The following is a 72,089-nucleotide window of genomic DNA, read 5'->3' as shown; positions in this document are numbered from 1 at the left end:
AAGTAAAATTGTAAAGTAACCTCCTCCTATATTGGCCTATTATTATACTGAAATATCCGTAGCATTTTCTTATCTCAACACCATCCCCAGCTCCATCCTCTCAGGGAGTAGCCGGGCATTGAATTATAGCTTCTTGACTGATGCTCTGAGATCTTTTCTAACTCATGTTAACTGTATACTTAGGATGGTAGGGCTGGAATCCTGATCTGAATAGAGAGATCATCAAGATTAATACCACCGCTTACATTATTTGATTACAACCCATTGACTATAAGTTCCTACTGCCATGCCCCATGGATAGAATCAGACTCAGCTATGAATGATGCATAAACAACACAAAGCATTTTTTTTAAACTTTATATGGATTGTAACATTTTATTCATATCATTTGAGTAAGGACTAATTAGTCATAGTACCAATCTATGAAAATTCTATCCTTAGTTATCCTATCACTTACTAGTGAATAAAAAGAAAGTCATTTTCAAAGAAAGGTAGTGTTTGCAACTATTAGATTTCACTGAAAGAACTCAGGGATTTCTTTAGAGAAAGGGAGCAGAATGCAAGGAGCAAAGGCACTTCCCTGGTGGTCCAGTGGTTAAGAATCCACCTTCCAATGTAGGGGACTCAGGTTCGATCCCTGGCCGGGGAACTAAGATCCCATGTTCTGTGGGGCAACTGAGCCCACATGCTCTAGAGCCTGTGTGTCACAACTAGAGAGCCCATGTGCCATAACTACTGAGCCCATGTGCTCTAGAGCACAAGCACCACAACTAGAGAGAAGCCAGCACACCACAACAAAAGATCACATGTGCCACAATTAAGACTGAATGCAGTCAAATAAATAAATAAATATTAAAAAAGATAATGAGCAAAGAAATTGGTTAGCATATGGATAAATGTTTATATGTGTGTATATATATTTATATGTATATAAATTTAATAAATGTGCCAGTTTTTTCACATTGCCTTGTTATTTTCTTATATATTTTATTTCCTTTTATGTTTCTCATTATTTAAAATTAATTATATACAATGTTATTGAATCGTCTATTTTCCATATGTTTATACCAAGTTACAGTTCCACCAGCAGTGTTCCAGGCTTCCTTTATTGTTTCACATCATCACCAACACGTGTAATTTCCTGTCTTATTGATAGTAGCCATTTTTTTCACAGAAATGGAAACACAAAAGACCCCTAATAGCCAGCAATATTGAAAAAGAACAAAGCTGGAGGCATCACACTTCTGATGTCAAACTACACTACAAAGTCACAAAAGTCAAAACTGTATGACACTGGCATAAAAACAGACATATAGACCAATGCAATAGAACTGAGAGCATAGAAATAAACCCATGCATATACAGTTAACTGTACAGCTAACAATATTTGACAAGGGAGCTGAGAATCTTCAATGGGGAAAATATAGTCTTTGCAATAAATACTGTTGGGAAAACTGGGTATTCACATGCAAAATAATGAAATTGGACCCCTACCTTTTACACCACTCAAAAAAAAAAAAATTAACCCGAAAGTGTATTTAAAGACCTAAATGTAAAACCCGAAACCATGAAACTCCTAGAAGAAAACATAGGGGAAAACTATCTATTTAGGAACAAGAATCCCTAGCTTCTGGGATTTCATATCTTGCTTGTATAAAGATTCTAAGTTCCACATTAAGAATGATAATACCAAGAAATATATTCACCATAATTCTCCAATGATTCTAGTCAAAGAGGAGGGAAAATGTCTTTTCAAAAACTTAATATAAACAATAATAAATACTGATATTTTTGAAATTATGGCTATCAACATATCAGGAACATTAAGGACCAAATGCATCATGTAGTAGACTGAAGTGAATGGTACACTCTGTACTTAGATATGGATTACAAGTGTTTCAGTTAAATTGTTTAATCTATCTTAGATTCAGTTTCTTCATTTATAACAATGGATACAAAAATTCTGCTTCATAGTGATATGGGAGACATACTGGGATGTACCATGAAAAGTGGTGACTTCTTGGTACTCTAATGAGTACCACTTGTCTCTCTGTTCTGTCAGCCTGATGAGATATCTAACTGAAAGAGATATCCCATCTACGGGGAGACCTCCCAGTAGCACTGTTAATTTACAGTTGAAAAATTAGGGATGAAACTGCCTACATATTATAATTTATATATATGTAATATTATCAGTTTCACACATATTTTGTGAGCTAAATCTTGACACACCACATTCAATTAAAAATAAGATAAAGTCTACACATTTTTTCTGTGGAAATAAAATAAGTAATAATATTTGACATATTTAACATGCAGATATAAACATAATAAACAATATTTTTAGTGTTGTAAAAACAAAACCATAGTAAATCACTGCATTAATATAATATAGTTTTAAAAAAATAATCTCACAAGAGGCTTTATTTCTTATTACCTGTTCTTTCTAGAAAGACTAGACCATCTTTTAGATATTAATCTCTCTCAACAACTAACTTGATGACATGGAGTGGAACGTTTATATTGCTGAGGACTATTATTTTTTTTAATAATCTTGTTTTTATATTGCATTTTTCTCTGAAAAGGATACATTTACTTTTTTCCAGTACATATAATGAAATAAGCAATAGGAGAAATTAGCTGACTCCAGTGATAGTGAAACGGAAATTCAGCTCACGCCCTGATTGAAGTCCAGCTTTATAGTGTCTGCACATCCAATGAATTATCTTTCTCTACAACCAATTATGTGTCTCAATTATGAATGTAGACCTTAGGCAATCATTAATCTTCAGTGGCAGAAAAACCCAAGCCCAATCTTTTTTACGTTCTCTCATTATTCCTGTTCACAAATGAAAATTTAATTTCTGTTTTGGCATTTCACGCCGTCAACTGTTAGGTTATTAATTATAAAACTGTTTCTAATTCCTGGGAATGATATTTTAATAATGTTTAATCTCTTTTCCACATTCTAGCATCTTTTATAATCATGTCTCTGTTTTTCTCCTTGGTTTTATTTGCAAACAAACCCAACAGCACAAGTTGTAATTCCAAGTTGGGTAATGTTTCTGAATCAGACCTTTCTCATGATCAACACTGTGAATTTTCAGAAAAGCATTGAGGAAAGGAACTCAACCTTACTCCTAATACCAGCCCCAATCTTGAGTCTACAATCTTAAACCTTGCTTGATGTTTAATCTGTTTACAGTTTCTGAGTGGTTCTTTAAGCTTTTGGTAATTGATCTTGAAGGATTTTCCAGTGGATTGATTTGAATATCATAAGATACATGATTTCTTCAGTAGAGTTATGCTCTGAGACTCTTAACACAGGAACCTATAGCTTTGTGGACCCTGTATATATGGCAACAAATTGAGGTAACTCATTCCTAAGCATTTGACAACTTGTTTTTGTTTAGGGATGTGCCTATCAGAAATATTAGAGCTTTGTCATTTTACGATTTTCTTCCTTAAGTTGGATGGACTCAGGGTCAAATATTCCTTGGCTAGTGTCCCTTCCCCATTTATATTCCCAAATTACCTATTCTTATATCTCTTTTATATTATATTTTCTGTGTAATAAAGCAGAGCTAAGCAGAGATAATCTCTGATTTTTCACCCTCTCTTTGTGTAAGAACATTTTAATTTTTCCTATTTGATTTATTACACACATAAATAGGTTTATTTCTTTGAGAGTGGACATAGGAGAGAACCTAAACGAGTAGTATTGGTACCAATGTATTGAGAATATTAGATTCTTTAGAACTTTGCCATAGCTCTCATGCTGTATTACATCTCACACTCAAACTGGAATAGATGAATCTTAACAGTTGCCTATGCAGATCTAGATTTCAAGAGAGACACTGGGAGTAGAAATCAAAATCTCTCCAATTGTTCAAAAATATATCCTGATTTGACACTGGCAAAGTTGTCAAACACAAAAAGATTGATGCCCTCAAAACATTCCCAATCACATCAGTGAGAAAAATAAATAAATTATTTATCATGAAACATTGTAAGAACTGTGAGTAAATAGAAAATGAGGGGAAGAGGTTATGTAGAGCAGGTGTTTTTAACCTAAGGAATCCATGGACAGAAGTTAGGGGCCTATGGTCTTGAAGGGAAAAACACTCATGTTATTTTCACTAATCTATTAAAAATATAATTTCCTTCAGTTTGTTAATACATACAATAGATCACAGTAGTGTTAGCAGTGTCTCTTCTTTGTTACCAACATAAATCACAGACACTTTCATATCACATAAAATGTTGAAATATTATCGGTGCATATCCCTATTTTTAAATGATGATACTTATTAGACCTATCTCCAGATCTTTAAATTTCTCTCAATAAAGTATTTAAAAATAATTTTTTGAACTGAATTTGAATGATTTTCTCTATTATCCTCTGTATTTTACTTCATATATTACAAAAAAATCTAAGAAAGGATTCAAAGAATATACAAAACTGCCGAACAGGTACATAATATAAGAAACAGTCAAGAATTTCTAGTCTAGAGATAGCTTTGAATTGGAGATGAGAAGAAAACCAAGCATGAAACTTTCACAAACACCAAAATTTAAGGAAGAGACACGGAAATGGAAAAAAAAAATGTTAGAGGTCAAAGGAGAAATGAGAGAGGAGAGTTAACAACTGAGAGAAAAATTCTCTTTCATAAGAATTTCAAGAGAAGTTTCAAGAAAGAGGTACTGATCAAGAAAGAAAAATGTAGAGAGAAACCAATGTGTGTGCAAGAAGAGGAGTGATTATTAGATTTGGTGATTTACAGAGTGGTGAGGAAACTGAAGCTCAGAGACCCTACATGAGTTGTCCAGAGTTAGGGAGCATTAGGTGACAGAGCCCAAACCCAATTTAACATTTAAGAATCACACTATATTCCCTAGTGCACATGCATCTAAAGGAATAAAATTGAAAAATCTGCTGGGGCCAGATTGACTTAGGTTGGTATATGCCCAAGTGTATTTTCTTGTTAAGACATAATTGCCAACACATCAAATTATTTCCTCCTGGAATGACTTGCTTTTACACAAACAGAACCTCATTTAAGATGCTAGCATTGGCTTTGATGATAACAGCCATTTCTTATTACAATTGAATGTCAGGTCATCCTCCAAAATATCTCCAGTCAAAAGATGCTACAGGGCTTCTGCCCATTTTTGGATTGGGTTGTTTTTTTGTTTTTTTTTTTTGATATTGAGCTGCATGAGCTGCTTGTGAATTTTGGAGATTAATCCTTTGTCAGTTGCTTCATTGACAAATATTTTCTCCCATTCTGAGGGTTGCCTTTTTGTCTTGCTTATGTTTTCCTTTGTTGTGCAAAAGCTTTTAAGTTTCATTAGGTTCCATTTGTTTATTTTTGTTTTTATTTCTATTTCCCTAGGTGGTGGGTCAAAAAAGATCTTGCTGTGATTTATGTCATAGAGTGTTCTGTCTATGATTTCCTCTAAGAATTTTAGAAAGTCTGGCCTTATCTTTCTCCAAAGGAGATATACAGATTGCCAGCAAACACATGAAAGGATGCTCAACATCAGTAATCATTAGAGAAATGCATATCAAAATTATAATGGGGTATCACCTCACACCAGTCAGAATGGTCATCATCAAAAAATCTACAAACAATAAATGCTGGAGAGGGTGTGGAGAAAAGGGAACCCTCTTGCATTGTTGATGGGAATGTAAATTGATACAGCCACTATGGAGAACAGTATGGAGGTTCCTTAAAAAACTAGAAGTAGAACTACCATACGACCCAGCAATATCACTACTGGGCCTATACCCTGAAAAAAACATAATTCAAAAAGAGTCTTGTACCACATTGTTCATTGCAGCTCTATTTACAATAGCCAGGACATGGAAGCAACCTATCGATGGAAGTGTCCATCAACAGATGAAAGGATAAAGAAGATGTGCCACATATATACAATGACATATTATTCAGCCATAAAAGGAAACAAAATTGAGTTATCTGTAGTAAAGTGGATGAACCTAGAGTCTGTCGTACAGAGTGAAGTAAGTCAGAAAGAGAAAAACAAATTCTGTATGCTAACACATATATATGGAATCTAAAAAAAAAAAAAAAAATGGTTCTGAAGAACCTAGGGGCAGGACAGGAATAAAGACACAGACATAGAGAATTGACCTGAGGACACAGAGACGGGAAAGGGTAAGCTAGGATGAAGTGAGAGAGTGGCATGGACACATATACACTACCAAATGTAAAATAAATAGATAGCTAGTGGGAAGCAGCCGCACAGCACAGGGAGATCAGCTCGGTGCTTTGTGACCACTTAGAAGGGTGGGATAGGGAGGGTTAGAGGGAGACACAAGAGGGAGGAGATATGGGGATCTCCTCATTTTTAAAATGCAAACATCTCTGAATATGAAATTAATTGTTCTTAATGTCTTAATTGGCATTATTTCACTAGATTTTTGCTTTATTATTCATAGGAGTGGATGTGCCATACAAATGACACTGAATATTTTGAATAAAAAGAGAATCTGAAAGCAGAGAATCTTAAGGCAAGAGAAAGGAGGGAAAAATTTCTTCACTTTTACTCTGCACTTAGTGGTTGAATTTAAAAGTAAGAACAGGGTGGGAGGGAGGGAGATGCAAGAGGGAAGAGATATGAGAACATATGTATATGTATAACTGATTCACTTTGTTATAAAGCAGAAACTAACACACCATTGTAAAGCAATTATACCCCAGTAAAGATGTTAAAAAAATTAAGAACAAATAAGTTCAGTACCATTAAGAATATATATATATATATATGACATATGTAATTTGTATATGCTTGTGTTTAACTTTGTAAACATGTAATGCCAAGTATCAGACTCAGAGATGTTTCAAGTTTTGTTTTACACAGAAGTAAAAATTGAAAATGCAATTTGTTGTGTTTAAAAATAGTATGATAGATTTCTCTGGAGTCTTTGAATAATTTACATTAATCATATTAACTAAAATCACATATCAGTGGGTAATAAAAGTGGTCAGTCTCCTCAAATATCAAAGAAGCCATTGTTTCCATGGTAACATCTGCCTTAGCATAAAGAACTATTGATATATATGTGTATATACATATATATATATATTTGTGGATATATATATATATATATATATCCACAAATGAATGAATAAATTATGATGAACTTTTTAAAAATGTTGCAATCTTCAGATGTCTTCAGGGCTGCTGGCTTCCCATTCTTTGAAAATCTCAAGAATAAAACACTTATATTTCCTACGATGTGGAAAAATAGCTGTAACTACTGGTTACAAGTGATCCCTTGCAATGCTGATGGAATATTAAGGATCAGCAGGGATCCCAGGAGGGTTTCAACTCAAAGCACCTTTGGGATTAAAATCAACATGGAAATACCATTCTGTATCATTTCCCAAATCATTTCTCTTCTTGAGAAGAATGACTATTAACTGTGAAGGAAAATTGTATTCAAAGATTTGTTGAAAATGGGAAGATATCACCATAATAAAGTTTGCAAAAATAAATAAATCTAAATAATCAAAAATAATGAAAATGTGATTAAAAAAAAATCATGCACCACTCTAATAAAACTTTTGATTAGCTTGACATTATAATCTTTGTTATAAATAATATATCTTTTTCTGGAATAGGAAAAACAACATAATCCTTGGGATTTTGAACAAACCAATAACAAAATCTCAACTGCTGGAAGCAAAAGAAACAAGAGTGTGCTTGCTGTATAAGTAAATCTGCTTCATAGGTTCTGAACAATGTCTTCATCCTAAGTTTGTTTTGAATGTGTACTACTTTGTACATATCAGAAATGGAAAAAATCCACAGACAGAAAAATATAGCTAACTTTTTTCAACCCCTTTTCTAAAATCATTCATGACCACAGTATTTCTGTTTTCTGAGTCTGCCAAAAATAATACTGATGCAAGCATTAATAGAAAAAACAAATGTTGGAATTGGAAGAAATTATATGCTGTGAATTTTAAAGCGTTGGTTGAATTGTATCATACAATTGACCCAGGCATTCTTTAAAGTGATATTGTTGCTCAAATATAAAAATTTATGCCAAATGAGCAATTTCATCTGCTTGACCTATCGATGTCAAATAGTAGAATGGTTATGGACCAAAATGGTTCAAACATTCTCCGAAATCTGATTCATTGCCAGATAATTGTTTCCATAAATTCATACATGTAGAGGGCTTAGAACAGTGTTTCCTATACATCAATACTAAATGCTTAATGACTACAAACCACCATTATTTGTTGTTGTTGTTATTATTATCATTAGGTAACTTTTGTCTTGTCTGTTTATGCAAACGAATCATTAATGTCAAGGAATTTAATAAGCCATGGGATATTCATGTTGACATGTCTCATTTAAAGGTGACTGCAATCTCCTTAAACTGTCAATTTGCTCAAAATTAAACTTTGTGCTGCTACATATTTTTCCAGATAAAGCAAAAATAAAAAAGGGAGCAAATGGGAAAAAAATATGGAAAAGGGGCATGAGAGAAACATGTAATGGAAAACAAACTTTAAAAGGAAGGGTTTTTTTAAAAGGTAATTAGAGATTCTGTCAAAATGTACTTTGTATGATTTAAGATAAAATCCTTACAAAAGGGTATAATATCCCATAAATGATCCTATCAACTGAGGTATCTAAGTCCTGTTATTTCAGACAAGAAAAATAGCATTAGCTATTCATTAGCAGTAGCTGTTCTGATTCTTTCTCAGATGGTGAGATTTAATTTAGGGACAAGAAAAGTACTGCAAATCAATGTTGTCATATGAACTAAGTAAATAAAATGAAAAAGTACAAAATATTCATACACTCATGTAAATGGCCCACGTTAAAGAAATACAATATCTAAAATTATGTTGTCACTGATATGATACTCTTTATTAGTTGGATTTATAAATTAGTAAGTAATGTCATTAATACCTAATGCATTATTTTGGTAAGAGATCCTGGATATGTCAGTATCACCAACACATTAATTAAGTGCATCATACTTTCTTATTTATTGTCACTAGTATTAATACATTTAATTGAACCAATGTCATCTTACTTCATTACTGCCTTCGAAAGCTTATTAATAGTGAAATCATGACTGGGTTTTACTTGGGTGTGTGACATTTATCATTTCCTCTCTATCTTAACACAGATTAACTCAAAATTTCCACATAATTTCTTTAAGTAAATTCATAAACTGTTAATTGACCTACTATGTTAATAGGTTTATTTTTCCTTCACAGAAGTCAACAAATCAGGAAACTTTCAGACAAATTTGCTTATTATTCTTTTATATGTATTTACCTTTCATGTATAATTTATAAAATTACATGTTATATAAATAATTATCTCTATCTTTTAAAAATAGACAGTTTATTTTCTTTTTCAAAAAATAAAACAGAAGGAAAAAAGCCCATTTGATAATACTGGATATTTTGCCATCACTTTAGGGAACTTCCTGAAATAAATGCAGGGATAGACATTAAAGGGAAAGGTCACTATTAATTGGAAAAGAGAAATCTAAGAGGAGCTATAAAGACTGTAGGTATTCATTATATTCATTATAGACTTAACCTTTCTATGTGGTTCAAGGTCCTGTTAACATAATTTTAAAAGAGAAAACTTTCAGTTCAGTAGAGGAATGGGCTTCCTCCCTTCCTCCTTCCTTCCCTCCCTCTCTCCCCTCTTTCCTTCTTTCCTTCTCTCTCTCTGTTTTTCTCTTTCTTCTTTCTTTCTTCTTTCTCACATCCCACATTTCTCTTTATCTAACTTCCTTTCATTCTTTAGTTCTTCCTTTCATTCTAAAATTAAACTCGTTTGAGGAAATTAGATAACTCTTTAAAACATTTGGAAAACAATTAAGTAAATTTCATAATCCCAACACATAGATAGCAAAAGTATATAATTTTATATTTCTTAATATTTTTCTAAGCACAGCTATAACATTTATGTTGATCTTCAGAGAGAATATTACCATTAATTAACAATGGAATGAATGACTAGCAATAGCAAATTGATTCCATTTCTCAGTGCGGTTTTTCAAATTACGTTTGAAAGACCACATGCCAGTACTGTTAGAAAGGTGATTCCTGTACCCACAGGTGATTGGACACTGTAACCTCTAAGGTACTTTTGTTGTTGTTGTTGTTGTTGTTGTTGTTTGCGGTACGTGGGCCTCTCACTGTTATGGCCTCTCCGTTGCAAAGCACAGGCTCCGGATGCACAGGCTCAGCGGCCATGGCTCACGGGCCTAGCCGCTCTGCAGCATGTGGGATCCTCCTGGACCGGGGCACGAACCTGTGTCCCCTGCATCAGCAGGCGGACTCTCAACCACTGCACCACCAGGGAAGCCCTCCAAGGTACTTTTAAATACTAAGATTCCGTGTGCTAAGAATTCCTATGGTACCACAATAAAGTCTTCCTAAAATTGTCAAAATTAGAATGAACCAGTAACTTTTACAAGTTCTCTTTTATGCCTCTGTAAATCCTATAGGTTGTTTTCTATAGATAATTTCTAGTTATTTGGGAACACACTGTCTCACAATTTTGTTTTTGGTAAGTTCAAAGTGCAATACTAGCAAAAACAACTACCCCTGATTTCCTTTAAAGTGACAAAAATTCTGTATGCCTTTAATGCCTTGCATATGTTGTCTTTCATATAGCCATAGTTAGAAAGATGATTTACCAGATTTCAGAAAGAAAAGAAATTTGGAACCCAGAGACCTGTCTTTTGGATGAATTCCTTTACCCTCATGGTAGTAGAAGTTGAAAAAAAGCACCCCTTACAAAGAGGCAGAGAATAAGTGACCTAGATATTAGAGTCTAGGAGATCAGAATAAACTCATATACCTCACATGCGTTCCAAGAGAATATTAATTGTATTATTAATAATAATTATAATACTAATGTTAATGACTAAGCACTTCTCTAGTGCTTTTCATCTGCTAGGTATCATGCTAAGCACTTTATATATATCAACTAATATAATTTCATAGTATTTCCATGAGAGAGGCACTATACATTTTCAGTTTATTTGATCTGGAAATTGAAGGAGGAGGCAATAAAAATGTTTTTACCAAGTTTACATCGTAAGTTAGCAAGTAACATGGGAATTTAATCCAGACAATTTACCCCCAAAAGCCATGTTCTTAACCATTAAACCTATAGCCTCACATATTCATCATTTATAAATTAACAATTTTCCTTCGGTGTTTGCAATTTGCATGTCTTTATTAATTACATAATTGTGATGCAATTATTACACAAATATAAAATAAAATGATCTAATAATAGTGACAGTGTCAATTTTGGCAGCAACAGCTACAACTTTTATATATTACTATGACTTAGTGAATGAGTACCATATACCAAATTCTCTGCTAAGCTTTGCTTATGTTATAACAATTTGCTAAGGTAGGTATTATTATCACTCATTTTTATCAGGAAGAAAAATCTCTGAAACATAGTAAATGAAGACTGGCAAGTGACAGGGACATGGGTGACCCCATACCCCAAAGCCTCAGCTTCTTAGTACTATGTTCTACCCTGCAGTAATGGACAAATGTCACACACAATGATGTGCCTTAGTTCTGATGTGTAAATGACAGATATAAAAGCAGAATTTGATGGAAGAAAACACTGGGCACCTAAAAGGAGGTATTCAGCAGTGATTTAGAACAAACAGTGACTGGAGTACTAGTGACACTCTACACACACTTCATCAAATTGCACCATATTTAACGACTGGAAAGGACCAGTGTACTCAAAACAATTTGAGTAGATGACACAGGGCAGTAACTGTCTAACCTTACCTTTGCACTTAACCTCATCATGCTGTTTAGCTGTCTCTCCAATGATCCAGACTGCAAATACTAGATATCAGGGATCATCCTCTTTTTTCCCCAAAGGTTAGGGTTGGGCCAGCACATAAGAGGGGCTTTGCAATGGTTTAAAATGCTGCATAAATGCATGTATTAGTTATTTTATTTTGTAGTAATTTTTATGCAAATTATTACTAAAGTCACTTAAAGTTGTACTGCTCATAAAAAGTCAATGTGAGGTAAAATATTTATGATCTTTATTTCTTAGGAAAATAAACATGTTTTAAACAAGCAATTCATTTCATCAAAGTTCTTTCACTATTACACTTCCCTTTCACTTGCTGTGTTTTCTGTTCTTTTCTTTTATATCCTTCATGCTTTGTAGTTATAGCATCTTAAACAATTATGATGAAGTGATACATATTATTTAACAGCTATATAGAGTTCAGTAGTTTCACATTTTTTCAGGGACTACCTTGAATGGCAAAAGCAATGAGATAAAACAGCATTAAGAAGACAAAAATAAATACAATATCAAGTCAATATTTGTAAAGATTTCTTTTGAGGGTAAAAATTTAACTTGTGAAAATACAGAAAAAAAGTTAAAAGATGAAAGATGAGAGACTGAATGTAAAATGAATAGAAAACAGACTATATAGCTAAGTTTATTTGGAAGTGAACCGTTTCAGGTCTTTTACTCAAGTTTTGCTTGGATCTAGATATCTGGATAGATTGTATATAAATGTGAGTAAACACCAGCTAAATACCGTGCAGGAAACAGATATTGATTATCTACTTATTCTGCCAATTTTGTGCTGGCAAGGAGCCACTCTTAGTCTTGTTAATGGTATCTGTAAATTTTAAAATATACCATAGAATATAATTACCATGAGAATCTCCATAAAATAGGAATACAGACTTATGGTAGTCTTATACCAATCAGAATTGCAAACTTCAAACACCACATTCTATACCTTTAGGCTTTCTCAAATATACATAGTCAAAAAGGTAAATACCTAGCATGTCTTTAGGAAGGTACATGCTATAAATAAAATATTACAAAATTTACAAAAAAGGTTTGGAAAAAAATCACACTTTATATATTATGAATTAAATTATTTTAATCATACATAAAAATTTTACAATATAAGATGCATATAGATGTTAAAATATTTGTCATATTCATATTATGAAAATAAAACTCATGACTGAATGCAAATGCATATAAAGCTATTTTTCATGAATATGATAATTAAATTGTAATTATGTGTACTAATCCATAACAATAAACCATTTATAAATATGATTTGCATAATATTTTATACATTTATTAATTTTATCAATAATCTCTTTATATTTTATATATTTTATAAGCTCTCCTACATCTACCTTTGAAGTCAAAAGCTACTGAATTAAATATATAATATATATTAAAGTTAATATATATTAACTTAGTGCTTTATTATTATACATAATTTAATTCATTCATTTAATTTATATATACACACATATTTGTACACACACACATATACTTATATATGAGTCTGACAAATTATAAGAGAGGAGTGGAAACATATAGTACCTTTTAAAATTTTGCTGGTCATTGGTGTACATGACTTCCACTTTCCATTGGCAAGGCAAATCATGTGGGCAACCTAATAATGAGGTGGAGAATCATATTTTCTCTACAGTGTAATCCTGCAAGTCAGATGGGAAAGGACAGTAAGGTGTTAATCCTCTTACTGGAAAGGAGGAAATGTGATTGAGAGTGATGATACAGATTTAAAATTTCTTAACTTAAAATTATAGTATGATTATCAATATTACCCCATGTTACTAAATTTCTCTCTTGGAAATAATATTTTAATGTTGAAACTATTCTAACTTACTGCTATTTTATAATAGATATTTCTCTAATTGTGGTCACATAATTTATTACTGTTCATATATGTTAAAATATTTTTTCTAAAGTCATGATTATTCCTCAGGATAAACAAATTGAATAAAATAATTTAATCAAGTGAAAAATCATTTGAGGTTCGTAATAGATGTTTTCTGTTTGTTTATTTAAGATTAACCAATATTTTCTCCAACCGACAATTTTTGAGGATATCGATCTTCTCTCCCTTTACAATAGCTGAGCTTTATTTTCTATTATTCTGTCCAGTGGGATGGTTGAAAAATTATATAACCATGTTACTATAATTTGCTGCATATAATTTGCATTTCACTAATTACCAAATGGAAATTATATTGGTTTATATGATTATTTTTTTGATTTTTATTATTTTTTTCTCTGTAAATTATCTGTGTACTTTTCTATTTTCCATGATCAATTGAGCATTTTTATGATTGATTTTTAAAATAACTTAAAAGTTATGGAAAATAATAATATTCTTTTCATATCTTGTGTCCTTTCTTAACATTTATTTTTATTCTATAATGTATCGATTGTTGATATATATTTATTTAGAAAACTTTTGTTATCTAGTAACAAAATAAAGACAATTCAGCCAACATTTAGAGGCACAGCCTTTGGGTTATGAGGAGCTGAGTATGTGATAAGCTGCTGGTCACAACTGATAAAACAGATCAGCTCTGACCCAGAGTCCCAGAATTAACTTCTCTTAGTGGAGTGAGTTTCCTTTACAGTAGCACGTAGGACCAGTCCATGCATCCTTTTTATTGGGTTAATATTTTTTTTCCCAAACCTAAATGAAAAGATCACTTCATCCTCATTGTGCTAACTGCAACCTTCATTACCTTCACAATGGGTCATTGAAGGAGCACAGGCCTTTTATAAAGGAACATAGTTAATGACTCCTTTGACTTTTTGTGTAATCTTAAAATTCTTAAGGTTGATTTCAAATTAAACTAATTTAATTTAGTTTAATTAATTAGTTCCTAGATTCAAAGGAAAATGTGTTGGTCAAAGCAATGAAGTGCTAAATCACTCTGCTTAACTAGTACACACAATGTCTTCCTTGGATGGGCACATTTGTAATGTAAAGGAATGTTCCATTTCTCTTTGCAGGCTGCCAAGGCAGGAGTTATGGGAATCTCTAGAATCTGAGAGGACAATCAATTGGAAAATAGACAGTGACTCCCTGCAATATGACCCCTGAAGAATGAGAGGTTGAGTAGAGGACTTCCTGTAGGTGTATGGATTGGAAATTCTGGTATATTTAGTGACAAGATTTTGTTGTCTCTGTTATAATTTCATAGGTCTTCAATAAAATGAGTTTCCCATAAAAACCTTGTATTAGTCTTACTTTGATTCATCTAAATGAGTGAAGTTATTGGGGAAAAAGAAAGATCAGTGGAGGGGGAACAGAAATAAAATATTAATTTATTTACATGAAAAATTATGCCTTAACAAATTTCATCATTTTACCAGAGCTGTTGACTTTAAAAGGCTGATATATAACACTCATACTAATAAAAACATATTAATTATATAATAAGATAATTATTTTCTTTCTCTCTACATTTTTCCCCAGAGGTAGTGGTCTATAATATTTACTTAAGAAGAGGTGTCTTCGCATTTTTATATAATATTGTGTTAAATTATCTTATGTGTATGACATAATATTTAATTATTTTTTATTTGTTTTATAATCTATAGATTAGTATTAGAATGTATTTTTAAGATATTCTTGTAAGAATGTGAAGCAATTTAACTCTTAATGACTTCAAATTATGAATTTTGTATGACAAAAGGATCATGGACTAGATAACAATAGCCTAGTAATTCTATTAAGAGATAATATTGGTTTGAACCAAGGTGAACTTGGAGATGGAGATAAGCAGAAAGACTTGAGATATTTTCAAGAAGTAAAATCTATAGATCAGGGTTATAGATAGATAATTTCTTTTTCAAATAACTAGATGGAGGATGTTGGTAATTATTGTGATAGGGAATAATGAAACAAATTCAGGTTGTGAAAGGAATTATTTAGTTTGGGCCTTTAATAAGGTTTGGCCCCTTTACATTTTATAAAATATGTTATAAAGAAAAAACCCAGTATTTTAAAAATCTGGTAAATAATATCGAGTAGAAACTGGATATACATTTAAGGAAATTGTGTGACTGCATTATTTGAAAAGGTAAGGTTGTGAAGTCAGATTAGATAATTATAAGTGAGTGTGTGTATGTGTGTAAACTTGCAAATTCTATGTGATTGACAATCCTTCTAGAATTGTCTTGGGACAAGTTGTATTTTTTTTATATTTATCATCTTTCAGAACAAAGATCCTAGATTTCTTTAGTCAGTTTAATCATAAAATGCTTTGATAAGTAGAAGACCAATATTTATTGTGTGAAAACTCTAGTAAACTAGAAAGACATAAATGGCCAGACTAGTTTGCAACACTTCATCTTGTGGGTGTCTCATGTGCACACTTAAACTGATGTAGAAGGCCTCTTGGAGTCCCACAGAACACTGGATGTAATTTAAATTCATACTGTCACCTGCAACTGCAGTGTTTGTTGCTATGTGCTGTAGTGACTGGATATAGCACTTACCAGAGCTTGATAACACTCTGGCAGGGTGTGTGTGTGGGGGGTGGTGGGGGATGGATGTTTTCTTCATAACTGTTTTTGTTATTTTTTTTTCCTATTAAAAAAAATCCATCAAATCCCAAGAGGCACAAATATTTCTTATTAGTTGAGAATGTTAGGGGGGGAAAACAATTTTGTCAGAATGTAAACTTTAACTCCTTTTTAACTCTTTTCATAGCTAGACTTAAAAATAGGCAAAAGACGTTTCTAGGTGTCCTTTTAATGGAGTGTTGTTGGAACTGTCTACTGGACATATTACTGATTCTGTAGGCTTATGCAACTTTGGTTTTCAATTATCTAGAATATTTTATAATCCTGTATGGTCATAATTTAAAATATAATAATACAATAGTAATGTACATTATCATTGTCAATAGTATTGTAATTAAATTTTGTGCAATAAAGTTCAATTGGTTTCCATCCTATAGAAAAGACAGCTCCTTCATCCATTCTACCTTCTGACCAGACAGACACCTCACAACAATTTCTAATACCCATGCCTGGTCAAACATCTAGTGGGTTTCTACAGATGCTTAATAATAGGTGTTCCTTTGCTGATAAAATCTTCATAGTATCTCTGCCAACCAAACACCTTCTGCTTTTCCCAATCTTTCTTCTGTACATTTTATTCTTAAACAGATATTGTTATTTATTCTCTCTATTCTTGCTCCTTTTTTCCAATCACTATTGCTACAATAGCTCAGAAAAGTTCCTGGAAAAAAAAAGAAAATATGGCTCCAAGTACAGCATTTTATTAATGTACAAGGTATTTGTTTCATTTTTCTGAGCAAATTCATTTGAGCATTTCTGATTCACATGTGTGTGTAATATAATAATATGTGTATGTATATATTAATGGCAGAATATACACATAAAAATCTAGCAGTTAAAATAATAAGCTTTTCATTTAGGCTCTGATAAGTTATAAAAGTCGGATGTTCACAAAATAGGAAGGACTTGGAAGAAAACAGTGCTGATCAAACATTGCTGATCAATAGGTTACTTTAGTTTACTACTTTATAAAATGATGACATGTATTTTTTGTTATTTAGAAATGATATAACATATTTCTCCATATGTTTTCAAGTGAACAATGTGATAGGTTGACAACTCTTAAATTAATTTAGGATTTGACTGCTTCATCCATCTAATGGTAACCATAGCTTACACTAATGCAGTTGCTTATATGCAATGCTTATTAACTTCGAATTATCCAGATATCTTGACAGGAGGAAATTAAAAATAGAATTTTCTAAAGGTTAGTTAATTATGGATAATATATTTTGTTATGCAAATGTGAACTCCCTCACCCCCCACTCCTTGGGCTTCCCTGGTGGCGCAGTGGTTGAGAGTCTGCCTGCCGATGCAGGGGATGTGGGTTCGTGCCCCGGTCTGGGAAGATCCAACATGCCGCGGAGCGGCTGGGCCCGTGAGCCATGGCCGCTGAGCCTGCGCGTCCGGAGCCTGCGCGTCCGGAGCCTGTGCTCCGCAATGGGAGAGGCCACAACAGTGAGAGGCCCGCATACTGAATAAAAAAAAAAATGTGAACTCACCCAAAAGATTAAATTTTCCAACAACCTCTACTGAGCTAGTAAATTAAAACTTACTTTTTATTTACAGTGTTAAATTATCAATCAAATTGAAGGTTATTCAACTACAAGAACATGTAAGTTTCTACATATATTTATGTTTTCCATTTGGAGGACTCTAGGGATCTAATTTTAGTCTTCTTGGTTATCTCTTTAGAACTTACATACAAATATGAAATATGTTTTTACCCTGAACTGAATTCTTCTAATGTTTAAGGTAAGGCTCAGGAGTAAATGTTACAGTCTGGGTGTTTATATTAACTAATCCACTCCACAGACTTCTCTTTGTTATCTATAGAAGCTGATTCAATTTCTTTCATTCTAATTTTTATTCTATTTCTTCTAACACAAGAATGATAGAAAAAATTAACTAACAGGATGTGTACTAGTCACATTTTACATTCATGTGCACTAGGGATATTTAATAAAAATATCTTTCTGTTCCTCTTTCCAACAAAAATTATTCAAAGGTCGTGATATTCTTTCCTTATTATTTTTTTCTTTCTCCTTACATCTCTCCCATACCTCCCCTCATTTATTTCCTTCTGATCCAATCTAAAGGGGGTAGAGATATCTTATTACAAAGCTGGACTATTAAACTGGCAAACATAAAAACAAACAGGAAAAAAACCTAGAGAAATAGAGTAATAAAAACACTAAACATCTAGGAACCTATGATTATAACACTATTGTGGTCTAATATTAAATTTAAGTCTGAGCTCCCCAGCAGACACATAACCACACACACACACCTCTTTCCACCCCACACCCAAGAAAACATGATGATTATACTTCACTGTTACGTTGGCTCTTTCAGTTCCCCAAAAGACCACACTTCCCCCTATACCTTTGTACAACGTGGTAGAGGACACCTTCACCCAACTGGTCAACAATTTCTTCTTTCACTCTACTCAGGATTTCACTATGTTCTAAAGTTAATATATGGCCTATAATTTTTTTTTAATCGCCACAGGATCTAAATTATGAGAAGTCGAATACTTTATACAAACTACTGATACTTAGCTTAGGTAACTTTGTAAATTTTAAAACTTTTCTTGGAGCTCTTATTATAAATAATACTCTTTTATGTGATGATTTTTAAAATTATAAATTGTGACCTTGCAGGTAGAATAATCCTTCTTTGTAATTCAGCCATGAGATTCTTTAATAGTTGCCTTTATAAATATATCTATGCCATTAACTTCTGTCACCATAAGGCAAAATTTAGTATCTAAGAGAGCACATAGCCAGAGAATAGAGTTATAATATCAGATTGACTAGTGATTTCTTTATAAAGTCAAATAATTAATTTTAAGAAATGAAGAGCAAAAAGCTTCCTCTGCTTTCCTCATCTTGCATTTTCCAGGATGGAGGTAAGCATGACACTGTTGTTTCCTTCCTTCCAGGCTATTAATTATATTTGCTCCTCTATTATATAGGTTCTCTCTTTATTCTATGTAGGTTCTCTCTTCCATTGTCCCCTTTTTATATAATGTGTCTTCTCTGAAAAATATTTCACTCTTCAGTTGTTGGAATAGTTTTGTGTCTTTTTTTGTTTTGGTTTTTTTGTGTGTGTGGTGTTCTTTGTTTATTCATTTGTTTTTTCACTTTCCCTGCCCCCTCAGCTTACTTAATTTATATGTTCCATAATTGTACATGTCTTTTGTATTTATAACTTACAATCACTGACACTTAAGTGACTTCATACCTTCCACTTTCATCACAGTTATTTTTTCCTAATATTTTCAGATGCTTTCAAAATAAACCTCAAGCAAATGCTGTCATAGATGTTGAGGAAGAGGGATTATCCTAGGAATTTTACCCATATATCTTAAAGCCCTTTAAATTAATATCATAAGTTCATTTAATATGAGAGGAAACATTTCCTTAAACAGTCTAAGTGTTAACGGAGAAGTTGGGATCTTAATCTCAGGTGTATTTGATTCCAGACTCCAGATCTTTTTATTAAAAAAGATTTAGATCCTTAGTCTGAATTATATAACTGAGAGTCACAGATTTTTATCCTCATATCAGGTTTCATGTGTACTATGTTTGCACCTGTCCCATTTATATTCTAACAGGAGATCTATGTAGAGGAATTAAATGTTTTTGCAAAGTTGTACAGTTACATCAGCTTGGACACTTTCGGCTGGGTGGGAAAGTTTTACTTAAAATTCTCAAATGTCTATAGGAATTCTGTGCCTACAAAGAGCCAGTAGATCTTTGCTCTACCTCACAGTAAAGCAGAGCATGACTGACTGGGATTCAGTTTTAGCATATCTACTCCTGAAGTGAGCATGGAAAAGAGTTATTAAAGAAATACCTAGGGGAACCACACCAGGTATTCTGGTGATGCCGCAATTCCCTCAATCCAGCTTATGGACTTCATGATACATTCTATCAAGAGTTTTACAACAATTTATGTGCTATAATATGAATTAACCAGGCCCTTGAGTTAGTAATAAAGGTACTACCAGAGAAATCAAACAGATAGGAGGCAACAGGCACAGGAGACCCTAAAAGTAAATACAGGGGTCTAGTATCTTAACAGCAACCACTAAAGGTCATCAAGGGAGCACTGGGTTTTTATATCTAAACCACATCACAATTGTATTAGTACCATCTGTTTGAAGTACTATCATTTTTCACTATGCAGTAGACTCCTGTATAATAACTCACTTTTTTATTTTCAATGTCTTACAAAACAGCTAGCATATAGTAGTTCAGCAATAAATGTTTGCATCAGTGCATGAATAAGTAAATGAGTGGTAAGCTGCCCTCTCTGGGATGTAGTTCATCTTCTTAACCTGTCCTAGTCTTCATCTGAATTCCTTTTTGCTTATTATTTGAGGCCCAGGCCAAAAGTTTCTTCCTCCCATGAGAAACTTCAGATCTAAACTATGATAAGTTTTCTCTGAATTTTATTTTTAGTCTCTTCTAAGTTAAATATGGTCTCTAGTATAAGCCTTCAGATTTGTCTATAACACTCACTATGACATTCTTATATATAAACTAGGAGATTCTTTATATTCATATATTTTGACATCAAGTATAATGCTAAGTAATAGCACATGTTTATGGAGTGCTTGATAAAATAATATATTTGAATGAAAAGGTACATACACAAACAGGAACAGAACTTAAAGATCAATGTCAGGAACTGGGAATTCTAAAAGTATTTGTGGAGAGTCTTTCATAAGTTGTCACTTTGGGGAATTTATGGTCCTGGAGTCTTATTTCTTTTCCCCGAAACTTCATATCCAAATGAAGCATAATTATCACCACAATTAAATGCAGAGATATTTGAACTTGCAATGAAGTCCTTCACTGAAGGAAAGGTACAATAACTTTATATTCTGATGGAGTGGAGGTCCAAGTATTCTGTATGTAACTGGAATTATTATTTGACATTTGGATTTTATATTCTGAATGGAAATTATGCTCCAAAATAGAGAGTGAAACAAAAATGAGGTAAATAAATTTCTTTTTAAATCTCTGAAATATGTCCAAGAAAAGGATGACAATTACTTCTAGGAAGGTTAATTGGATGATTGAGGGCAAAGGCTAGAAAGGAGACTACTATTTACTATAGAGTCTTTTGCAACTTTTAAATATTTTATTGTCTATTAACAATGGGTTCAATAATTTACATAATTTGCAAATAAAATTTTATCAAAGACTAGCCAAAGACTCAGATGTAAGTAAACATGTGACATTAAAAAGTTAAAATCCAATCAACATTTACTTTATGCCTTCTGTTTTTCCTATACAAGTATCATTAGAGTATTTTCTTGGGTTAGCTTTTAAAAGCTTTATTATTTCATGCAACTCCTATCAAAACACCCATGACATTTTCCACAGAATTAGAACAAATAATCCTAAAAAGTTTATGTAACCATAAAAGACCCTGTATTGCCAAAGCAATCTTAAGAAAAAAGAACAAAGCTCTAAGAATGATGTTCCCTGACTTCAGACTACACTACAAAGCTACAGTTATTAAAACAGCATGATACTGGCACAAAAACAGACACACAGGTCAATGGAACAGAATAGAGAGCCAAAAGTAAGCCCACTCACCTATAGTCAATTAGTCTACAAGAAAGGAAGCAAGAGTACACAATGGAGAAAAGACAGTCTCTTCAATAAGTGGTGCTGGGAAAACTGGACAGCTACATGTAAAAGAATGAGATTAGAACATTTCCCTACACTATATACAAAAATAAACTCAAAATGGGTTAAAGACCTAAATGTAAACCTGAAACCATAAAACTCCTAGAAGAGAACATAGGCACAGCACTCCTTGATATAAATCCTGGCACTATTTTTGGATCTGTCTCCTAAGGCATAACAATTTAAACAATTTAAAAAAGAAACATATGGCACCTAATTAAACTTAAAATCTTTGGTAGAACAAAGGAAACCATAAACAAAACAAAATAGAACAACCTACTGAATGGGAGAAAATTTATTTTTAAATGATATGGTCAATAAAGGGTTAATATCCAAAATATATGAACAGCTCATGCAACTCAACACACACACACACACAAAAAAAACCTGAATAAAAAATAGGCAGAAGACCTGAATAGACATTTTTCCAAAGAAGATATACAGATGGTCAACAGGCACATGAAAAGATGTTCAACATCGCTAGTCATCAGAGGAATGCAAACCAAAACCACAGTGAGATATCACCTCACAACTGTCAGAATGGCCGTCATCAAAAAGACCACAAACAGCAAATGTTGGTGAGGATGTGGAGAAAAGGGAACACTTGTACAATGTTGATGAGAATGTAAATTGGTGAATCCACTGTGGAAAACAAACAAACAAACAAAACATGTGGGAAAAAATAAAACAAACAAATGTATACAATAAATCAGAAACAATCACAGATACAGAGGACAAACTAGAGGAGCAAGATAGGGGTAAATGATTAAGACATAGAAACTACTATGTATAAATAGATAAGTAACAAGGATATATTGTATGACACAGGGAAATATAGCCAGTGTTTTGCAATAACTTTAAGTGCAGTATAATCTATAAAAATATTGAATCACTATGTTGTACACCTGAAACTAATATACTTTTGTGAATCAACTATACTTCAATAAAAGTTTTTAAAACATTTATTTAAACTTTTCATCTTTTCAAATTTTTTATCACTTTTATTTCATCCTTTTTTTCTTTATAAATTTATTTTATTAATTAATTAATTAATTTCTGGCTTCGTTGGATCTTCACTGCCGCGTGCAGGCTTTTCTCCTGTTGCGGCTAGTGGGGGTCACTACTTGATGCCTTGTGAGTGCCTCTCACCACAGTGGCTTCTCCAGTTGCAGAGCACGGGCTCTAGGCACACAGGATTCAGTAGTTGTGGCACGCGAGCTCTAGAACGCAGGCTCAGCAGTTGTGGTGCACGGGCTTAGTTGCTCCGCGGCATGTGGAATCTTCCTGGACCAGGGCTCGAACCCCTGTCCCCTGCATTGGCATGTGTATTATTAACCACTGCACCACCAGGGAAGCCCTTTAAAACATTTTTTAAACAGCTTTTTATTTCACTTTTTATATTTAGGACTACAATTTATCTGACATTTATTATTGTGTATGGTGTAAAGGAGAGATTGAGGACATCTTCTTGTTTTATATTGATACCCAAAAATCTATTTGGCTTATTCATTTATCCAGCATTATTTACTAAAAATACCATCCTTTCCCTAATGCACGTCATATATACATATGTATATATATATATATATATATATATACACATATAGTATATATATATATATATTTTTTTGATATGTGTTAAGTGCCTATATGCGTGAGACTGTTTCAGGATTCCCTATTCTGCTGTACTCTATTTAACTGTCCTTTTGTCCATCCCACATTGCTTTAATTTCTACAGACTCATACTAAGTCTTGGTGTCTGGTAAAGTAAATCCTTTAATATGTGTGTGTATGTGTATCCAGAATATATATCAAAATACGTAAATAATTTATAAAAGCAAATAACTAAAGACAGACAACCAATTTTTAAATTAGACAAAACTCAGAATGGGTACTTCACACACAAGAGATATCGAAATGACTAATAAATGCATAAAAGTGCTAAATGCCATTTTTCATCAAGGAAATGCAACTTAAAATCATGCCCACCCAGTGTGACTAAAATTAATAAAATAAATGACAATACGAACTCTTTGGGAGGATGTGAAATAACTGGAACACTTTCATACTGCTAGGAGGAGGGTAAATTGGTACAACTACTTTGAAAAGTTGTTTGCCTGTAACTTATAGGTTACAAGATTATAATCTTGAACAAATCCATGGGCTATAAATCAGTAATTCCACTCCTGAATACACATGCAATGGAATTACATATATATGAGCACCAAGAAATATATATTAGAATGTTCATAGCAATGCTGATAGTAATAGCCCCAAACTAGAAAGATTGCATGTGATAATTAACAGTTGAATGGACAAATAAATTAATATAAGGGAATGCTAAACTAGCTGGATTGTCCAGTATAGCAGCCACTAGCTACATGAGGCTACTGAGCACTTGAAATCTAGACTAATTAGATTTCAGATGTTCTGTAAGTGTAATACGCAGTGGATTTTGAAAATTTAGTTTAAAAAAATGTAAAATACCTCATTCTTAATTTTATATTGGTTATATTTTAATACAATACCACCTGAATGTATTGTATTAGAAAAGATACATTTTTAAATTTAATTTTGTTTATTTTTATTATTTTGGTGTTATTACTATTCAAAATTACATATGTGGCTTACATTATTCATAATTGGACAGAACTGCTATACAAACATGAAATAAATAAAAATAAACAAAACTATTGACCTCTCAAAAACATAGGTGAATCTCACAGCATAAGAGTGAACCAAAGAAGATCAACAGTACATACTAATACTTCCATCTATATTAAGTTTAAAACAGATTATTAATTTGTGGGATAGTAAACTTTGTTGGGAGAGTAAGCGAGACACCAAAGGCTCAGTTAATGTAAATATTTTTATATGAGTGATAACAATATGGTTGTATTTATTTCATAAAATTTCATCAAGCAAATTTATTACTTCATCTAAATTCTCTTATTGCTAGTTTTAGCCTGTGTGTTACTAATTTCTTGATATTTTTTAAAGTCTTATTTTATTCTAATGTTATATATCTACACATATATACACACATATGCATATATATATAGAATACATATAGCATATATATAATATAGATGTGTAACGTTTTAAGGTATAACTAACTTATCCAGTTACAGCTCTTCTTTCTCTGGAATCCTCTGCTGTGCCCCAAACCAAACATGACCAACTTTATTTTCTGAGGAAACCTTTATCCTAATTTTTGTGATAATTATTTTCTTGTTCTTCTTTTCACTTTTATTATTTACTCCTAAACAATATTGTCTAATCAATGTATCTAATAACTGGGAAATAAATCATTTTGTACATCACATATTTCCAGTCCTGTGTCTTCAAAATAAATGGAATAAATAATTGATTTGTCAATGGAATAATCATTATGGATAATTTTCTATAACAGAACACTGCATGATTTATTGCTGAGTGGTATTGCACAGTGAAGCTCATCCCATTTGTGTGCATTTATTTATATTAAACAAATTGTGTCAATGTTGCATTAATATAAATTGAAATTAGCAATAGACTAAGTTTTGAAACTTGTCTCCTACAAGCAATAAAAGATAATCATACAAAGCTAAATGAACTATTGAGAATTAAGACCCATTTACCTTTATAAGTGGTATACATTTCTGTTACTTTAAAATTAGTAATATATTTATGCTAGACCAATTGTCTAAAATATATAACTAAAATATAACCAATATTGCTAAAATAGTACCTCAAACTAGTATATTGTTTTTAATACTTAAAACCTTAGGGTGACAAGATGTTTTTTTAAAAAATATACTTCATATACATATACATAGCAAATAAATATTATAGAATCATCATCAAAAAGAGCTACAATTTCAAAATATTTTACATTAGTATAAAATTCTCTGAAAGAAGTATATGGAAATATGAGCTCCAGAAGAAAGATTAATGTAAAATTTCCAACTTTAGAAAAGACTATTTTAATGTACTTGAAAGTTGTTTTTGGTGGTTTTTTTGGATACATGTTGGCATTTTTATATCTTGATATAATGAATGGTATGAATATTTTTATTTTGTAATGTCACTATTTGCAATATGCTAAAGTGGTAACATTTATTTGCAACTTTTTAATCTTGGAGAAGTTCATTTTAGATATCACCTTAAAACATGCAAAAAGGTCCATAATTTTCAAAAATATGAAGGGAGATATATGAGCATAAAATCATAAGACCGACTAATCTAATCATGTGAATCAGATACTTAGAAGTAACAATCCTGTTTTCAATTAATCTCTTGCAGTTTTTAATTCCAAAATTGCTGTTTTAAAATTTCAGAAAGTCTTTTTCATATCTTAAGTTTAACTCCTTAAAATTCTTATTAAGTTTGGCTTGAATTAAAGTCAGTTTCTTCTGTCACTTCTACGTATGATGGAAACTACCTATTCTGGACATTTAGCTTGGTCTTCTTTCAGATTACTGAGTCTTCTCAAGTTAGTTGTAAATTTCTTTATCTGCTAAAATTTTGCATTCCTGTGTTTTTCAAGTAATTAGCATTCTCAAACAATGGAAAGGCAGGTAAAGATGACAGAAACACAGTTACAGCCACAGGTATTGAGGGCTGAACAAATAAGCAAACCCTTGATTTCTGTTGAAATTCTGTCATGAAGCTCCATTCAATGCTCCAGCCCACCCAACTTTCTAGTATCTCTTCATCTCCAACCCTGCTAGTGCAAGGGAATGTTGTTCATTAACTGTGCAGACATGGAAAAACATCATCCCATAGGTCCAGTCTGCTTTTATTTTGGCCAAGGTCAACAATTCAGCAGTTACATAGATCTCAGCAGTTACAACTCTTTATTAAGCAAAATCTCAGGCTTTGTTCTAGGCACCAATTGGAGGCAAATCTTCTGGACTGTCATGGAAGCCTACAGTCCCACATAGTACTAAGAAGAAAGCATCATGATATCTGCAGTCTACAGTGAGATCCCTACATAACCTATTGTCAGCGACAAACCAAATGGGACCTGATGGTTCTATCATTTTAAATACTAAATTAGTGGTGATAAGAAACCATGGGTATATGCTCAAGTCTCTATGTAACTTCTTATGCTGTTTTAGCTATACCTCAACTTAAAAAAGTAGGGAATGGGTCTCAGTTTCTTTTATAAAAGTAATATAAGTTTATTATCCAAACTTTAAAAAGGTTATGTACAAGTTAAAAGTACAAACCAATTTAACTATGAATTGAGATAGAAAAATTCTCATTAAAGTATCACAAAATCATTTTCAGCAAAGTATTTAAAAAATAGAACACAAGCTAAAACAAAAATCTGATTGTCTAACTGGAATCACACAAAGCAACGTATTGAATATTTTCCCAGTAGTGAGCTTTACTAACAATTACAAGGTTACAAGAAAAATTGCAGAAAGAAGACATTCCACTGACTCCACAAATTGTCCCTTCCCAAGTTTGACACATGTTTTCTGGACCAGAGAAGTTAGATCTTTAAATGAGGATGGTAGGTCACCCCACACAGCAGAAATATTTAAGTTATTAAATATCCTCTTTTGTTAATCCCAGATAGTTATTACATGGTATTCTTCAAGGAGTCATGTTTCATAAACTTACATATTATAGGTTTGTTTATCATAAAAAATCCAAAACAAGAAAATCATTGCTCAAACCATTCCATAGATAGGGATATTCTCCTAACAAACTTCACTGCTCTATTTGTCCAGAGGTTCAGTTATCATTTTTGTAGGACTATCAAACTGTGACACTTGTCTTCTTTCTTTCTTTCCCAAGAGCACCCAGCCCAAAATAATTGAAGGAGAAGTGGATCACAGCACAGCTGTTTTAAAACCGTCTTTTCCATTTCACCCTCTGATGTCAGTAAATACCTTATTTCCTTTATCACCTTTCAATTTTTGACTTCGATCATTTTTATGCAACACCTTATATTAAGAATTAGCTCCCAATACCTCAATGTCCACCATGATATGGAACATCCAATGGAGGAAGAAAAATTTCCTCTACAGTGAATTTGGCCAACATATTTTCTCAGGTCTATATTGTAACACACTTGCTTCTTTTTCTCTGTCATCCACTGTTATGTGGACTATTTTATTAGCCTTAATGAAGACATTTAATTGAATGTATATTTTTTTCTAAAGTTAAATTTATTTTCTTCCCCAGCCACTTCATTTTGGGGACTTTGACTCAGCTTCCCAAAATACTTTCTCATACTGGAAAATTACTGCTTATGACAAATGGACTTGCAAATGCTTTGTTATACCATATAGCACTGGTAGAGATATTAAAGTAGTGTGTGACATAGAAGACATCAATTCAAATTACAGTAAAATCCCCTAAGAAATTACATTTTCTTATGCTCTACACAATCCCAGTGATTAAGGTAGTGATGATAGACCACTGTCCAGTAAAATCTGGGTTGCATCTGCTACATGAATGTACAAAATAATTTGACTCTTTTTGATGTTTGACCAGAAAACTTTTAAAGCCCATCTCTCCCCTTTTCCATTTTGTCCCATACCTGGAAAACTTTATAATGAAGTGCATGTGTTCTGTTAACAGGGAAGCGCAGATAATACAAACTGCTATGAGGAAACCCTTATCCTAGCTGCAGCCTGTAACCACAGTCAATAGATACTAAGTTATTGGAGATGTCTTCAGTGAAGAAGGGATGAGGTATGGACTTTATAGCAAGCTCCAGTAGGATATATATATGTATAAACTAAGCAGGGCCCTGGCATTCAGAGCAAAGCCATGTGATCAGCAGGCATGTGTCATTCGAAAAATATTGTCTTATTTGTTACTGGTACTGGAAAAGATATGTGACTTGACCATGGAACATGGAATCATCTAGTATATGGAACTATCAATCATGAACTGGCTTCTGTTAGATGTAACAAGTTAAAAAGTTGAGCAGATTCAGCTGCAAACCATTGGAATTTGAAAATTACACTTCCAGAGCCAAGCAAGAGCATCACCAACATATAGGTCCAGGTAGCCTAGAAATTCAAAAAGATTGTACGATCAGGGATAATGAGTTCTGGATTAAAGATATGTGGGTGGATATTTGAGAGTAGGCACAAAGTGTGAGAATCTTTGTCTTGCATACTAATGCTCACCAGAAAATATAAAATAGTTTGCAAGTTGATGTTAGCAAGATTTTTTTTTGGTTTGCTTTTTCTTTAGATTTTTTTTTTAATTTAAGTATAGTTGATTTACAATGTTGTGTTAGTTTCAGGTATACAACAAAGTGATTCAAAGTGATTCAGTTATATATATATGTATATATATATATATATAATCTATATCATATATATAATATATATATTCTTTTTCAGATTCTTTTCCATTATAGGTTATTACAGGATATTAAATATAGTTCCTTCTGCTATACAGTAACTCCTTGTTGTTTATCTATGTTATACATAGTAGTGTGTATCTGTTAATCATAATTTACCCCTCCCTCCTTTCCTCTTTGGTAACCATAAGTTTGTTTTCTATGTCTGTGAGTCTCTGTGAGTCTTTTTCTGTCTTATAAGTAAGTTATTTTGTATCATGCTTTTTAGATTCCACATATAAATGAGATCATATGATATTTGTCTTTGATTTATTTCTTTTAATATGATAATCTCTAGGTCCATCCACATTGCTGCAAATGGCATTATTTTATTCTTTTTTATGGCTGAGTAATATTTTATTGTATATATATATATATATATATATATATATATATATATATATATACACATACCACCTCTTCTTTATCCATTCATCTGTCACTGTACATTTAGGTTGCTTCTATGTCTTGGCTATTGTAAATAGTGCTGCAATGAACATTGGGGTGCATGTATCTTCTCAAATTAGTTTTCTCTGGATGTATGTCCAGGAGTGGGATTGATGGATCATATGGTAACTCTATTTTAATTTCTTTAAGGAACCTCTATACTGTTCTCCATAGTGGCTTCACGGATTTACATTCCCACCAACAGTGTAGAAGAGTTCCCTTTTCTGCACAACCTTTTCTGTATTTACTATTTGTAGAGTTTTTGACAATGGCCATTCTGACATGATAACTTTTAGTTTTGATTTCCATTTCTCTAATTATTAGTAATGTTGAGCATCTTCTCATGTTGTAGTTGGCCATCTGTATATCTTCCTTGGAGAAATGTCTATTTAGGTCTTTGGCCCATTTTTTGATTATTTTTTGTTTGTTTGTTTTTTGATATTGAGCTGTATGAACTGTTTGTATATTTGGAAATTAATCCCTTTTTGGTCACATCATTTGCAAATATTTTCTTTCATTCTGTAGGTCTTTTTGTTTTGTTTATAGGATGTTAGCAAGTTTTTATTAAGAACCACTGTACTGGTGCCATGATGGTCACACAAATGAAGAAGTCATACTTGCCTAAGTTAAGCTATAGATGGAACCAATAGCACGCATTCTCACTTATCATGGCCCAGCAAGCTTGAATATCCAAATTTCCAATAATAAGAAGAAGTCAGAGTTCCTAATATGGGGTTGTTATTCCGGGAAATCAATTTACTATCTGGTGGCAAGTTGACTACATTGGCCTCCTTTTAACCTGGAAGGAGTAATGGTTTATTTACCCAAGAATAGACACACTCTTTAAGTTTCTATCAATATTTACTTTTTTTCCCACAGAGTTCAGGTAGGGACTTATGGTTTATAAAATCCATATATCACGATAGAATCTCTAACCAGAGAACCAACTTTATAGTGTGGGAGTAGACTCTGACCATAGGCTTTATTTACAGTTGTATTAAAATCACACTCCCCAGAAACTGTTTGGCTCAATAGAGTGTTAGAATGACATGATGAAAACAGCTGATTCAGACAACCTGATTTATACTGCAGTAGGGAATCAGAGTGCTCAGATGACTGATGGGATAAGTCTGCCCTACGTGTAGTGAAACAATCTGATTATATATACAGTGAATGCCCCTTGATTACTATTTTGGCATGCTCTTGAATATACTTTTCCAATTTATGTGTTAGTTGTGTTGTGTGTTGTGTTGCCCCCTTCCAATTTGAATGTCTATTTTGCATCACAAAAGGTGGCCATAATTCAGGCTTCATAAACATCTGATATCCTGTGGCAGTAAGAATGGTGCAACCAACTGTCAGTAATAAGGTACCTCTTTGTCTTTCAAATGGGTTTTCTTTTTTCCCATGGAAATTTTCTTCCTTTATTTTAGTGACTTATTAATCAGGTTATAATTTATAAACAATTTTATAATTTAATTAATTTATTTTTAATAGATCTTTATTGGAGTAGGATAAAGAATAAAGAATCAGAGGCTGTAACAGGATCTCATGGGACACGAAAAGTGGAAGCTGTATGAAAATTGGAAATGTTTCCAAAAAGAGGTGAGTTTTTATAAGTGAGTAAGTTAACTAGTTTTCCAAACTTTCTTTCTGACATTTTGCTTGCTTCACAATGTTTAGAGCTTCAGCCTGAAGACAAAAATGAATTAAGAAAAACAGTCACGAAAATCACACACACAAAACAAAAACCTTAGCTACAAAGTACTTTATCGTTTTTTTCTTTTTCTCAACAATTCATATCTTTAGTTACCTGGTTTCCTTTCTGAATTTATTTTATTCTTCTTTGTATTAAATTGTGCATTTTCTATCATTAAATACATGACATCTATTTTTGAAAACTCAAAGTAAGTCTTAAAGAAGTGGTGTATTACCCCTATGGAGGTTTACTGTATATTCTATTAATTACCTATGATTAGCTAAATACTCTTTAGTATTGTTTCCCGGTGAATGCTGTGGAATAGCTTGAAAAATGTTTTAAAAATTCTGATATAAAATGTGACAAAACAGGAAATCTTACCTATTAATGGTATGAAAGAAAATACTCTGAATAGAGTCTCAGGACTATTGTTCTGACACTCACTCTGTATATGTACACATTAATCTAAAACACTTTGATTGCTACAGTGCACAAACACTTTTTTTTAACTTCTTATTGAGATAGAATGATTGTGTTGATTTAGTGAAATTAATTTAATAGGAGCCTTTTCTCCATACAGGCTTTCTTTCCTAGGACAGATCTTGTTTTGTCTAACCCAATTGGCCTATGAATCAAAATGAATTGTGTATAAAAGCTTATACACTTAGAATACTCCTTTTAAACAAATTTATCTGGGAAAAAATAGAAAATGTGAAGTGCTAAAAGTACAAAACAATTTGTACTACTCTAATAAACTATTTCACAGCATCTATTTCAATAAAGAAAGGAAAATGCAAACAAGATAGCACATCTTTTTGTAGAGAGAAAACTTTGTAGCATTTTCTACCTGGAGACATGAACTCAAGTGCAATATTGTTTTTCATTACTATTTTAAATGAAATTATATCAAATAAAATAGTATAAAAACCTCTGCTTCTTGTAATAAAATCTTTATTTAAAAATAGACTTGTTGACAGAGTTTAATGTAAGTTCAAAGACCTATCTATACAAATTCTAACTTTTCCACATTTATATTTTTTCAAAAGCAGGCTATGTTAAATCTACTTTCATGAAGAATGAATATATGTTTTTTTGGAACATCTTGCAGAAAAGTAATATGTTAATACAGTAATACAAGCAAGTAAAATACTGAGGAAACCCTTCAGTCATTTGAATAACAATGATTTCCACACACAACAAAGAGATGATAGAAGAGTATAATTCACCTGCTGTCTATCATTGTATTTTTCATCAACACTTCCAAAGAAATGGAGATATTTGATTACATTCTATTGTGTTTTAGAAATATAAGAGAATATCAGCACAATAAAGGAACAATATGAACTTGTGTTCCTGGTTTATTGTGTATAAAACTGACATCACATGGTCATTAATATAATCATAGGCAGAAGCTGATAGTCTGTTAAATTGGACTCTTTCAGGTATAATGGTTGACACACTAAAAGTGTAATACATTCTTTTTTTCAGACCTATCTGAAGATATATTTTTTGGATATGGGATACTGTTTATGATTATTATTACTAAATCTAAAGTGGTTCTAAATTTAAATTCTTTTAATATTTGTGCTCACCTAATATACCCAGTAATACTTACTCTATGTATTAGTTTCCAAAGGCTGTCATAACAAAGTAACATAAGCTAGGTGGCTTAAAATAACAGAAATTTATTCTCACAGCTCTGGAAGTGAGAAGTCTGAGAAAGGTCATGCTCCCTCTGCAACGCTGGATAGAATTCTTCCTCTCCTCTTCCTAGCTGCTGGCAGAGGTCATCAATCATTGGCATTTCATGGCTTGAGATGCATTACCCCAATCTCTGCCTCTGCCATCATATGGTGCTTTTCCTGTGAGTCTCTTCACGTGGCATTCTCTTCTTCTCGTAAGGAACCAGACATATTGGATTAGGACCCACCCTAATTATTTCATCTTAAATTGATTACATCTACAAAGATTCTATTTTCATATAAGTTTACATTCACAGGTACTTGGAATTAGGACATCAAAAAATCTTTATGGGGAGGCACAATTTAACACTTATTTTTAATTAATTAATTAATTAATTTGTTTATTATTTTGGTTGCATTGGGTCTTCGTTGCTGCACGTGGGCTTTCTCTACTGTTCTCTATGGTGGCTGTGTCAATTTACATTCCAACCAACAGTGCGAGAGGGTTCCCTTTTCTCCACACCCTCTCCAGCATTTATTTTTTGTAGATTATTTGATGATGGCCATTCTAACTGGTGTGAGTGATACCTCATTGTAGTTTTGATTTGTATTTCTCTCATGATTAGAGATGTTGAGCATCCTTTCATGTGTTTGTTGGCAATCTGTATGTCTTCTTTGGAGAAAAGTCTATTTAGGTCTTCTGCCCATTTTTGGATTGGGTTGTTTGTTTTTTTTAATATTGAGATGCATGTGCTGCTTGTACATTTTGGAGATTAATCCTTTGTCAGTTGCTTCATTTGCAAATATTTTCTCACATTCTAAGGATTCTCTTTCATTTTGTTTATGGTTTTCTTTGCTGTTCAAAACCTTTTAAGTTTCATTAGGTCCCATTTGTTTATCTTTGTTTTTATTTCCATTTCTCTAGGAGGTAGGTCACAAAGGATATAGCTGTGATTTATGTCATAGAGTATTCTGCCTGTTTTCCGCTAAGAGTTTTGCCATGTCTGGCCTTACACTTGGGTCTTTAATGGATTCTGAGTTTATTTTTGTGTATGGTTTTAGGATGTTTTCTAATTTCATTCTTTTACATGTAGCTGTCCAGTTTTCCCAGCACCACTTATTGAAGAGGCTGTCTTTTCTCCACTGTATATTCTTGTCTCCTTTATCAAAGATAAGGTGAACATATGTCCGTGGGTTTATTTCTGGGCTTTCTATCCTGTTCCATTGATCGATATTTTGTTTTTGTGCCAGTATCATGCTATCTTCATTATTGTAGCTCTGTAGTATAGTCTGAAGTCAGGGAGGCTGATTTCTCCAGCTCCATTTTTCTTTCTCAAAATTGCTTTTGCTATTTGGTGCCTCTTGTGTTTCCATACAAATTGTGAAAATTTTGTTCTAGTTCTGTGAAAAATGCCATTGGTAGTTTGATAGGGATTGCATTGAAACTGTAGATTGCTTTGGGTAGTATAGTCATTTTCACAATATTGATTCTTCCAATCCAAGAACATGGTATATCTCTCCATCTGTTTGTATCATCTTTAATTTATTTCATCAGTGTCTTACAGTTTTCTGCAAAGAGGTCTTTTGTCTCCTTATGTAGGTTTATTCCTAGGTATTTTCTAGGTATTTTATTCTTTTTGTTGCAGTGGTAAATGGGAGTGTTTCCTTAATTTCTCTTTTAGATTTTTCATCATTAATGTATAGTAATGAAAGAGATTTCTGTACATTAATTTTGTACCCTGCTACTCTACCAAATTCATTGATTAGCTCTAGTAGTTTTCTGGTAGCATCTTTAGGATTCTCTATGTATAATATCATGTCCTCTGCAAACAGTGACAGCTTTATTTCTTCCTTTCTGATTTGGATTCCTTTTATTTCTTTTTCTTCTCTGATTGCTGTGGCTAAAACTTCCAAAGCTATGTTGAATAATAATGGTGAGGGTGGGCAACCTTGTCTTGTTCCTGATCTTAGAGGAAATGGTTTCATTTTTTCACCATTGAGAACAATGTTGGCTGTGGGTTTGTCATATATGGCCTTTGTTATGTTGAGTTAGGTTCCCTCTATGCCTACTTTCTGGAGAGTTTTTATCATAAACAGGTGTTTAATTTTGTCAAAAGGTTTTTCTGTATCTTTTGAAATGATCATATGCTTTTTTGTCCTTAAATTTGTTAATATTGTGTATCACATTGTTTGATTTGTGTATATTGAAGAATCCTTGCATTCCTGGGATAAACCCCACTTGATCATGGTGTATGATCCTTTTAATGTGCTGTTGGATTCTGTTTGCTAGTATTTTGTTGAGGATTTTGCATCTATGTTCATCAGTGATATTGGCCTGTATTTTTCTTTTTTTGTGACATCTTTGTCTCATTTTGGTATCAGGGTGATGTTGGCCTTGTAGAAAGTGTTTGGGAGTGTTCTTCCCTCTGCTATATTTTGGAAGAGTTTGAGAAGGATGGGTGTTAGCTCTTCTCTAGATATTTAATAGGATTCACCTCTGAAGCCATTTGGTCCTGGGCTTTTACTTTTTGGAGGATTTTTAATCACAGTTCAATTTAAGTGCTTGTGATTAGTCTGTTTATATTTTCTATTTCTTCCTAGTTCAGTCTTGGAAGGTTGTGCTTTTCTATGAATTTGTCCATTTCTTCCAGGTTGTCCATTTTATTAGCATATAGTTGCTTGCAGTAATCTCTCATGATCCTTTGTATTTCTGCAGTGTCAGTTGTTACTTCTCCTTTTTCATATCTAATTCTGTTGGTTTGAGTCTTCTCCCTTTAATTCATGATGAGTCTTGCTAGTGGTTTATCAATTTTGTTTATCTTCTCAAAGCACCAGCTTTTAGCTGTATTGATCTTTGCTATCGTTTCCTTTATTTCCTTTTCATTTATTTCTGATCAGATTTTTATGATTTCTTTCCTTCTGCTAACTTTGTGGGTTTTTCTTGTTCTTTCTCTAATTGCTTTAAGTGTAAGGTTAGGTTGTTTATTTAAGATGTTTCTTGAGATAGGATTGTATTGCTATAAAATTCCCTCTTACAACAGTTTTTGCTGCATCCCATAGGTTTTGGTTCATCTTGTTTTCATTGTCATTTGTTTTTAGGTTTTTTTTTTGTTTCCTCTTTGATTTCTTCAGTGATCTCTTGGTTATTTAGTAGTGTATTGTTTAGCCTTCATGTGTTTTCAGTTTTTACAATTTTTTTTCCTGTAATTTATATCTAGTCTCACAGCATTGGGGTAGGAAAAGATACCTGATATGATTTCAATATTCTTAAATTTACCAAAGCTCAATTTGTGACACAGGATATGATATATCCTGGAGAATGTTCCATGAGCACTTGATAAGAAATTGTATTCTGTTGTTTTCAGATGAAATGTCCCTTAAATATCAATTAAGTCCATCTTGTTTAAGGCATCCTTTAAAGCTTGTGTTTCCTTATTTATTTTCATTTTGGTTGATCTGTCCATTGGTGAAAGTGGGGTGTTAAAGTCCCCTACTATGATTGTGTTACTGTCGATTTCCCCTTTTATTGCTGTTAGTATTTGCCTTATGTATTGAAGTGCTCCTTTGTTGGGTGCATAAATATTTACAATTGTTATATCTTCTTCTTGGATTGATCCCTTGATCATTATGTAGTGTCCTTCTTTTTCTCTTCTAATAGTCGTTATTTTAGAGTCTATTTTGTCTGATATGAGAATTCCTACTGCAGCTTTCTTTTGATTTCCATTTGCAGGGAATATCTTTTTCCATCCCCTCTGTTTCAGTCTGTATGTGTCCCTAGGTCTGAAGTGGGTCTCTTTTAGCCAGCATGTATACAGGCCTTCTTTTTGTATCCATTTACCCAGGATGTGTCTTTTGGTTTGATCATTTAATCTATGTACATGTAAGGTAATTACCAATATGTATGTTCCTATTACCATTTTATTTGTTGTTTTGTATTTGCTGTTGTATGTCTTTGCCTTCTCTCGTGTTTCCAGCCTAGAGAAGTTCCTTTCGCATTTGTTGTAAGGCTGGTTTGGTTGTGCTAATTCTCTTAGCATTTGCTTTTCTGTAAATGTTTTATTTTCTCTGTCAAATCTGAATGAGATCCTTGCTTGGTAGAGTAATCTTGGTTGTAGTTTTTTCCCTTTCATCACTTTAAATATGCTCTGCCACAACCTTCTGGCTTTCACAGTTTCTGCTGAAAAATCAGCTGTTATCCTTATCAGGATTCCCTTGTATGTTATTTGTTGCTTTTCCCTTGCTGCTTTTAATATTTTTTCTTTGTATTTAATTTTTGAAAATTTGATTAGAATGTGAGTCAGCATGTTTCTCTTTGGGCTTATCCTGTATGGGACTCTCTTTGTTTCCTGGACTTGATTGACTATTTCTTTTCCTGTGTTAGGGAAGTTTTTGACTATAATCTCTTCAAATATTTTCTCTGACTCCTTTCTTTTTCCCTTCTTCTGGGACTCATATAATCCAAATGTGGTACATTTAATGTTGTTCCAGAGGTCTCTGAGACTGTTCTCAGTTCTTTTCATTCTTTTTTCTTTATTCTGCTCCCTGGAACTTATTTCCACCATTTTATCTTCCAGGTCACTTATCTGTTCTTCTGCCGCAGTTATTCTGCTATTGATTCTTTCTAGAGTATTTTTAATTTCAGTAATTGTGTTGCTCCTCACTGTTTGTTTGCTCTTTAGTTCATCTAGATTCTTGTTAAATGTTTCTTTTATTTTCTCCATTCTGTTTCCGAGATTTTGGAACATCTTTACTATCATTACTCTGAATTTTTTTCAGGTAGCTTGCCTATTTTGTCTTCATTTATATGGTCTTGTAGGTTTTTACCTTGCTCCTTTGTCTGTAACATATATTTTTCTCTATTTTTTTTTTGATGGGTGTTGCTGAATTCGTCTTACCACCAATTCCAAACTGGTTGTTTAGCCTGAGATGTCCAGCACTGGAGTTTACAAGCAGTTGGACAGAGCTGGGTCTTGGTGCTGAGATAACAACCTCTGGGAGGCAGTACTCTGATTAATTTCCCCTGGGGTCTGAGGTTCCCTGTTAGTCCAGTGATTTAGACTTAGAGCTCCCACCACAGGAGCTCAGGCCCAACCTCCAACCTGGGAACCAAGATCCTGCAAGCTTCATGGCATGAGGAAAAAAAAAAAAAAACAGAATGAAAGAAAAAAAAAAGAGCAGTACAATATCAAAGGATAAAAAACAAAATAAATTTAGAAATATAAAACATATATTAGGAAAAATAAACCTATAATTGAAACAACTTCAACAAGGTAAAATAAAACCACAACAGAAAAAAGAAAAATAAATAAAAGGTGGGAGGCAGAACAAGCCAAAAGGAGAGAACGATAACAAAGTATAAAGAATAAAATAAAATTAGAAAAATAAAAGATTTATTAGGAAAAATGAAAATATAAAAGTATCAACAAAAATGAATCACAAGGTAAGAGAGAACTGCAATCTAAAGGAGGAAAACAAACAAACAAACAAACAAACCCTTGGCTATGCAGGCAGAGTTTAGGCAGTGGTGGAACTTTGGTAGGGGTGGGGTTTAGCATGGGGCAGGACCTAAGATAGATATTAGTTTTACTTTCATTTGACTATAGAAAGAAATCAACCCACCAACAGATAAATAAATGTGACTGTGTGTATACTGGATTTCAGTATGTTCTGTGAGTCTTTCCAGGGAATTTTCAAACTTTGATAGTTAGGAAAACTGTTGTCTTTCCATTAGTGTCAGAACTCTTGGGTACACCTTAGCAGTCTGAAGGACTGTTCCCTTGCCTTGTATTTTGGTGAATTCTAGGTAACAGCCCACATAAAAAATTCAATTTGTTGAACTATATTATTTATAGAAATTTTACACTGGAGTAAAATGGCAATTCCTAAGGTAACAATGGAAGTAATGCTGGTATGAAAATTTCCTTAAATAAATGCATCATGAGTACAAAATAATATGTATTTTATAAGGCTGTAGGTTCCTCTTAAATAAATAGATCTGTTAAGCTAATAAAACATTGGCACAATAAGCCAATCTATTTAACAGCTTTCTGGTGTGTTTTGCTAAATTTGCAATCACATGGCTAGGAGTTTCTAAAACCTAATGATTTGTACCATCATCAGGGATATTTAAATTTTATTATTTTTATTAAATACAACTCTCCAAATGTGACTCTTTTTGAAAACTTTTTTTGTTTTGAGGCAAAATTTGGACCACAGAGTTTAACTATTCAAGTCTCATTTAGAGCCTGAGAATTGGTCATTTCTATACAATTCTCATAAACTTGCCAGTTTGGATATTTGAGTAAGAAATTTGTTTTCCACTAAATAGAAGATTTTGATCTCACAGATTTCAACAAATTAGTTCCATTTGTTATGATACAGTTATAAACTTGCAGTTAATTTCCTACATTGATATTAGACTTTTGTTCAAAATCATGTTAATTGTAATGTAATGCATTTTGGCAATTAATGGCTTTTGTGTGACTTCTGCCAAGAGTCTCAAATGGAAGAGAAAAGCAATTTTGTACATTCTGCTTCTGTTTTTGTTTTCCAAAATAACTGATTTTTGAAAGATAATACTTTCAGTAAAGGGCAATTTTAGGGTTTCCTTAGAAATGCAGCATGCAAATTAGCAGCCACGTGCTATTGTAGGAAATATTTAAGGACAATAGTTTGCAACAATATCCTGAATTAATTTATAATCAATTACTTTTTTATTTATCATTAACCTCTGAAAATGAGTTTACAAATGCCCCATTGTATCTTTCAAGGATCTGCAAAAGAAGAATCATATTAAATATCAGTAAGCCTTTGGTCTATTTAATTCACTTCATAATGAGAGTTGGCTTTGCCATATATGCTGGATTTAAACTGGTCTACGAAATTCCTGTTGGACTGTTGCTCTTTCTCTCATGCTTTGTTTAGCAGACGTGAGAGGGTATTAAATCATAATTATCCTTGGTTTCTATTTTTATATTCTCTAACCATGGGAAGTTCTATTAGAATAGGCTTCCTTCTCTTTAATGTTATATTTTTTTCCAAAAAACATGATTAGAATTTGTTGAATCTTAGGATATTTTGGTTATACATGGTAGAGTAAAAACATGTGCAAATCTCCTTTAATAATTATACTTAAATGACAAGAAGAAGAAAAAAAGAAATATATAAACTCAGAAGATCAATGAGTCTAGTATAAGAGGGAAAAGGAAACAAAAGAAGTCAATATTTTTTTTTAATAATAGGAAAGTAAACAAATGATTTGTGCACCAAAAACGTTAAAGCTGCTTTATATTATTTTCTCTGACCTCAAAGTTGCCTGAGGAGCTTGGTTTCTTGAAATTAGCAACTCTTAAGAAATTTATAGGACTAACTGATCAAGATAAATACGAGTTTTGCTGAAGTTGTTATGTTCCAAACATGATTTTTTTTAACTGAATAACCTATAATTAATGAAAAATCCATGGATGTGCTTGCACTAGAGGATGGTAACGAGTCACCTAAACCTGAAGAAGATACATGGATATGTGATTAAAATATACATAAATGTTGAAGAGATTCAAGAATTGACAGTTTTCCTGAACCAGGTTTTTCTACACCACTCCAGCTTATCTCCCAAAAGCATGTATACCAAATTCAGAATAATTTTGATACCTCAGAATGTGCACTGAGGAAGAGTCAGGGGGCCTCCAATATGTTATGTTGTTTTTAATGTCAATTTGAACATAAGATCACTGCTTCTAGTTGAGCAGATGTAACTAGAAACCAGCTCAGCAGGGAAAGATACAACATAAAGCCTGGCAGAAAAGGGAAAAAAAGGCAAAAGGAAAACAATTTGCTACAAGACAATGGATAGTCTGAGGACCAGTATAATAAGACACATTGAAAGCAGATATGAAGGTTCTGATCTGTGGTGCTAAAATTAGAAAGACAGTAAGAATTTATATAGAGAGAAGCTCTATCCCCATGTGTCCTCTTTTACCCCACACAGCAAGGCAATTTCTCCTTCTTTATACTGTATCTCCGTTCTCAGAATAGAAGCTGCTCTTCTGAGAAAATGGAACCGGTAAGTACCTACACATTGAGACCTCAGGCACAATAAAAACCAAAAATGTGATTGAGGACTTAAGGAATTCAACTGAAACCTGTCTATTGAGCAGGAAAACTCTCTAGCTACTCATCTCCACTTGTTCCAGAGCTCATCCACCCAGAGTATACAACCACACTCCCACTTTCATCACATACATAAGAAAAATACAAAAAAAGATTTAATAGAAAAAAACTGGTCCCAAAGGTAATATATGCATCATGCTAGCATTTCGTTCATGAATGAAGCACATTTGATACAGACTACTACATTTTCAAGTCCTCTAGTTGACAATTTTTGCCCTTGCTCTTAGAGTTTACAAAGAGTTGATTCTGCAGCATAAATAGATTTCCTAGTCTCCAGATATTTGACTAAGAATTAAAATATGAAAGGGAAACCAATGCAATGTACAAATATCTTGAGAAAATTGGAGAAGACTGAGTTAATACAGTCAAAAATTCCAATACAGGAGAAAATTTCAAAACAAGGCAAGAATGATAATTAACTAATATCTTCCACTAAAAAATGAAAGTTATTCCACCCCCAAAACCAAAACAGGATCTAAAGACCATACCAGAAAAAAAAGAAGTAATAGCTTTAACATTAGAAATGAGATAAGAGAAATAAATAAAATGGCTGAAATCTACCAGAAATAAGAACAAAATATAAAAATATAAATAAAAACAGAAAATGATAAAATAGTAAATGATTAATACAGGAGATTCATTATAAGACTATTCAGAGTTCTGGAAGAAAAAAAAAAAAAAGATAAAGAAAATCCTCAAATAGAAGAAGAACATTGCCCTTAATTGAAGGACATCATCTCCAGATTATAAAGGCTGAACAGGTGGCCTGGGCAATCCCCCCTTCCTTTACCAAACATTCCTGAACACTCATACACTAACGTATATCTATGAAATTATGAAACACTAGAAATAAGGAGGAAATACTTAATTATTTGAGAAAAGATAAAAACATAAACAAAACAACATAGACAACTAAAAAACCACACAGAACAATCAGCAAAAAGAAATGCCTGTACCTTCCAAAGGATAACATCAAAGGATTAAATACAAAAGACAGATGTATTCTGAATCTGGAAGGAAATTGATTTCCAGCCTAAATATCTAATAAAACCTCACTTTTAATCCAAGATCAAGGAGATTAAAGGTATTTTGAGATATGAGAGGCATAAGAAACTAACATTTCCTGCATTTAGGAAACTGGTAGAAAATATGCTTCATCAAAATGAAGAAGCAAATAAGGAAGGCGAAGGTAGGATCTAAAAGGAGATGAAGAATTCAGATTGGAACAGGAAGGAAAGATAGCTTTACATAAGACCAGGGTAGCAGATGTTCCAGATTGGAAGAAGAGGGCACTAGAAGGACTTTCCACAATTAGGGATTGAAAGTGATAAATTATCCATGGAACTGAACATGTAGAAAACAGCATGGGGAAGTGTTTAAGAACTTTACATGTAATAATTATAGAAACATATGAAACTGAAAATAAAATAGCAATTATTTACTTGAAAAAAAAAGATGTAATAGAATAGAACATTCATAAGCACATCACTTGTACATATTCATAAGTTCATTCCAAGGTCTGTTTTGCACAGAAGCCTAGAACTACATTTTACAGAATCTCTTTACACATATAAAGGGAAAGGAGAGGCCTTAATATCAGGACAGGATTGAAGTCTACCAGCTTTCAAGTGAGGTACTAGTAAATCACCAGTCCTCTAACTGAAGACTGAAGTAGTCCTGTGAGCTAGCAAGCAAGGGCTCTCTGTCCAACCACATAGAAGCCCATACTATGGGACCTGCTTTTGAGAAAAGAAAGAGCTTTATTGCAAGGTCAATAGGCACAGAGATAGGAGGTTGAGCTCAAATCCGTCTTCCTGATCTGGGGCTCAGGGTGAAATTTAGGGGTTAGGAGAATTTCAGACTTGGAAGCTGATTGGCTAGTGTCATTACATATACACTAATCAAGCAACACATGCTGCTTGAAGCTGGATTTTCCTTATTGAAGTACTTCTGGCTATGTAAAGGACTCCATGGCAACTTTTCTATTCTTTGAGTCCCATAGACTGAAGATTCTTGGTTCCAGGGTCATCTGGAGACATGGGTTCCTGTCCTGCGGAAGTGCAGTGCTGTCCCTGTAAAGTAACTCCAGGTTGGATTAATCAGCAACCTGTTTTAAGGAAGCAAAACCAGTTTAAACTGGTCAAAGTTTTACATGCTGTATCAGTCAGATGGCAGCTTTCCAGAGGTGCTTGAGATTTTCAGTGGCCTTGCAAAAAGCCCTTGAATACTATTCACTTTCCTGTTGCAGGACAAGATATTTTGGGTCCCTTTCCAATCTGTTGGTCTTCAGGCTAACAATTAAATAAGCCTCTGATTCCCTGTATTAAAACATTTATATGGAATATGTAGACTGGATTCTGTTTTCTTGACCAAATAAAAGGTATATATGCGAGATGGACATAAATTTGATGTGAAACTGCTAAAAGCATCATATCTGGGGGAGAAAGAATCTTTCCTTCTGAAAGAACACTGTTGTTTAATAACTATTAAGAATTATTTGACTTGTTAAGCTATATGCATACATCATTGCATACCAGTATTGACTTTAAAAGAATGGCTGAGCTTTAACCTGGGCAAGGCTTTGGGTTTGGGGGCTAAGTGATTACAGTCGTAGAGGCTGTCATATCAGGGGTGCCAAGTCCATTGTTTCAGGATTATAAAGTACCCTCCTCCAGAAATGAGCTGTGCACAATGTTAACAGTTTTCACTGAAAGATCTGTTTGACTTTTAGTCATGCATTTTATACTCAAGGTTGACTATGCGGGCCAAGTCCAAATATTTGTTTGAAAAAAAGATGATTTTTCATGTAATTTCCATTACTTTTGATTGTACAGTGTCCTTACTATGTGATTTGTTTAGAAAGAAATATTTCTTCTTGTAAAAGCACACCAATAATATTTCCCCTTAACATGGTGGTATTAACAGATTTTTGTTTTTCACTGAAATTGATGGGAATATTCTACCCCAGCTTCTAGTGAATTAAAAAAAAAAAGCCTAAACAACTTATGACTGAAGCCTCAGCTATACAAATAGGGGAAGACAAGCCCTTAGAACTTGTGGGGTTATTTGCATGCAGCTTATGTTGTAATTCTTAGCAATACATTTGACTCTTTGCACTCTCTGATGGTTGTAAATTTTATTTCTGCTGACAGCAAAAGTAAATTGCTTTGAAAATTATAACAGGGATTGTTGAAAAAGTTTAACAGGTTTTCTTACCCTACTTCTGCAGTCTCTGTCTTTCTTTTTAAATAAATAAAAAGGAAAAGTCAGAGACAATCTTGGTAGTGGAAAAATGAGGTATTGGTATAAGCAGTATTGCTCTTTTATATGAGGATAAATTCTATCAGTATTTCTTCTTCTTTTGCATTATGGGAATTTTAAGCAAATTTTATAAAGAGTGTATAGATCACCCTTTCTTCACTAATCCCTGCCATTTTGAAAGTCTGCTCTGGAGTATTAAAATTATGTGAAATTCCACTACAAAAATACAAAAAACACCAGTGATTGTAATACTGACAACTTCAGTTTCTGTTTGAAATTTTTCCAGCATAAAATGATTTCCAGCATATACGTCCTTCCTTTCTTTGCATCTCTGATAACTTGCCTTACACTTGTAGGTAGCATCAGCCATATATTCGTCCCTAAACTCAATCTTGATTTGATTGAGATGAATTTTGTGAGTCCAGAGTCAATAACCTGAGAAATAGTATTTAGCCATCTCATCTGCCTTTGGGATTTTGTGGTTTCTGTGCTATTAGCAGAGACTTCCTTCCCCAATTCCTCCTGGATAACACCTGCACTTCCAGACTGAGGTCACATGAGATTTTCCATTGCCCTTGATCATTCTTCTGACAGAGTTAATTGTTCTTCTGTGATCTCCTATCTTCAATCCTTGCTTGTGCTATGGAATTATATCATAATTGTTTACTTCTCTGAATAGAAATCTGTAAAATATCTAAAGGCAAGGACCATTGTATTGTTTGTATTTCCAATACCCAGGAAAGTGTTAGTACATTGTTAAAGCTTAAGAATGGCTGTTGAAAATATGAATACACAATTCCTGAAATTCTTTACAGAATCAGTAAAGGGACATGGAAGTGAAGAATGCCTTGTAGAGTTTAAAGGCATTCTTAAACTTGCATTTCCTTAACCACACGGTTCTTATAGAAAGGCATGGGAATGTCTAAAAGAGATAGATCAGAGATCACCATGCTATATTCCTTTTTCTTTCAGTGCTCTTTGAATTTAAAATCTTCTATGCATGTTTATGCAAACTGAATTTCAGCTCCCAGGTAATGTTTTTCCTTCCTTCCTATCTCTTCATAGTGATGATAATTTCCACTTGCGAGGTGGTTTAATAAATAAGATAAACCAAAATAAATGTTTCTCAGTATAAATTGTGTTGCCTCAAAGAATCAAAGAATGTGGTCTCTCCGCTTTGTTTGTATAAATACATTGTTCTTAATGGCTGCAGGGTTGTCTCTTTCCACACTGACTTTTATTTATAGCTTAACTAAACTAGCTGATATGTTATTTTTGGAAAAATAAATTACCAAAGAATCAATCATTTTATTCATAAGAAAAACAATTCATCATAAGTAGCCAAAATAACCAGGTTCCCATTTCAAATAGCTATTTTTTGTAATAAAAATAATCAAATTGGATAGACTATCCATATCTTGTAAAAGGGTCTTACATACTCAACCCAAAATCAATATAAGCGAGATAAGGAAGAAGTCTGGGTTTGCTGTTTAGAGTACTGGATTAAGAGACCATGTGCCAGCATTCTCAAGCAACTTAAATCACTTTTCTGTGCCTGAATTTTCTCATGCACAGAACAGAACTGTGAAATCTCTCTGCTCTTTCTTTCTGGGATATTGGACCAATAAAATAAGATAGTTGAGAGCTAAACAAGTATAGCTATGCCATTATTATCTATCAAAGCACTTTACCTATTCTTTTGTTGGGTTTCCCCAATAAATGATAAAAGGAACTAGGTCCTATCATCCATGAAGCAATAAATCAATCTCTGTACAGAATCACTCCATAGCAAAGTTCTACATGACTGCTCCCATTTAAGTTTGAATGGCATGTACATTCGTGGGCTCAAGGCAGAAGATGGTTTGCAATAGGCTATACACAAAGAGAAAACAGAGCTTAGTATACTGGTTAGTAAGAATTTCTTCCTGATTAAGCAGAAATATTTTGATCACACAGAAAATCAACTCATTCATTTCATTAGTTATGACCCAGCTATAAAATTAAAAATAATTATTTCTTTTCTCAGACAACCTTGTTTCACTATGTGTTAACTGTGTGGCTTTAAGTGTTTTCCTTTGCTTCTCTGTCTGAGGTTGTCTCATGCTTTTTCCAGAATTATCTCTCCCTGTCAATTACCCTACTACCCTTGACTTCTGTCCAGTATTTTGTCCATCAGGGAAGAGAGCTTGAGTGTCATATCTTTTATGAAGGCGAACATCAAAAATTTCTTACAACCCCCTATCCTATTTCCCTGTTGAGACTGGGCAAAAATCCTATCGTTGGTATTTTTATACCATTACCCTGTGTGTTCATCCATCATTGCACTAACTACATGGTATTTGCTATTGATTGTTTATATCTCTTTAAAATTCATATATTGAAATTCTAACCACCAATGTGATGGTACTAGGAGGTAGAGCCTTTGGGAGAGAAGTAGGACATAAGGGAGGAGCTCTCGTGAATGAGATTAGCACCCTTATAAAGGATTCCCAGGAGAGCTGTCTTACACTCTCTCTGCCATGTGAGGATACAACAAAAAGAGCGTCTATGAACAAGTAAGTGGGACCTCACCAGAAGCTGAATTTGGCGGTGTCTTGATACTGGAACTCCAAAACTGAGAAATAAAGTTTGTTGTCTAAGTGACCCAGTCTATGGTATTTTTGTTATACTAGCCTAAACTAAGACATTATTGACATTATATTCACACATAAATTCCTCCTGTTAGTAGAGTGTATGCTCCATGGGCTAGAGAAAATATTGTCTATTATTAATGTTGTTCTTGTGGAGAGTAAATGCATAATATATGTCAAGCACCTAGAAATGCGTAGTTGATAATAGATAGCACCAAAAAGTAATATAACTAATTTAATTTGTTTATTTACACTTCTAGAACAGTACCTCAAACCTGATAAGCATTAAATATATATTTGTTGAATTGGAAAGAATATATAAAGTCCCTTTGATGAGCATTTTGAATGCGTGCTATAGATCCTGGATTGAAATCCTACTCTAGATATATTTTCTGTGTCTCTCCAGAGGCTTTCTCTTCTCATATTTCTGTGTGAAACTCTCACTTATTTTGTGAAGTTTCCTCAAATCTTTCAAGCAGAACAAATTATCAGTCCTCTTTTATACTATGCTAACATCTTCTGTATAGCTCTCAATTAGCATTTATCATGTTATATTGTAATCATCTGAGGTCATGAGGGTATCCTGACACCAATGTGTGATCTCTTCAAGGGTAGGGACTAGTTCATTATTTTATATCCAAAGTAGCTCATGAAATTACTGACTTTTAATTTTGTTTAATGAATTTTGTTGAAATGTTAGAAAAATAATAGAAAAGTGCAATCAAATCTTCTATATTAAAGAAAAATTAATGTAATATCTTTTAAAATGTGAATTTTGCTTCACCAAGTGGTATGGGGGGAATTTCATCTAGGATACAAAGATCATTCAATGAGTTCTCTCAACTTACTGATGCTTGAAGAAAATAAATCGAGTCTTTAGAATTTGCTGGATTTTTACAATTTGCATAATTTATAAATATCTTAATTGATAGATTTTCTTTGTTCTTTCATCTCACAACATTAAAGTCAAACCCCACTAGTTAATTTGGAACTGAGGGCAAATGAAAAAAAGAAATAAATTTAACGTTATACTGAATACATTTTCTAATATAAAAGAAATGTTTCTTTTGTACATGAAGGAAATAAAAATATTACATGAAGGAAATAAGAATATTACATTTATAACCAGATTAATTAAAAAATAAATATCATGCTAGTCCAGTGTTTAAAGCCTTAAATGCCTATTGTTCTTCCCTTTCTTAACCTCATAAATTTCTACCTTATTGCCAAATTGCAGGTATCTTCCATTGTAACTCTGGTATTTCACAGACTTTTGTCTTCTGCCCAAATCAAGCTGAGTTTCTCTGATATATATCAATAAAGATTATTAACTTGTTCTCCTAGAGACCAAGAGACTGCATATCCTGAATCAGTGGTACAATGATATATTAAGCACTTATGAAACATTTATTGACAGAACAGATATTCCAATTTGTATAAATGAATTATAGAGCTCAGACCCACCCAATATTCTAAATGCAACCTGAAAAATAAAGTACATAAAAGGACTTTAGGTTCTTTTCTTTCAGAATATTATATTTTTATTAACTATGCCTAAAATATTTCATTGAATTAATTTGAAAGGTGTCATACTCTTGACTTTCACTGAGTATACTCTTGATTAAATCTGTAACTTTTATTTTTGTTATTCTTTTCTTATGTACAGTATTGCTAAGATTTATCTTGTGACATTTATACTTGCACAGTTTTATGTTTGGGGACTAAATTTCAGGAACTATTTATGGCTATAATGTAGCTTAAGGTTATTAAAAGTCTTTGGATTTTAACTCTGTCTTTTACTGTATTCACTATCCCTTCAGCATTGTGCTTGTCATCATTTGAGTAACATGCCCTTTATTTCTTCCTTGTGATTATTGATGACCACATTGAACTGAACAGGTCCAAAAAGTGATCCCAGTGTCCTTGCACACAAGACCTCCAGCTCGCTGACATCTTTCTCTCAGACAGAATAATAAATTAGACAGTTCAATTCAGTGTGTCAGATCTGCTTTCATCTAGGCACTGGTCAGATAAATGAGGGAAAGTTGCATAGCCTGGAGAGATGACTCAGGACCTTGCCCACGCCTGAGAGGGTTTCTAGACAGGGTCAATGCCTTTGACATGACTACACATGAGACACAGTAATCTGTGTACATACTCAGAATTCTGAGGCCAGTCTGTCTGATGGTGTCTTGACTTATCCTCCATGTCTCCTCTCAGAAATGAATTTTTCTGGGAGTCTTTCCTAGCCAGGAGGAAAAAAGGTTTGGTTAAGTGCCCCATCTATGTACTCCCAGTAGACACTCTCCTTGTCATATAGGAGGTCTTATATTTCATTTTAGCATTATGTTTTTAATGTCTACATTTCCTGCATCAATATGATGAGAAACAAGGTTTTATTTATCTTATCCACCAGTTGTATTTCTGGTTGTTAGAACTGTGCCTGTATATATTCAATAAATGTAAAGTGATATTAAAGATTAATTCACACTACCTTCAGATCAATAAAAAAGTGTGACTTCTTTACTTTTATGACTTATCTGATGTCCTTAAAGAGCTACTATTCCACCAGTTGACAGCCAGATTTCAGCCTGTATTTGAAGAATTTCTTAAGCATTTTTCAAGTGTGAGTCCTCGATCTGTTTAGTATCTAATGCCCTATAAGTGCTGGTTTGAATAAGGTTTTTCAAATGACTCACTGTCTTCATTTCATACACATCACATTTTACCATCTTCTTCCTACAAGTGTGGCTAAGTGTGTAAAGAGTTTCAGTCCCCATAAGCCCTTGAGAAGAGGTGGTCTTTCAGACTATAAGGGTGACATTTAGTTCCCATCCTTCTCAGAAGAGTGACTGATCTGACCCATTTCCTGTACTGGCTGACATGGATAGGGTTAGTCCTAAATGGTTTTGAGAACTGATATATTTGTTCCCTCAGCTGAAGTCCATTGTCTCAGCCACTTGCTCCTAGTTCAAAGACCTTGTTGATGATGTCCCCTTTGTCATGATCCCAGGACTCTGAGATTTTACCAGTGTTCTTAGAAACCTGTGTACCTTCATTTGAATATTCATATATGCCTAAGGTTTCTGAAATCCCCAGGGAACCCAGGGCACTTCCTGAGGCTCTTCTACTTTTCTGTCTCTAACAGCTTCTGCTCTATCATTCTATTATGACTTACATGCACATTAAAAGCTTGTGGCTTTTTCCTTTGAATCCCCAGGAGGCATGACTCCAGTTGTGCCCTCCCTACTCACCTGTGACCCAGCTTCCTCTGCACACACCTATCTGGACATTTCAAATGACTCACCTCTTAAAACTTAACCCCAAGTATGGCTGTGGATGGAGGACCCACAATGTTTCATCTTATTTCTACCCCAATCATCCTTCTTCCTCTTTCTATCCTGGGTATATAATAACATTATTACCTAGTTTCTTGAGCTTGTTATTGACATACTAACTTAAATAAATCTCTCTCCTCCTCTCCCACCATAAAACTTGATTTTCAATACTACCGTCTTGCTGAAGAGGTCAGAAATGTCTTCTCTGAGATTCAAAGCTGACCTATGACAGATATTTTGAGTCAGACCACCCTTCTCCTTTCACCTAGAGGGAAATAAACCTTAAACCTCAGCCTCAGAATAGTACATTGCAAAGAAATGTAATTAAAGAAGATACTGAACTGCATTGGATTAAAACGTGCGTTACAAATGAATGGATAAATGAGTAATGTGTTTTGAAGCTTGAGTCACCTCCTCTGTGAAGGTCTCTATGAATTCTAAGGAAGGGGAACTTCCTTCTCTCTGCTTCAACATCGTCCTGACACATGCCTCTGTTGTAGAGCATCTCTGTTTGATGTATTAGCTTATAGATCTATCTCCTCCACGAAACTGCAAGGCACTGGGTGATAGGAAACTCATTTAATTCATCTTTGAATATGTAGAAGATAAGAAGCACAGTCCCTGACATATAGTAATGACTGATAAATATTTTACAATATGAATATGAATTTGAATGATTAAAGGCATTTTTTTTCCCGATTTGGTTGTGATGATAGAAAATTTTACTTCCAAAGACATTTGGCCAGTTAAATGAACTGACACATTAGACATTTGGCTATGCAGAACTCAAATCAGCATAATTAGATTGAAATGATAACATTAAGTGGACTTATTGGAAGATCAATCAGATAATACATATACAATTTATTTTTGATAGGAAGGAGTCTTTCTTTGTCTATCATTCTTTGTTATATATATATTTATATGCAATTAAAAATAAAAAGGAACTGTATATAACCTACGCATAATGGTGCAATGTTGTCAAACCCAATCTCAGAGATCAAGTGCATTATCTCTATCAAATGCATGTACTCAGGCTGCCAATTTAAAGTGTAAGGGAAGCACTCAGTTATAGCAGAAAGGCATGCCTCTACGTGAGCTGAAGCCAATCAGCCAGTTTTAAGTGATTTAAAGATAATTTATTGGCATCCAATTCAGAATGCAGCAGTGTTACCAAGATCCAGTTGTCCAGAACGGTGGTGAATTTTCATGTTGCTCAGCTCCAAATGACAGATTCATACTCTTGGAAGCTGTGCTGAGAGAGAATTAGAATAAACTGGATGACTGATGAAGAGAACGCTCAGTGCTGTGGCAGGAAAGTCATGGGAATATGGGTTTAGTTGGTACTGTTTACAGATCAGGAACATATATTTTTGAGCTACATCTACTCAGTGATGTTGCAAGGGCTACATACAGTATCAAGTGATCTCCCTACTCTCAAAATAGAGATACAAAAGACAGGGGGATTAGAGTCTCTGATTTATTTCATTCTTCCCAACGTTATCTTCAATAGATTAAGGATGACTGATTCTGATACACTGAAACAACTAGTTTAGATGAAGTGATTCTTGAGACAGAGAGATAAGCGATGTTTCCAGCTGTGCACTGGGAAAATACTGATGATATTGTTCTCTGGGTTTAGAAATGCTCATTCTGATAGATTTCATATATACTTGAATCATGCAGGAAAGAGAAAAGTTATGTGAAGTCTGTATTAAATGTCACATTTGGAAAGTCAATCTAGCATTTTTATGAATATACTTCTTACTAGGAAATAAAATAAAAAAGGAAAAAATATACACTACAACTTGAACAAGGGTACTTCATGCATTACACTTCTATTTTTTTCCTAATATTAAGCATTTGTTAATTGTTTTTAATTAAATAACTACTTGCAAAATGAGTTTTCTTGAACCATAAGGGCTGTTCTTCTGTCGCCAAATGGGTTAAACTTTTCGCAACTAACCCACTGTGATATGACCTCATTTCCATAATTTAATTTCCATATGATAGATCCCCTCAAAAAAAAAAAACCATCGTAGTGTGTCTTAGCAATTCAGTTGAATAGTAAAATGTCCATTAGGTTGATACATTGCCTTTATCTTTTAGTACCAGGAAAAATGAGCTCCCTTAAATAATTAGTATAATCTCCTTTTATCAGATAATGAGAATTACATAATCTATCATGTTTCCATTTTTATTCAGGTATCCAGAATGTAATTAACTAAATATAATGGTCAAGCATGATAACTATTTCAATATATATTGATGTACTTTTTCATATGCTTTGATAAAATTTTATTTTTTTCATCTAATATCCTCATAGTAAGCTGAGAGTCTTAGAGCATATATTTTAATTATGTTGTGAGTAGCCAGTTAGAAATGGATATGATATTTTTCAGTATGAGGACAGGAACTCAGTCTTCCTGAATAGACACATAAGCCTTGAAGGAAGTCTTGATGGTTAGGTCATGGAGAGATCATCTATATACACCAGTATTATAGAGGGAGCCAAGGTTTTTAACTTTGATTTGTGGGTGGGCTCTCTAAGTAGTAAGTCAAAGATATTTTCCATGGCAAACTACTTGTGAAGACATCTCAGTAACATAAGTAGAACTGTGAGGACAAAATTGAAATAAGTAATATAGCAAAAAGTCAAAACAGTTTGATGGTCAAGTTTCTACATGGCTCACTTTGCCCTACTACTGCAATGCACCTTCATTTAAAAACATATGTATATCTTAAATCGTCAGAGCAAGACATTGCCAAAGACATCCTTCCCACATTTAGGTTCTTAAGGAAGAATTAAACAAAAAAATTACCAAAATGTATGATCCAGATGTATAAAATTAATTAATATTAAGACATTTTCTTCTCATCAAAAAGGAGATATTGGACACCATGAGCAATTCACTTATCTAACTATTTGTGAATATTCAAAATTATATGTAAGGAATGTCCCTTTAGTAAAATATATTTTAAAATGTTGGAATATGTTATTGAGATATTTCTTCAGATTCTTAATTATGGAGCTTTTCTGTGTAACATTTGAATAATATGTTTTAAAGAGTAAAGTGTCATTTTACACAAAGATATTATATTACACATTTTCCTGTCCAATAAGAAATTAACATGAATTAAAGTTACAGTTATGTTGAAGTTAGTGTCAAAGAAGGTCATTAGATGCATAGTGTTTGGAGAATACACTCTGTTTGTAAGATGGACAAAGACAAAAGTCTAAGTTAAACCTCTATAAGAGAAAGCAGTTTGGAAAATAATTAATATTGTGTATTTAATTCTCAGGTAAGATAATGTGCTATGAAGTCTTATGTTATCCAAAGACCATAAAAGTAGTTATTCTGGTATATTATGCACGAATCAAAATATGACATATATTTTTTTAAAAAAAAGAAGAAGAAAAAGAACATTAGTATTCATCTCTTAAGTGGAAGCCTCTTTTTCAACATATTCATACTTATAAATTCTTTTCTGAAGGAGAGATCTCTCTGCTTGGTTGACCCACTCTATGATATTCCTTTTCTCTAGGCTCAGAAGAAAGTCCTACAATAGGTGAGAGAATGTAAATGATCTATCTTCCTTTTGGCTCCATTTCCTAGGTTTCAAGGGAATAAATAATTTGCATATGTAAACATATAATATTGATATGAAAATATTGTACTGAAAGTTAATATAACATAGTGCCTTTGTAAAGACAGAAAGCCTTTTCTTCTTAGTTTAGGTGAGGGGTGGCAGCTCAAATCATCTTTGAGCCTGGGTGAATATTAATAAAACTTTTTGATAAAATTATAAAATCAACAAAGAAGAAAATCTATTTTATAAACTTTGAATATTTTAGTGTTTTAAAAATTATTATTTCTGCAGCTGCATGCCTGGAGTAAATCACTTAACATGATGAGCTTTTTTTCAGTGACCAAGTGACAAAGAGATAAACTGTTAGCATGAATAGGAAGATGGTGATGAAGACATAATTTAATTTAATTTTCCTCTGATATTAGGGAAGTTAGGTAGTCATTAAAATAAATATTTAAAAGGACAATGTATATTAATATTTAAAAATATGCACTCGTTTTACTGTGATTTACTGAATGTTTCATTCTGGGAAATAGTCACTCTTTCTGTTTCTTTGTCATAAGCTGATCAGTGGAACAAATGATATTGATATCCTTTATATATATTAGTCTCTGATGTCTTGTGAGGTTCAAGCAATTTACACTTTCTTTTTTTTGGCTCAGCAGCCATGGCTTACGGGCCCAGCTTCTCTGCAGCATGTGGGATCTTCCAGGACCGGGACACGAACCCGTGTCCCCTGCATCGGCAGGCAGACTCTCAGCCACTGCACCACCAGAGAAGCCCCATGCAATTTACACTTTAATCGTGACTACTGGTAGTTGGGAAGTAAGTGGACAGCAGCATTATTTCTGGCACATTGCACGCTTGGCACATGTAAAAGTTATATAGAAGGAACTAAAATTTAACCTCTACTTGGACCCTATTTTCCCCTGAAGTCCAGCATATCACATGAGAGAAGGAAATAGATAAGACTTTCTTCACAGTGTTCCCCATATTTACAGAAGTGTCTCATTAGAATGTTTTTACTACAGCAAAAAGTATTTAGGCATGATGTCAGGGAGAAAATTATACCACTTGGTGGGATTGTCAGAGAGAATAATGGACATATTCAATCATATACTCCATGCATGTATTCCTTGTTTTGTGTTATTGCTTTCTGCCTCAGATAAACTTGTTTTTCATCCAAGTGAATCAAAGCAGCTGCTGTAATACCTAGATTGAAGCAAATGATTGTATGAATAGATGAAAGAAATGGAAATGGCATGATATAAGATGAAATATTAGCCATTAAATATCGTGTTTTTGAAAACTATATGACATGAAAAATGTTCATGTTTAAATAATAAGTTTTTAATAAGGCAAGAAATACACCAGTTATAGTAAGAACAGAAACAACAAACATATTAGCTAACTTTTACGTAGTGTTGTTCCAGCACAAGGCACTGCTATATTACCAAACACCAGCTCATGTAATTCTCTCAATACTATACTGAGACACAAATAATTCTATTAGCTTGTCTACTTAACACATATAATAAGTTGTAGATCTGTGATTGCAATCAAGTTATTTGGTTACAAAATCTACACTGTAGATTTTCATCAGAAATTTTGGATTTTATTCTGAGCAATAAAGAGAGCCATTGGTGAGGTTTGAGCAGAAGAGTGATATGGACTGACTTGATTTAGAAAGGATCAAACCTCTTATCAGGTGTGTAGTTGTGTTTTGGGACAAGGGTACAATATAGAGGACCCAGTTTGATGGTCCAGAAGTGAGAGATTATTGTGGTTTGGATTCTGGTGTTAGCAATGGGGCCAGTGAGAAGTTATCAGACTTTGAATATATTTTGAATGTAAAATGAGTAAGATGTGGTCATGGAATGTGTGGCGTGTGTAAAAGAAATTCAAGAGTCAAAGATGCTTGCGTTTGGTCCAATCTCCTAGAGGGATACAGTTATTGTTCTTGAGTTTACCTACAAACTTCCAGCCTTATATAAAAGTGGAATGACATGTTGAAGGCACTTTTGTGATGCTTACTTGAAGGCAATGTCTTAAAGGTGATCATTGCATCATGTTATTTCTCCAAGTAAAATATATAGCTCTAGAAGTCAAGGGATAGGGGTGGAAGTGTTTGGTTCATCACCCGTCTTAATGATTCACTTGGAGTATTTGTGCTTCCTATTCCAGTAATTTTAGGCTCTGTGAATCTAAGGTCTTAGTTGTCATAGGATACACTTCCACCAGAGGACACATTAAGATTTCCATTAAGCTTAAATCTATGACTCCTACTTGAGCATCTTGGGTCCCTCATGCTAGAAGCCCAGAGAAGTGCCAACCAAAAGGAAAGGAATCTAGAATGTGTAGTGGAGGAGGGCATGATGAGTATCATTGATAAGTTCAAAATCAAGTGCTGCAGCAGGGAATTTACTTTGTCTCATGAACTCGATTTTTGTAAGTTTTCCTAGAAATTGTGATTAACAAAAATTCTGAAGAAGCAGTGCCTGTATGAAGTAAACTTAATGAAAGAACTAAGGTGAAACTTAATGAGAGAAGAAGGCTGATATGAATGTTATGAGAGTTGTATTGTAGTTGACATTGTTGGTGTCCCGGCTGGATTACTTTATCGCGTTTATGCACAAACCCTCTAGCTGCTACTAATGACTCAGCTGCCATTTTCTCTGGAGACTTCTTATGTCCCTAACAGGAATTGCTTCCTCCAGGTGATTACACACTTCTACCTCCAGAAGTGGTAGGGAGCTCCAGCCCCTTGATGAATTCACAGAGGTTACTAAAGTCCATCTTCCCTGCCATAGGTGGGAAGATCTGTGGTGAGATTTGTACTCCTCGGATACTTGGGAGATCAGATGGAATCTAATCTCTAGTTGAGACAACATCTACATTTAGTATCCCCCAACTTACTCTCTTTACCAGAAAGTACTTCCTCAATACATCACATTTCTAGGCTCTGTTTCTAGTGAACCTGATATAATACAGGACATAATACAGGACAATTAATGTTAATGGCAAGATGTAGGGAAAATCCATTTGAGAGAGACTGACCAAGTAAGAGTAAAGAATGGTATCATCCCTCCCTTTAGTATGTAGCAGAGTAGAAGCCAGCATTCATTCTCAAAGGAAGCATTTGATAAATATTTAAGAAAGGTATAAACAAAGTTTAATATTTAGGGCAGAGTAAAAACAAATCATTCTTGGCTGGGTGAGACAGGGAGGAGATGAAGTTTCAGTTGCACATGGACAAATGGGAAGCATCCATTGGTAATGGAGGCATCAATACATTCTGAGAAGAAGGAATGCCATGGATAATACTGGAAGCTCTTTAATGCCGAGTTAGAAGATTTGGAATTATCTTAGATAATATGGAACCTCAGGTAGTTTTTGAACAGGAATATCCTACTTAAACATGATATATGTAGATGAATCAATCTGACCATGTTTGGTAGAATGAATTGGATAAAGAGTGACTAGAAAAAGATTTATTTCAATAGCCTTGTTAACATACAATTATAGATTAACCTTGATGATGTTTGTAAGGATGGAAACAAAGGGAAAATCTAACTGGTATTTTAAATGCATTTCTCTTTTAATGCCAAATAATTTCCTAAAGAAGGAAATGAAGAGAGAAAGTCAAGGTAGAGAAGGGTCCAAGCCTTCTTCTGTAGAAGAATGGTGATGTTGTAACCAGAAACAGGAAGAATCACTGGGAAAACTTGCTTTGGTTGGAGTGTCTATGAGCACAAACTTGGACACATCAAATCTGAGTTATATGTAAAACATATATTATACAGTTAGCCAGTCAGAATGAGAATTTTCAGATAATTTGAAGTTATGTTTTAAGAGGTATCTAGCTCCATAGATGTGAGGAAGCTTTTGATGGAGAGTCAATAAATGCAAATAGGAGACTCACAGACAAAATTTTAGGAACATTTATTAAGAGAATCTCAGAGAAAGATAAGAAGATGAATTTGAGCTAATCTAGTTGTGAGGCACTATACATACATCTTTTTTTTTTCTTTTTTTAAAATTAATTGTATTGGAATGTAGTTGATTTACAATGTTCTGTTAGTTTCTGCTGTACAGCAAAGTAAATCAGTTATACATATACATATATCCACTCTTTTTTAGAATCTTTTCCCATATAGGTCATTATAAAGCATTGAGTAGAGTTCCCTGTGCTATACAGTAGGTTCTTAGTAGTTATCTATTTTATACATAGTAGTGTGTATATGTCAGTCTCAGTCTTCCAATTTATTCCTCCTCCCCCTTTCCTCCCTGGTAACCATAAGTTTGTTTTCTATATCTGTGACTCTATTTCTGTTTTGTAAATAAGTTCATTTGTACCACTTTTTTAGATGTCACATATAAGCAATATCATATAATATTTGTCTTTCTCTGTCTGACTTACTTCACTCAGTATGACAATCCCTAGGTCCATCCATGTTGCTGCAAATGACATTATTTCCTTCTTTTTTATGACTGAGTAATATTCCATTGTATATATGTACCACATCTTCTTTAGGAAAGAAGCTAAAAGAAGAGTTGATATATGTATATGTATAACTGATTCACTTTATTGTATAGCAGAAACTAACACAACATTGTAAATAAACTGTATTCCAATAAAAATTTTAAAAAACAAAGTTATTACAAAAATTTGTTGGGAGAGTAAAGCTCATGTTAAATGTTCTTTCTTTTTATTTATTTATTTATTTATTTTTAACATCTTTATTGGAGTATAATTGCTTCACAATGGTATGTTAGTTTCAGCTTCACAACAAAATGAATCAGTTATACATATACATATATTCCCATATCTCTTCCCGCTTGCGTCTCCCTCCCTCCCACCCTCCCTATCCCACCCCTCCAGGCGGTCACAAAGCACTGAGCTGATCTCCCTGTGCTATGCGGCTGCTTCCCACCAGCTATCTACCCCACGTTTGGTAGTATATATATGTCCATGCCTCTTTATCGCTTTGTCACCGTTTACCCTTCCCCCTCTCCATAGCCCCAAGTCCACTCTCTAGTAAGTCTGTGTCTTTATTCTTGTTTCACCCCTAGGTTTTTCATGACATTTTTTTTCTTAAATTCCATATATATGTGTCAGCATACGGTATTTGTCTCTCTCCTTCTGACTTACTTCACTCTGTATGACAGACTCTAGGTCTATCCACCTCATTACAAATAGCTCAATTTCATCTCTTTTTATGGCTGAGTAATATTCCATTGTATATATGTGCCACATCTTCTTTATCCATTCATCCGATGATGGACACTTAGGTTGTTTCCATCTCTGGGCTATTGTAAATAGAGCTGCAATGAACATTTTGGTACATGACTCTTTTTGAATTTTGGTTTTCTCAGGGTATATGCCCAGTAGTGGGATTGCTGGGTCATATGGTAGTTCTATTCTTTTTTTTTAAATTTAATTTATTTATGTATTGGGTCTTGGCTGTATTGGCTGTATGTATTGTATGTATGTATTATGTATTGGCTGTGTTGGGTCTTCGTTGCTGCATGCGGGCTTTCTCTAGTTGCAGCGAGCAGGGGCTACTCTTTTTTGTGGTGTGCAGGCTTCTTATTGCAGTGGCTTCTCTTGTTGCAGAGCATGGGCTCTAAGCACGTGGGCTTCAGTAGTCGTGGCACATGGGCTTCGTTGCTCTGTGGCATGTGGGATCTTCCTGGACCAGGGCTCGAACCCATGTCCCCTGCATTGGCAGGTGGATTCTTAACCACTGTGCCACCAGGGAAGCTCCTAAATATTCTTTAGAAAGTCAAGAGATACAAGAAATCTTTTGGAAGTGTTAGATATGTTTGTTACCTTGATTGTGGTGACAATATCATGAGTGTATGCATATGTTCAAGTTCATCAAAATGTGCATATTAAATATGAACATTCTATGTATATTACATATACCACAGTAAAGCTGGTGAGGGGGGTGGAAAGAGAAAGAACCTATATTTAGTGTCAAGTACAATGTCAGGACCCAAGTCAGGGCTCAATAAATAGGTCCCTATCACCCCAGCTTCCCTTCCTGTTTCTCTTCTCTCTTGGACTGCTGGACCCCCAACATACACTTTCCTCTTTTTTATATACTTCCTAAGCAATTAGTTTATAACCATATTCCCACCACCGATGGGCACAATATCTTAAGTGAGTGTGTGTGTTAGTATGTATTTATGTGAATATTTGTGTGTGAGTTTTTGTGTTTGAATATAACAGATGTATTTTTGTAATTTTAAAGAAAAGAGACTGAAAGATCTTCTTTTGCTATACTGCTGTGAATAAATAATTCAATCTGCAAAGAAAAGCTAAAGGTAGTTCGTTGAGATACTTATACAAATGCTGATATGTAGTTTCCCAGTACTTTGTAAATGTTAAAATCCCTTCACAGGTATTATTTGCCTATTTTTTCTTGGTGACATCTGAGGATTCTCTACTCTCCTATTTTTGATTACTTGTGTCATGGATTTTTATACTCGGGACAACTTAATTCTGAGGCAGTGAAACAGAGTGAAAATTGCCCATGAATTTGAGAGATGCTTAATCACAATGGGATTAAGAATGAAAAAGAAAGGAGTTAAAAAATCAACAATGGCTGTCTTGAAATAAATAAAAGTGAGTGGAGAACTAATAGTTGTCTATCAGACTATTACAGCTCTGCAGAGAGACACAAAGAAATCCCTACAGCATGAAGCACACTCCTCCCTCAGTCTCCTCAGGGAATTGGTTCCAGGACTCCCCACAGATACCAAACCCCACGGGTGCTCAAGTCCCTTCTATAGAATGGTCTAGTATAGCTGGCCCATGGTACCCAGGGATATATAACCTCTGGATACGGAGGGTCCTCTGGCGTCTTTGTTGAATAAATAAGTAAAACAAATGTAATTTTAAAATTTACTTCTATGTTAATTTACTAGCTTGTTTTTGGTATTTCTTATTACTTGTCAATATTTTCTTAATTGCTATCTAGTTCTGTCTCCATTTTGAATGAGTAACACATATGCTATAGTATAACTAAACATGCTGGGTCAGTCAGTTCCTTCTTCAAGGAAGGTCTTGCAGAAAAAGAATGCTCATCATCTAGTTGGCATATCCTTTAAGGTATGCTGCAGCTTCAGTCACCTTGTCTGAGGTGACATCAAAGAATCTTGTATCAAGTAGCAGGGAGAAGTGAAATATAAAGGATGAACATTTTGGGCCAATGTAGGACACTCTAATGGGCAATATTTGTTCCAGAGCTACCCACTAATACACCAAAACTTTGTCATCCTGCAACATCGTTCAATTTCTTCTTTTGGCTAATCTTACTTCCTTTGCCTTCTTTCTACACATAATGATCCCTAACTAATGTCTCTTTTTAAAGCCTTTTACTGCAGAATCTAATCTGCTACAAATACCACATGCTTAACAGGTACTTGGTAACTGTTAGTCAAATAGGAAAATAAATCACCAGTATTGACAATAGGTATATATTACGAATCTAGTCTCTTCTATCCACAATGTATGTAAAGAATTATAGGTTGTGCAGCATCCTCATACAACAGGACCCCAAAGAATTGGCAGGTAGTATAGGATAATACCTAGTATGATTCATTTCAGGGATATTGGCTAAACTGTTTTCTCAAAACATTTTCCTTTATTCGATGGTGAATTAGTATCTTCTCTCAGACTGAAAAAAACAAAGTTCATTGCAAATTATGGTTTTAAATAGAAATAACTCTTGCAGGTGTAACTTTTTGAATCCCATTATAAGATTGTCATTTCACTCTCCTCAAGACACCTTGAACACACCTGTAGTTGAACAAAGTTGAGTTTATTGACTCTTAACTGAGGGGGAACCCACACCGTGAGGGATTCTGGTGCATCTCAGTGATGTAAGGAATGGCTTGTTATAAGATTTGAGCATGTGATAGGATATTTTGAGAATATTTCAAAGAAGTATAGCTTTTATGTATTTGATTCTGTCAGAAAATGGAAGCAGTTACATGATTTTGTGTCTTAAGTTTTATCTAGGAGGAAAGATGAATGGAATGAGTCTGAGTCTAAAGCTCTGATTGATCAAGAAGGAGCAGTTCCTCAGGTTGGCCAGAAGAAAGAGCAATTTGGTCACTTTTGTGGTTTAGACTGTGTTCTGGAGTGTTTGGCTTGAGGGTGAGATCTAATATAACTACAGAGTGGTCTTTATGTCTTTATCATCATCAACACACAGTGCCTTCGTCTGCCATTGGTACTCTGTGATATTGTTTATGTTCAATAGGAGAACATATGATCCTGTTAATAGCTTATTATACCTGCTTCAATCTGACAACAGTCAGGAGGTTCCTTATTTCCTTTCTCAAGATATTCATAATAGAGATCAGACCTTTGCCTGATAATAGTTTTGTTAAAGGAAATGACTGGAGGACAAACGTACTGAGCACACAAAAGTGATAAGACAACAATGATAACAACTTTACTTGTTTTGCTTAGGGCTGAGCCATGTCACAGGTACTTGGGAGCATATGAATAAATGAAGCAGGCAGAAGTTCATTCACATGTTTGGAGGGCAGAAGGAAGACTCCACTGAACAATCTCTACATAGGAAATTTCTATGTGTCTTCATTTATATTCACCACTTTGGAAACCGAATGTGACTATCAAAGCAAATGAACATATTACTTCAGTGGAATAATTCTAGAAAAATAGAGTTAGACTGAACTCACATGTCCTACTTTTTGGACATATTTTTAGTCATAATGAGTTATATGACTGGGAACAATTTAGTATCCCCAGTTCTCTGAAAGGAAACAATTGAACCTGGGGAAACCCTAAGGTCCATCAGGACTCCCCATATCTCTGATCTTGTACACAATAATCAGCACCTTAACTAAGAATTCTATCTCAATCGGGGCCATGAAGGAATAAAACTTTGGATAAATTGATTTTCCTCATAGAAAGGGCTGTCTCAGTTAAAATGTAGTATTGAGAAAAAGACCTATTTAGAAGCCAAACATTCCAGAACTTGGAAAAGGTAAGATATGATTGAGTTGGATTTGGCAGATAATGCCTAGCCAGGAGGGTTTCTAGTAAGTGATACTGGCCAGCCATAGAAGGAAGACGCCAAAATGGGTTAAGTCAAGATTAAACAAACACAGTTATAGGAGTGTTCAAGCCAAGATGAATAACCCTAGACCTCAAAGTGAAATCCAAGACATGCGGCCAGGCAAATAAAAATGTCCCAGGTCTCTGTTATTCCTAGTAGCATAATGTTTGTGATGCCTTCAATCAGTAAGCTTAAAAGCATACACATATGTATTCAGACCAACATCAAAGGATTATTAAAGGGAGAAGGGTGTCATAACAGGGCATGGAAAATTTACCAGTGAATAAATAAATGTTTCCCTTATTTTTAAGGTCACTTCTGCTTAGAAAAATTGAATGATAATTCATAAAACATATGTCAAAACACTTAAAATGTGTAAATTCCAGTGATCATGTATTTCCTGAAAAGTGATTATCACACTCTGTAGCTAATATATTTAATGAAACTTAACATCATATTTCTTTTAAAGTAAGCCAGATTCCAGATAAACTGAAGGAGAGAGAGAAACACTGAGAAGTCATTATCAGCAGTAAAAATAGAACCACTAAAACATGGCTTTGTCAGTTCACAAATAGGTTATGGAGAAACACTCCCCTTAGCTATCATCACAATAATCACGTCTCAGAAAATGTACTTCGGACATCCAAGTGCTCCTTACTTGTGTAAACTCTCAAGTTAAAGTTAAGGGAAAAAGTAATTATAATTTAATCTGTAGAGTAGATATGGAAACTGCAAATCCTGGAAAAAATAATCTTTTAAATTTCCAATTTCATGGTTCAGAATCATCATAGGGATAAGAAATCATCTTGTCTTGCTGAGCCCTTCTGAAGTCAGAGCTTCCAGTTCTTGGTATGAACCCAGTTGGCCCTCTGGTCGTCCAGGTGCTCAGATGAAAACTCTGTTTCAAGCTCTCTGAGTCTCAAGCTGTGCTCTTGCAATGAGTGGGAAGCCAGATTCTGATGTGGGTAAGAGCCAGCATCTTTCCTGTGTGTTGCCACTATCATTCTCTCTCTCCTCTTTACTCTCAGGAGCCAGGAGCCAACCCCTTATCTGTTCAAAATCCAGGTTCATACATCGTCCTTACTGAAGAAACATCCTAGATTCACTATGGCTTACATTCCAGTGTATTTATTCTTCTCCCTGAAGCAGAACAGAATAAACACACTGCAGTCAACCACTTCTTGTGTCTAGAGCTTAAAAGTGAGAGATGCACTCCCTTTCAAGAGCTTTTTGCATACTCTTGACCATACAGTTGACATTCAGATATTTTTAGTGGATAAATAAAGGAATAATCTCAGAGATAAACTTCAAACATAACATTTTAAAAATGTTGTTCCTCCATAGCGATTTACCACTTTAAAATATTTTAGAGTGAGCTTTGTCGGCTTGAAGAGTGAGGAAACAAGAAAAAATGTGTTTTCCCACTCAGCACAACACATCACAACTTTTAATTTCTTTCTTCTCCCTCACATCTGGCCTCTTTGAGCTCTGCATTGACATTCTGGCTGTTGCCCTTGCTTTCACTATTTTGTCCAGGTGAAGCTTTATGAGATGCCTATGGAGTTAACAGAGCATGAGAGAAAAATAACGTAAAGGAAGCTCCAAAACACTGCTGTTTTGAACAAAGCTGGCTAACATCCTCATTTTCTGTTTGTATGAATCCCCACAAAAATCTCTATCGCTGTACTTTTTTGCATACAAAAACATTAGATTATTGCATTTTTAATGATTTAACCATGATAAAGGTACAATTTTAAGCCCAACCTATGGACTATTATTGAGCACTAATTCAAACAAATTGGAGATTGTCACTGCTGGATAAATTAGAGGAATAAACATAAGTATTGAAGAAACTGAAGTAGAGAATTTTATTAACATATTTTAAAACACTTTTATAAAGGTGAGACAGTAAATAAAGTTGAGAGTTCTACTTAAGAACTCAATCTCTAGATAAGAAATATTCAGTGAGGCCATTTTATGTTACTATTATCATCATTTTTATTTTCACAAATTTGTAAGCTAGTTTAGCTGATCATTAGAAATTTCTAACATGTTCCCATTTTATTTCCATTTATAAATTCCATTTAGAAAGATACATGTTCCAAATATACATACTTTTACATTTATAATCGACTTTCTGACCATGTAAATAATATACATTCATTGTTGAAAATCAGAAAACCTCTAAACTGTAGATAAGGAAATTGTCACTTTGCGGTGGGGTTGAGTTTGGTTTCTTCAACTCCAGAGTTTGAATTTTAACTTTTATATGAAGCTTCTTTATGGTATGGTATTTATCTACTAACCTGCCTCTCCTTCTCTCTCTCAAGCACTCTCCATATTCACATATATATGTATATATATGATAATGCTATAGTGTATATCTTAAATATATATAAATTATGTTGTGCAGATATATCATTGTTTCCTAATTATTTTATTCAGTGTTCTGAAGTTAAGATATCACCATGTGAGCACATATAATTTTACTTAATTATTTGTTTTATAGCTTACTTTTGGTAAATTTAGTGTAATGATTCTAAAAACCATGTCCCACTAAGTAACAATTAATCAGATGCTAATAGGTGTTATTGAACTATTTGGTGATTATGATACCAAATATACTTAGGAAATGGGGTTTTGATTTTATTCTTACTGCAAGACTTTTCAGAGTTTTTAATAGATTCATGTGTATTATGACTATCCACAGAGTAGTGTTTATATTTAATATCATTCTCTAATTTTGATAAACTTTGAAAAAATGTCAACTTAACGAAATATGAAGAAATTTTTGTTTCTACATGTCCATTCATTTGGTTACTTGTGATAAATTTCATCATACCCTATTTAAACAAAATGTACTTATCTCCAAGATTTGTGCTATTATAAATTTTAATTCATGATATTATACATCAATATTAGTGAACATCTGAGATCCCCCTTCCCTAAGGTAAGATTTATAGAACATAATTTATTGTAGGAATAATATGCACAATAGAAATAATTTTAATGACTTTTATATTACACTGAAAAAATTAGTACTGGAGGGTTTGTACCTATTTAAACCCCATCTCAAAAAATCTGAGAGTGGTGGTTTCTCCATATTTCTATCTCCTCTTCCATCTTTTCTATTGGACTTTCTTATCTTTTTAAATTGAAATATGGCAGCTTCTGTTGAATTTGCAGTAAATAATTTCATTTTTATTGTTTGTCTTTATTTTGCTTGCCAGTTTTTGTACTGGAATATTGAGTTAATATTACTGTTTATGTCATAATGTCCTCACAAGGACCTTTCTCTTGGTGATAAGTAGACTGCATTTTTGGTACCAATATTTCACTTTTTCCTGTAGCCCTACCCTTTGCTGTGTGACATCATGGTTTCTTCCCCCAACACCACAGATTATCTTTCTCCACCCTGTGCTTTCTGTTCAGTCATGTGACAAGTTCTAGACAATAGATTTAGGCAGATCTAAGTGTATGCCAGTTCCATGCCTAAGCCATGGGATGTCTTTCGTGATTTTTCCTTGCTCAGTTTTGCTTCTGACACTGCCATGAGAAGAACATACCCAGGCAGTGTGACAGTTCTAGATGAGAGACACTTGGAACAGAGCCCAGGTTGCTGTGCCCAGCCCACCTGCAGCTGTGCAAGGTTCAGCCTAGGTCATTTCAACCTATAACAGTAACCTGTAGACACATGAGTTATGATACAGGATTTACATTTGAAACCACTGAATGTTTAGGTGTCTTGATATGCAGCAACAGTTAACCAGTATGTTCAACTTGAGATAACATACATCTTTGCATTTTCTTTTTCTAGAATATCACAAGTCCATCTATATGAAATAGTGTTCGAAATTTATTCTACTAACACATGTGACATTAAAATTGTTTGAACACTTAGTGTGGACAAGCCACTCTTCTAAATAGTTTATAAATATTACATGAGAACATATTTTCAACAAGGTTTTGGATAGGTAGTAGTATTTCCATTTCATAAATGAGATAACTAAGATGAAAGTGGTTTTAACAATTTCCCCCAAAAAAGAGAACTAGTGAGTTGCAAAGACAAGTCTCCAAATTAAGCACTGAATGGAGAGTGTTATTTTTTAAACTACTGTAAAATTCTGCCTCTCAATACCTAACCAATTATTCCTTCACTGTTTATTGGATAATACCCACCCCCATGTGAGAGACCAAGTTTTGGGTCTATTCTTGGGCATTTTATCTTATTATATCAATCTAGTTGTCTGTCTACTTGTGTCTTTCCAAAATAACAGCCAAGAAGGAAAGCTAGCCCATACCTTATCTGATTCATTCTTCCCATAAAAGTTTACTGTATGTAAATATATATATATGGAGAGAGGACAAGAATAGTAAGGAAGGGAAAATAATGCATATGGCCTAAATAGCTCTCCTCCAATGTTCCACATTAGACCACTGGAATTATCATGTGCAGAGACTGTTTTATATATTATTCTTATATCAGGGTTTATGTTAGAATGTCCTCCTGAGTCTGGTGTCAGAAAAGTAAACCAGATGGAAGTGCTAGTACCCAGAGAATATGGGGGGAAATCAGAGTTTCTTTTAAGAGCAGACTTGTCTAGAAATCATTACTGAATTGCTTAAAAATATTTATTTGTTGTTACTTGTTGGTAACATAGTATCTCTGACTGGCGTAAATGTCAGGAATCTCTGTTTCCTTCTCTGTTATTGATAGCCTTTCAGGGAGGTTAATCTTGCCAACACACTCCTGGCTCATATGTGTGCCTAAAACAGTTGCTTTCTCAAATCCTTATTTAACATTTGATCCGCTGCCAGCTTCCCTAAATTTAGATCAGAAAGCTGCTTTATAATTTTCAAGTATATCAAACTACTGCGTTATCTTAGAGTCACGACTTTTTCTCCCTTACATTTAAAAGCTCTGTTAATATTCACATGTCAATGCTTTAGTTTCAGAAGTTGTTTTATCTTCATACCGTAATGTACTGTGCAACTGAAAGGATTGGAAAAAATCCTTCTTGAAAAAATAATTTAAAAAGCTTAAACAGATGACTGTAGTCATGGATATTACCCCTAGTTGCTTACCAATTTTTTTTCTAATATGATACCTTTTTCTTTCACAAAGATAGTTCCTTTAGTTTTCAGATTTTGATGAAGAGAAAAAGCATAATAGTATAAAATAGAATATATATATATATATATATAAGTCATATATACATATGACTTTTCTTAAACAGTTTTTGTGAAGAAAATTTTAAAAAACAAAATTTTATAATAAATTGGATAGTTTTAAGTAAACGATGATGGTAAATATTTCTAGGGAATTTTGGCTGAAAAGGTCATGTATTAGTTATCTATTAGGTAATAAATTATCCAAAACATAATATCTTAAAACAACAATTATTCATTTTTTCCGAGTTTCTGTGGGTCAGGAACCCAGGTGTAGCTTCGCTGTGCCTCTGATTCAGGATTCCTCTAGAGGCTGCAGTAAAGGTTTGGAGGAGTGGATGCAGCATCCCCAGGCTCATCTAAGGGAGGATGGGCTTCTGAGCTCACTCATGAGGCTGTTCGCTGGCCGCAGATCCACACTGGTTGGTCTGTAAAGGAAGACATCAGTTCCCTGCCCCATGAACCTCTCCAAAAGGTTTCTCACAGCATAAAGGTGGCTTCTCCCAGAGCCAGGTCTGAAAGAAAGGGGCGGGGGAGCTGGAAGTCATAATGATCTTATCTTGAATGACATCTCATAACTTTTTTTTTTTTTTTTTTTACGGTACACGGGCCTCTCACTGTTGTGGCCCCTCCCGTTACGGAGCACAGGCTCTGGACACGCAGGCACAGCGGCCATGGCTCACGGGCCCAGCCGCTCCGCGGCATGTGGGATCCTCCCAGACCGGGGCACGAACCCGTGTCCCCTGCATCGGCAGGCGGACTCTCAACCACTGCGCCACCAGGGAAACCCACATCTCATAACTTTTGATATGCTTTATATTTGTTAGCAGTGAGTCACTAGGTCCAACCCATGCTCAAGGGCAGAGACTCATCCAAGGGTTTGAATATAAGAACAGTGTTTGGGGGGCCATTTTAGCTGCTAAGACAAATCAAATATTTTATTTTGTTTGCTTTTGTTCATTTTTCCTCACTCTCTGGTAAGGGTACTCTCCATAGTTCAAGTTGGAGATATATAAAATATGCCTTGAAATCAAACTGTAAACTCTTGACACTATGTCTTTCTGCAACAAAACAAAACAGACTTATTGCAAGTGTGTCATTCCTGCAGCATGCCGTGTATGACTTTGAAATCTGTTTTGGATTCTGGCCTGACATTGCACTTTTAAAACAACCATGTTACATTCATTTAACCTACACTGTGTATGTCTGACTCTGTCTTTACCAGAGAGTGGGCTAAATTAATGGTTCATATGTGTGTGTGTTTTTTTGTTATTTTTTTTTTCTGTTTTTTTTTTTTTTTTAATTAAATCGAGGGTAATTTTTCCCTGGAGTTTTTTGAAAGTAGATTGTATGTATTTTTCCTATTTTTTAATTCATTTGGAGAGTGCTACGGTTCATTTCTCTTCTTTAGAAATTAGCTTCATTTTTATATTCATTGTTCATGTATTCTGTTTTCTACACAATTTCTTTATGGCTAAATTGTCATTTTAATAACAACAAAAAATACAGTATATTATTTTAAAGTTTGGAAGTTACTCATGCATCTTGTATTTATGTTAACAATGTTAGTAATCAAAAATTTAACTTACATTTTTATAGTGTTTTATAATTTACTTTTTCGACTTTTTGATGATCATAATAAGCTTATTAAGAGAAATAGGTCCGTTATATTCTGTTCTATTTACATATGAATAAACTTGATCAGAGAGGATAAGTGACTTAAAGATAAAAAACTAGTGGCGATCATAGGCTAGGCTTGGAATTGAATCCTGAACTTTAGTCTTAGTGCCTTCTTTAGTCAGTTCTTAAATAATTACACTTTCTAATTTTCTGTTCTTTGCATTATGGACAATGTATGCAGGTATTTTTTGGTTTCACTATATTCACTAAACTAAGAAAAGCATTCGGTGTCATTTTGCTTAAACTTCTGTAGTTTCTTTCTCGATGATTTTTTTTCCTTATCTCTGAAACCCCAGACCACAGAGTTCACAGAAATGTCTATGGATGGAGCACAGCACAGAGAGTTACAGACCTGCTTTAACTTCCTGGCCCTGGATGCAACAAAAAGCCCTCAAATAATAAGATTCTACTGAATTCTTTTGCTGTCTTCCCATTTAAATATGAATACAAACATTCATCTCATTGATCGAAACATAAAAATGAGAGTCAGGAGATCCTTCATTGTTATTAGTATATCACCTCCACATCCTGTCTATCTTCCAGGTCGTTTGTACTTAACCTTCAAATATATTTGTACTGTGTTCATTTTCTTCCATCTCTAGGGCCACCACCCTAACACAAGCCACCATCAGATCTTGATTGTTTTATTCCTAATGGGTTTCTTGACTTTATTCCTTAACAAACCACTTTCCAAATAGCAGAGTCGTAATTTAACGACATAAACAAAATCACTCACTGTACCTGTTTGAAATCTGTTAGTACATTCTCTTGGCTATTAAAACAAAGCCCAAATTTTTGACTCTGTTAATTTAGATAATTCTGGCTTGTGTAATAGATATGTCTCAAAATTGCAGTGGGGTAGTACAAGAAATGCTTATTTTTTGCTCACGTAAAATCTAAAACCATTTTTCCTGACTATATTATGCTTTGCTTCTAATGCTGATTAAGTAGTCCAAGCCCTTTGAAGACCTGGTACTTCCAGCTTCAACAGGTAACTTTCAAAATTTCCATTGCTTGCTTATATCTAGTCCGTAGAAAGAAGAAATTTTGTCAGGCTTGAAATGACAGGGATGTGTTTCTTGAACACTTAAGTTCACCTCTACCTTTTTAGTTTGGCTTTGTCCTCTATTTAAGACATGCTGAATCCTTTCTAAAATTCATGTCTTTTCTCAGCTTTCAATTCTTCAGAAAGACTTTTCCTAACAGTGGAATACAACAACTTCCAGTCATTCTATTTCAGAACCTAATTTATTCCAACTTTATCACAATCTGAAAACAACATACCCATTTATTTTTTTTTTTACTCATTAGTTGTTTTATTCTCTCTGCGTCTCCCTAAGCTTCCCTGAGAATGGAGTCTTGACTCTCATGCTCAAGGCTGTACATTAGCACTTAGAAGGACCTACATCTCATGGGCACTTAGCTAAAAGCATTTTTGAATGAATGAATCACTGTGCATATGAACTGATCATCATTCCTACTTAAAAAAAAATAATTAAGACAGCTTATTCTTCTTTGTGGATGAAATTAGAGAAAAGAAGCATAAGAAAGCATTAAGGAGAATTCCAAAATTTGAATAGTGAGTCACAAGTTGACTGAAAATAGAAAATGGAGTTTCAGACATCTTATCTCGGCTTTATTTCAGAAGTGTGCAGCAGTTCTAATTAGCAGTCAAACATTTCCATATATAATATGCTCTAATTTCTCAAGAGGCATGTCTACATAGGTTCTTAAAAAATTTAACTCTCCTCCCTCATCAACTCTCCACCCCATTATTTTTGCTAAGCTGGAGGACTATTATTTCA

Source organism: Pseudorca crassidens, chromosome 5 (assembly GCF_039906515.1).
Source record: "Pseudorca crassidens isolate mPseCra1 chromosome 5, mPseCra1.hap1, whole genome shotgun sequence".
NCBI classification, from domain to species: domain Eukaryota; kingdom Metazoa; phylum Chordata; class Mammalia; order Artiodactyla; family Delphinidae; genus Pseudorca; species Pseudorca crassidens.
The sequence above is the reverse complement of the archived record's forward strand: the minus strand, read 5'-3'. Positions refer to the sequence as shown.